This window comes from Rhopalosiphum maidis, chromosome 4, assembly GCF_003676215.2.
Source record: "Rhopalosiphum maidis isolate BTI-1 chromosome 4, ASM367621v3, whole genome shotgun sequence".
NCBI lineage: Eukaryota > Metazoa > Arthropoda > Insecta > Hemiptera > Aphididae > Rhopalosiphum > Rhopalosiphum maidis.
Genome location: NC_040880.1, coordinates 55417728 through 55474179, shown reverse-complemented (window position 1 = coordinate 55474179; position 56452 = coordinate 55417728). Strand labels below are relative to the sequence as shown.

The following is a 56452-nucleotide window of genomic DNA, read 5'->3' as shown; positions in this document are numbered from 1 at the left end:
GTCGTTAATTCGTTATTAACTTATTATAAAGTTAAAACTAATTAAAATAAAAAAAATATATGAGTAATAAGGTTAGTTTATTATATTATACTATTATTTATGGATTGGTAACAATTTGAATGTTACAGTTTTGATAAAGGTAATTAAAACGTGTAATTTGATTATTTTCGTATTTATTTTAATCATTTATTGTATTTTTAAGAATTCTTGTTTTTCACATATTTCACGTTTTACTTTATTTTTTTGATCAATACTACAGATTTTGATGTACGTATTTTAGTATATCAATACATTTATAGATATTTGGATGATCAAAATAAAATATACCGTTAAATTTTGAATGGAAATATTCACAGCTATTTTTTGTTCTCCGTGTAACTGAACCTGAATACATCGCCCATAAAGAAAAAGGAAAACCACAATTGGGTGCTATATTTATGTATTTAAAATACAATCTGTAAATATTAATAATTTTTTATTTTGTGGTAAAATTGATACTATATTATATTAGATATTTGGAATGCAATTCGTATGTAGCCCAAATTTAATTTATGATATAATATGCAAGTATATTGTATATTATTCTTTAAAAGCTGTTTGAAGGCTAAATCTCAAGTTATTTTGAATGACATATCTTGAATTGCACACGCAATGCTTGATAAAAAATAAGACTGACTTAAACCGTTTTAAAATAGTGCGCAGAGATGTCTCGAAAACATGTATAAATGAAGCGCACAGAGGTGAGTGAAAAATAGTCAACGCCAAAAAACTTTCTCGCTGAAAATAAAAAGACCTCTTACATTCCTGCCATACGCTATAGAGGTACATATTATTTATTATGTAAAAGTTGACTTATTCGAGAGTATAGACCGAGAAGTAATTTAATCGTATGAAGATCTATATTGTCATAAATTCACCGCTAAAAATATTTGAGACTCAATCATGTTCCGTACAATAAAAGGTATTATAGAAACATACCCATAAATTATATTATACATGACGAATATCGTGAAGTCAGTTAAGTTACATGATTTCAGTGCATGCTGTATCTCCATCTTACAAACAGCTAGTATAGTGGACTATGCTGGCCGTGATATCGTAACTTTTCCCAGCGGGCTGAGGGTTATTATTTATTCTAATTAATAATCGGAGAGATTGCTGATTATGAAAGTAGAGAAGAGAAAAATATACTTTAAATTGATGTTGAAGACATTGTTAAAATAAAAGTGATTTATAAGACTAAAAAAACTATGTACAATATTTTAAGTTTAATATTATATTCTGTTTTTTATTAAGTGTGAAATATAATTTACTGTGTTAAGTAATTACTATTTAGTATTTTGAGAGGAAAATATTTTATAAAATCTCAGAATAAGCATGTGTTTATAGCCTAAAAAAATTACTAAATCTTTGCCAAAACTTCAATTTTAGGTCTGGTCAAATAGTTGAATCTTGAATCTTAGTTTATATTAATCTGCCACTGCTTACCAACGCATTAAACATAGAAACCATGCGTTCAACAGAATAAATGTTGTCTTGTTAGCTTTTGAGTAACATTGCATAACATTTGAGTTAATCGGTTTACTACGAAACTTAAATGTTATTATTTTTATATTGTATAAAATCTATATGTATAAACATTACATACATATCAAATGTTTTACTTTTAAGTATTATAATAGGTAAATTCACTAATATTATAATATAAAATTGGGTTTACCTATCTAATACTTGTATAAGACACACACTTTTTGTGTATTGCTTTTGAATTTCTATTTGATTCAGGTTTCCACACATATCCATACGTAAATCAGACGTCTAAGATCGATGTTAGTCTGTGATTTATGTAAATAGGTGTTTGGCTTTAAAATTTACTGCGTATAATAGATAATATTCCACGATTTATTTAAATTAAAGCTAAGGAGACATTTTCCTCTTTCTTGCAAAATCATTGTAGTTTAAAGTTTTAAACCACATTATTATTAAGCTGCCTTCACAACTACATTATCTGTCGTGTCGCCTAACTTTTATCGTGTTATGATTGGCTTCTGCGACCACGGTATTATTAACTAACCACAATCTACCAAAAAGTTTCCAGAGTTGGGTCGACATACGATATACAACTCTGTAACCGACTTTACGTAAATCATAAATTATAAATTTATAATAAGGTATAAACAATGTATTTTATAAAAATACTTTTGAAAAAAAAAAACGGTTTCTTCATAATATTATAGCGTTGTATATTAAAATATTTAAATAATTATTTATTAATATTACGACACTACAACACTACAACGACATGAAAGATGTATCGTAGTTTTGTTTGTATAATCAATATGGGAAAAACCTACCAATGACTGGTGTTAGGAAAAAAATATATCACCAGCTACACTGAGTCGCACACTCACGCTGCAGACATCGCATAGATAGGTGCTATATTTTTCAAACACGAGTCATTACACACACACACACAAACGCAAATCGCAACCTATAAATGGGCGTAGACCATTTGGGCCGAATAGTTATACGTCATAATATCGTTGTGATGAGTGTTTGTTCCATGAAAAATATTGTTTGGGCGGATTAATCGTATGAATAGGTTTATATAGGTAAATTAATATTTGTTTACACTATTTATAATGTATAATATTAAAATAAATAAACAGTTTCAATTTCAAAAAATAAAATAAAATCACATACAATAATATACATAATCAATTATGGGCACTAACTTTAATAAGATATCGGTATTATAATATTGTATATCATAGTCTAGAAATGTACAGGTAAGAAATAAATAAAATAAAATTACAAGCGCGCAAGTCCGTACCTACTCCATAGTATACGTGTCGGTATATCGTTCGCGTATAGGTAAAAACAATCTCATTCGCCCAAACGGAATATTAATTTTTTGGTCTGCAAAACTGTTACACTCGCCCCGACGGCCATATCGCCCATTTGAAAACAGATGGCAGTATTCTCGGCGCGGCGCGTTTAGTGTACCGCTCTCGGGGGGACAAACCCCCATCGCGCCCCATTATTAATAATAATACGTAGTCTCGCCGCGGATCGCCGCCGAGTGGTCGGCCGCGTAACCGACGAGCTCGTCGCGCAGATCGTCGCTGTCCACGTCCTTGAGGCTACTGTTGCTGATCACTATCCAGTTGCTGAGCGCTATCGCCGGCGGTGCTTTCACCAGACGCCGTCCACGGGCGCCGGCCGGAGCGGAGGTGTCGTCGCAATTCCCTCCGCTGCTCCCGGCACTGTTGCTGCAGCTGCTGTCGTGCCGTCGCTCAGCGTTTCCGGTGGCCGACAACCCCGTTAGCGACCGCCGCCAGCCGCAGTCGGCGAGCTGCCCGGCGTCGGCGACCGGACTACCGTCATCGCAAACTTCGTCGTCGTCGTCATCGTCGTCGATTTCGTCGGCGGTGGCGGGAAAGTCGACGGACGAAGTCGTTCGTCCGGACACGCGTCTGTACTTCGGTCGGCGGTCGTCGGTGGTCGGTTCGGACGAGTCGCTGCGCAGCCTTCGCCGTGCCCAGCGTGCCGGACGCTGCTGTTTGCCGCCCTTTCCGGTCCATCCGTCGCCGCCGCAGCCGCTGTCGCCGCCACAACACCGTAACACCGTTTCCTGTCGGTACACAACAAAAAACACTGTTTCTCTGTTAACATCGCAAGTACAAGCGAACGGAATCAATCGATTGTTATTATAGGGTTGATTATGATGTAGCCGGTGACAGTGCACCGAAGAGGACGTCACAACACTCGCACGCGGTTACGCATTCACGATTTACGTCCTCTGCCCGCGTCTCACAAGTGTGTAAGTGTATAACATATAGGCGTGTAGGTATTTAGTAATAATTTAAGATCAGAAAGAATTACTCACGTTTAGTCTCATTAGTCGGAAAATTACAGCCCACAGACCTACAATTAAATTTAACGGTGTAGAACATTCTCTGCGTTCGTATGTCCGCGGTTTTTTGCGAAAATTATTCTATTTTTTTTTTTTATATAGCTAGTTTTGCGTTTTATAAAATAGCGCTGTCTTAAAATGTCCATAACTCATTTAAAAACTGAATGGTCGTTAAGAACCTGCTTACGAACACAAAGGATGTTCTCGCCCGTCGAGTTTCAAATAAGTGAATTTATTCACACAACATTTTTAATCCAATGATGTCAAACGTGAACTGCTGAGCATAAATTTACTATGTTACGCACTCGTTAGATGGAGGCAACAATTAATGCGGTTGAGACGTCCTCTAGAAATAACCCTACCCCTAACCTATCATACACTTGTCGCGTCCGTTTTATAAACGTAAAACATACCAAATCTGAGTTAAACATAACCGATTTTGTGTTACAACTCATTAAAGTGTATTGATTTATTATTTAAAATTTAAATTTAAGAATATTATATGGGCTTAATTTTTTTTACGATACTTTAATTTATAAGCGAGATATGATCGTTTTTAATTTTGTGATATTTTACACACACTAATATCTTGGCCTGGTTTATAAATTTAAAATATCGTAAAATAGCCTAAGTTTGATCACAGATTATTTTCTTACTTTTAAGTTTGATTGTAGAGTAATTCATTCTAAAATATTTTAAGCTAAAAACATATAATTAATTCTATTATACTCAAATTTGAATTTAATGATAATTATTGCGGATTATGCGATTATTATTTTCGAGGATTGCATTGGGAGACCCTAATCTCTTATCCAAAAATGTTAATCATTCAAACGCTTTAATAAAATATTAACAAAGAAAAATATATAATTCGCTTATAAATTAAAACAATAATTGGTCGTTGTAATGTTGATATATACATAATATAGGTACCTATTTAATGTATAGAGAAACCAGGGAAACATATATATTGAGAAATATATCTGTTTAGTTCACTTATTTCAAGTTAAATATTTTCAAATTACGCTATGCTACAACTGTACGTTATAATAATATAATAATAATTGTAATAATAGTATATCGTATGCAATAGTTCGTGATGGATATTATCAGACACAAATAGAATTAGCAAACAACAGTGAATCGGTAAAAATAAATCAGTTAAAATACCCACCCATTGATTAAAAACATTAAAAACAACAACAAACAAACTATATATTTTAGCCCTGCTGTTTATACTAACATATTGTTGATTACCTATGTGGTTTGATACCTACTGATTTTATGGATGTTGACCAGTTGCTCTCAACCGAATGTACCAATTGCCCTCACATATTATTATAATATATACGATACATGATCGTACATACATGATTTTAATATCATAATGACATAATATCAATCCGTAAAATAGAGGAGGTAAATATGTAAATAATAGTCATAGTATATAAAAATTTTAATTTTAATTTTAAACGCGTCTAAGTATAAGTATAAGTTATAATTATTGTATCTATTCATATTATTTTTATAAATTTTACCTTTCATTTTATACTATTTTTATATTATTTGCATTTTTTTATGTTACAAATTACAATACCTACACAATTTGATACACATAATTGCAAATATCAATATTTTTTTTATCGTGCAATACTATTTTATCTTTTTGACAAATTACATTGTATTTTGCTTATAATTATTGCATTTGTATTTTTATTGTATTTCTTTATTATAAATATTATTTTTATTATTTACATATTTACCTACCCTATTTTATGGATTGGTATTATAATCATATATATAATAATATGTGAGGGAAACTGGTACATTTGGTTGAGGGCAACTGGTACACGCCCGATTTTATATATGGCGCGGCCTGAAAATTATGGGGGGGGGTGATGTGTATAAATTATAGCTCATCTAGGTTAAATGGACAGTATAAGAATACATTATTCCAATTTCCAATAGAAATTGTTCTATTATTTTATAACACTTACCATGAAATAAGTTAAGTTATATTAAGTTGGGTGATTTTAAAAATTCATAAACCTATGGTATTTGTATGATTAGCATTGTATTATTTAGTCGTACCTACAACATAATTCAGTAATATTTTGTAATGATAAGTGTAACATATGTATAATGTATATACTATATAAATCGAAGATTGATGGATTTAAGTAAGAATATATTATAGTATATATTTATAAATTATGCTAAGCGAATAGAGTTGTGGACCGGAAATGTTCTCGCACATGAGAGAAAAGGATAATGTTGTCTATTTGTATATATTTATGTAAATTTAATACTATCATCAGTTGACCGAAAAGGAATGAGATGTATGATAAACCCCATCATCAGCTGTATAAACACGCCATTTAATGTATACATTTTATTTCATTAAAAGACGACAGCAGGTAAATAATTTAATATTTTAATGTACTTATATACTTTTATTGTCCGTTTGATATATTGTATAATTGATATAAACCGTTGAGTGCTCCGACAAAATAATCGAGTATAAACTATATAATGAAAATGCACAGTAATTAATGTTGCAGTGTTTTATCATACACTTATACGTACCTATTAATTAAACAAAATGTTTAAAATGTAAATAGTTTTAATCCTAAAATTGATATGCACGTGCTTATAATATATCTCTTGCTCTACCTCATTCTTTAAAAACAAATCCTAAAAATAACGATTTTTTTTTGCAAAGTTTCAAAATATTTGAAAACTAAATGTGTCTTTGTATCTAATGTTTTATTTTGAGGTCAACACTCCACCAAAAAAATCAAATTTGTTTGGTAACATATTAAAAATGAAAATTAACAAATTAACGTTCTATTATTTTTCTTATGATTACAAATTGATTGCTTTCTATTTAAAAATAAATAACATTTATTGAGTAAATTAAAATTATATACATAAATTCGATATAGACCAATCATAATATTTAAATGTAAAAACAAAATTATAATTAAAGACAATTTAAATTCCGATTCCAGTTGTGTGTAAGTTCAACGCACAAAATACCTGACAACATCTCTAATTTAAATAATAATATTGTTATGATAATAGATTATTAATTATTATCAATATTAAATATTATTCTTATTATTATTACGTTTATATAACTTTTGTAGGTTATATTCAAACCGTTATTATATATTAATGTGTTTTCGTGCTCATTATAAAACCGACTGGTGCTTGATATTATTATGTTGTTATATTTTATATATATTAAATAGTAATAAATGTTTTAATCATTCTAATTAATACTTGTGTATCTAATTAAATACACTACATGAGTATAACAAATATACTTTTTTCGACCTAACGAACCTATTCAAAAAATTACTGTCAGTGCTCTACCAAAAATTGTGAAGACTTCTTTTTAACAGTGTGCATTCTGTTAAGTTTGTCAGATATTTTATGAAAGTACAGACACAAGCACAGTATTCCGTATTCCATTTTAAAGTTTTACATTTTTTGTATCCTTAAATATTATTATTAAGCATATTCCCAATGGATTCAATTTCGTGGAATGCACTCAGCTGAGTCTTTTAAAACTTTAAAAATAACAGCAGGGACGTCTCTCTGCTGTATAGTAGGTTTCGATTGTACCTTGTTATTGTGTAGGCCACTAATGAACGAATTAAATTTGAATTCAATATTTCAATGATAAATCATAGTGTACAAAAAAAAAATTTGAGCAAACGCCAGACACTATGTGTTGTTAAACATTTATACGGTTTTATATCATTAAAGATATTTTATTAATCGTTTATATTACTATCTGTAATAATGTAATATAGTAATAGCTTTAACTAATTGTTGCCCATCATGTCGCATATTATAATTGAACCAATCCACTCTGAATTTAAAAGTAAGCAAACGTAAGTTTGTATGACTCGATGACGAAGGTAAGTGTTGCAGTGTAAAGTTTACCATTGATGATCAATTTATAAGGTATACGTCATAAATTACTAATTAGTATCAGACGATTGAAGATGGAGCATATATTATAATCATACCATTATTTTCATAATACCTAACTAAACATTATTTTCAGAATAGCGTCATATGTATATATTTCGTAAGTACTTCATTATTTATACCGACACTATATGTTAAAACCTGTTATTGCTTTCTAGTGTCTAGTCGTGTGTAAAAACTTATAAACCACATTAAGTAAGTATAAAGTTTGATAAATTGTTTGTTTATAATAATTAGTAAACCCGTAGTACTAAAAAGTGGGTAGTTAGTTCTATACGGGTCTTAAGATCCCTGGATTTTAAGGTGTTATAACAATTCGTTTCTGCTTTAAAATGAATGCGTTGTGTTTTGTCGGAAAACATTGCTCGTCAGAAATAATTAATGATAATTTAAAGAGAAACCGTTGTGGCGTTGTACATTGTTTCAATGAAAATGCTTGTATTCACTCAAGTTGATTTAATACTTGTAGGTTTAAGATAAATTTCATAATTGCAATCATAATATTTTGAATAATAGTGACTTCTAAAGTAGGTAAATTATTTGGGAAAAAATGTATAAAAATGTTAATTAGTTAAAAATAAATTTGTGATCACGATACGCGCGCGGCTATGGTATAAATTGCAAAACATAACACGAATGTTTCTCATAATATTTTATGTTATTTGATTTATAATTAAAAAAGATTACATAATAAATAGGTCATCTAACTATATTATTACCTGTAATGGGTATGTTTTAAGTATATATTATTATTTATTGTGATGTGTTACAGGATAATCTATTCTTGATATAATTGTAGGTATACAATTTTATGATTTTAACATAGTAATTTAAATATACAACCGATGAAAAGGGGTTTTAACAACATACAAAATGCTGCAATAACACTATAGGCTAGATTAAAAAAGTTAAAAGTTGAGTTCATTATTGTATATTTAAAACCCGTGTACATATTATAGTAGTATAGTATTTTTAACTCTAACGATGATTTTACGGTTAAAGTTATGGCAAAAGATATAGAAGACTGCCATTACATTTTTTTGTTTTGTTTATCTGATAGTTGAAATATTTTTAATTTTATGTTTCGTTTCATCCAGTGAATCATACTACTAATGTATTATTAGTTATTACATTATGTCTGTAAAAATATATATAAAATTATGATTTTCATATTATTTTATAACTTTATTTATCTATTATTATTCATATAATACTATAAGAAATATTCATTTATTACTTTTTTTACCACATTAATATTTTTCTGTAGTAAATATGAGTAGGTATAAATTAACGAATACTATATTAGTATGTAACATGACTTACAATTAATTTAAATCTATTCGATATTCATGGTCAGGTTTCAGATGAGACATTTAATTTTATTGATCATCTCAATTTTCCAGATTTATTTATTTAGTTATAGTCAGTTACACATTAACGACTAAAGCCTGAAACATAGTTATGCATATAAAAGATATAAAAAATAAATATTAATATTAATCAGATCCTTAAAAACTACATATTTTAAGTTTTTTTAGTGCTAATTTTATTTACTGATAATGGATTTCAGATTAGTTAAGTGGTAATTGTACATTGTACAAATATAAAATTATGAAAACGAATTTAAGAATTTAACTATAAATAATAAGTATTATATTTATAATTATATATAACACTATCTACGAATAACAATAATATACAATAGGTAGAAAATAGATTTAATACACTAAACACGATTTATACATTTTATATTTTAAAAGCTTATTTTTAAGTTACTTTAAAATATATATTCTTACAGAAATATATTTACAAATAGATAAAATTTGAATGAATTCGCAATAAAATATATAATATTTTACTAAAAATATTCAATTTCTAAACAAATGTTGTTAAAATAGATTAATTGTATGTATTTTTGTATAATATTAAAAGAATAAAAAAAAGTTTAATGGATTAAAAAATATTTTTATATTTTCAATTGAATACTGTTTATAAAGTAATTATTCAAACTCAAGCCTGTCAATATTTCACGCAAAAAAATATACATTATATATATTATAAACAATATATCAACACTAAAATAATCAACTGATGAAATACGATATCGAGAGATATTGTATCTTGTATCCCTATTATAATAGCCATTATAAAAAGGTATTCGTAAAAATGTTCGAATTCAAATCGTAATCCACAGAATTTATATTTATTATTGCATATAATATTAATCAAAAAAATGTTAGTTGCATTTTCAATGATTGAAATTCTTTAACGAGATTTCACTAATTCGTGAATTTAAATATTTCAAGATACCTATCGATTGATTTAAATTAAAACAAAAATTCCGTATTTACGATTTATTTTTAAAATAAATTCACATTCCCGGGTTTATTTTTATTACCAAAAAAGCTTTTATGTTTAATTGTTACAATGTGAAAATACATTTTTAAATTATCCTACTCGTTTAACAAAAATATATTAAACCAGTTATAAATTCCACCTATGGGGCAAAATCGTATTTTTAAGTATTTTCAACAACTTTAATTTTTTTTTTAAGTACATGTTAAAAATGTTTAAATATTATTGAAGCTAACAATATTTGTAATATAATTATGCAATCTAATTTCAAATCCTTAAAATTTTATAAGTTATACACTTAGACCCAAAAAGTATACTAACGACAGTAGCATAGCGTATACCTATACCTAAGTATCTTTAATATCTATCAGCTGACTAAATATAATATTTACTTAATATAAAAGGCCATATTATATATATAGGTAATATTAGGTTATGTATGTTATTAGTGACAAAATTTATTTATAAAATCATTAACTAGTAAACAAGAAAACAATTTATTAACTGATATTTTGATATCTGAATTTTCTTTTATGAAATAAAATTCATAAAATTTAACAATAAATACAATTTTTTTTTCTGTTAAAATGTTCTACATTTTTTGTAAGTTAATAAAAATTAGATATTTTTAAAAGTAGGTAAATTGAAAATATGATTTCATTTAAAGGCACTCATTAATTGTTTCATTAGTTTAGTAGATAATAATGGTGGATGATGCACAATTCATTGCACATATTGCATTATGTATAAAAATAACCTTATATTTTTATATTTCTCACTCAAGTTACTATTTATTTTAATTACACTAAAATTGTAATACTTTTAACACTGGTGTTTACAAATCGCACGCCAATGCCAAGATGGTGGGGGATATTCCGAGTGCGTCCTCGGTCCACAGTTATATGTACCTATTGAAGATAAAATAATCGAATAAACCTTTCAAGATACCACCTAACCAATTGCACTTACAACGCGCATTTTACAATATTTAAGGAAAACTTATTAGTTAGTTATAATTATATAGTAAATATATGCACTAAACGATTTTTCGGCGAGTGTTAGGTATATAATATAAATAAATATTTTTTTTTCTTGAGATTCAACAAGTTACTTTACTTGCGTAATAATAATAACGTTCATAAAGTTCCCGAAACTGTTATAAAATATATTATAACTGATAATCAATTGATCGATAAATAAGTTTTTGTATTTTAAAGATTTTAGTGTTCAGATTGCTTATGTTGATGTTGATGGAATTAGATCGAACAACAATATTTTCATATTTGAATGTAGATAAATTTGAATACAAGCGCAATTGGCCCATGCCCGTTCAAATTTACAACTATAATACTTTAAAAGTGCTTAATTTTTACATCTATGATTGTAAAGCACTGTAAATGGTGGGGAAATTGTATTTCATTTTAACTTGGGTACATCTAAATGAACTGGGACGCACTTAGGTGATTCTTTGTTTTGGACGCACTCAGAACATTATAAAAAAGGTAATTTCGAGACGCACTCGGAAAACCCCCAAGATGGTAGCGTTGGTAACTACCTACATACCTTAAAAGCTCCTCGGAATTTCAGTGACATGATGTGGTACAGTATCGGGTTGATGGTGGTGGATACATAGTAGAGAACTCCAGAGATGTAAGTGGAAATACCGTATAGCTGATGTAAAAACGGTATGTCCTTCGCGTCCAAGTTACCGGACGATGCGTGGCTGAACCCGAATATTGCGATCAGCCTTTGCGCGTGGAACGGGGCCCAGCAGATGAAAAAGGCCACTACGACAGCCACTGAAAATTATTAAACGATTAATTCTTGTTAACACAATATATATAGTACTTGACAGTAACTTTTTTCACTGCCTTTTAGTCTAACTTAGTTCAAATTACACAATTTTATTAACATGACTTTTTTTTATATATCTATAAATAAAATATGCATTTTTTATTAATTCCATTTACCCTACAAATTTAACATGATAAAATAATACAGTATGACGTAGCAAAGTTTTTAGGTACCTATACAATGTTTAATTTTATTATAGTAATACTTATACAATAGTGATTCGAAATAATACATTTTGTATAACAGGCTTTTATATTTTAAAATATTTTAAAAATATAACTAAATGATTAACTCGTCCATACTGTATTGTATAATGTGATTTTATAACCGAATACAATAGACAAGGGAATTCAACGTTATGAAAAAAAATGCATATTAGAAGTATGCAATTCTACCCAACTTTTAAATATTTCTATTCATCTAATAAATGGTTATCTATTTTTTTTTTTAAATGTCATTGTGGTAATATATCAATTAAATAATAAAATAATTATGTATTAGTTAGGTATATAATTAAATTAGTTATAAATGAATAAAAAAGTATTCAAGTTATTAATTTCATTATATTATTAAGGTATTAACCGGTAGGTAATAAATCCCAAATTACTTTATTTCGATTCTCTACTTCAATAAATCAAGAGTATTACTATAAAAATAGTTATCACTTATCAGTAATTAATATTAAAAAAGCAATTAAATAAATAAATTAAAAATAAGATCGTTTAAAGTTTTATTAGAGTTCATAAAATTATATTAACTCTTTTCTAAACACCAAAATCACTTTATTTTGACAATATCCGCTATTTTATAGTAACAATTATCTTTGAAATTGACCTGTAAGATTATGTACTTTATACAGTGTACACTACATAAAATGTTAACACATTAAACATACATGTCTTTTGGTTTTTTTTTATTATAATTTTTTAGTTATCAGATAATTAAATTTCCATCCATCTTGGTATTGAAAATTATAAATTGCAAACTAGTTAAAAATATTAATAACGTATTTATGAATATTATCGTTTAATATAATAAAAATATCACGATAGTTTTTTTAATTGTTGAATGAAAATCATATTTAATAATTTTAAGCTTACTCTAGAATTTATTTATTGAGTTATTGGCTAAAGTAAATTACTATTTATTAATAAAATTTATTTAAACTTATTATTAATGAAATATATGTAATAACTAATATACGAGTTTAAATATATATATATTAAATATTATATTACAGATGTTGGATCTTAGCTAACTATCTAAACCATCTTAACACACTACTATTATATATTAGGTATTGTGCTTTGTATTAATTTGTTATATAACTGAAATTTGCTAATGGTACTAATTTAGAGGGAATATTTATTTCGATTTTAATATTGTAAAAACCGATATATTCACATAACATATTCATTTTGAATTCCTAACCTTTATTTTAATTATTTTGAATATTCTTCAGATTTGTCATGATTTTTATGCTAATGATTTAGTATAAAATATGTAAGTACTGACTACTGAGTATAATCACAGAATATAAACCCTAATATATTTACATAGCTATATAAGTTTTCAGTCCAATTTTGATAATTTAAAAAATATATATTTTATATTTTTTGAATTGTTTCGATATAATAATTATCAAATTTTCACAAAAAAAAAAAAATATTATTTTTATTATTTTTTCTATCTCTGGTTTATGGATTGTTTAAACTTTCATAATTCCGAAGAAGTTATTTATACTTTTTATGTTGATGGATATTTTTTTTTAATTTATCTTAAAAAAAAATATCATGGTCTATAAAATAAAATTACAATAAATTAATTTAAAAAAAAAATAACACTACTTGCTAGTATTAACATATATTTATAATCGAAATATACGTTACTGTAATAGTGTAGTTTAATAAATTGTTTGTAAATTTGTATTAACGCATTTATTTACGTGTGTTAATGTAAGAAACACGCATCAAATAATACATTTATACAACTTCGATTAAATTAATCGTCTTGGTCATAACTTTCACAGTAGTTAAAAACTGTTTATAAGGGCCGAAATCTAGGTGCCATTAGAAGTGTTATTAGTTTTAATGTTTATCGGTATTTATCTTTGCAGTAAAATAATTATAATAAAGACGTAATCGTTTTTCATACTCGTAATATATTGCAGAATGATATAAAAGGGTTGATGAAAAAACTTAAAAAATAGCAAAACTGAATACAATTTAATAAAATATCATATATTATATTGACATATTAAATCATAAATCTTTTAAATTTTAAAATTATATTGTTGCAGTTTATACTTAAAATTGTATTTATGTAATTAACTATAATTATTTAAGCGATTTTAGTGGTGTTAATGTTTTAATAAATCAAAGTTTGAAATGTACATCTCAGTAGCCCATACTCATCCATGGCGATAATTTATCACAGGTAAATCAATTGTTTGTAATCGTTATTTTTATGTTTTATAGTATTCATTCCATCTTATAAATCATACGTATATTTTGCAACTGGAAACTGTCTTTACACTTGAAGAATACTAGTATAATATTTTGGTGCGTTATGTTGAAACTAATTTTTGCCATTAATTGTGCTTTGTTAAATTAGTATTTTTTATTTTAATATAATAAATCTATTATTTATTATTATTGGTAGGTAAGTAATTTCGCGGCAAATGAATTTCGTTCCGATAATATTAAATAATAAAGAACCCTACAGAATTCAATTTATAGGAAATAGTGTGTCACATCAAGTTTTAGTCAGTTAAAAAGAAAACTAGGATAGCTTTAATGTATAAGATATAGGAGTGGACAAAGGGGTTCTTGAGCAGTGATTGTTTGATACAGTCACTGCGTTGCAGGACAAATAACAAAACAATAATATATAGTATAGTATTATATTTAATCGTGTGTGTTTATTAGTAAATATATACGTCGGAGGTAATTGGTGATGTATACGGCAATTGTTTTTAAAATCGATTATTATTGCTATTTGCTTATTAACGCCCATCCATCAATTTTACGTATTAAAAACGTCAATATACAAAATAGATAACATAATTTACAATACTATAAATTATGCTGAAAAACATCGAAAAATTAACTAAATAACAAATAAAGCTTAACAACATAACTTGTTTGGCCATAAAACAATGTTAGAATTTAAAATTCTTATAGAATTTAAAATTCTTATAGAATTAGAATTACGTATAATTATTATGTGCATATCAGCTGCAGATTGTGGCCATAGGATTGTATTAGTAATATTCGAAAGCGTACTGTTTTTTATTTTACTATTAAGTTGAATATTATAATTATTGACCGACTATTCTACAGGTCACAAATTTGTCTTTAAAAATTGAACCTTTTTTGATAGTTGTTAATATGTATAGGCAAGCTGATGTATTTAATCAAAAAATATTTGTTATACAGACAGTTTAATAAAACAAAAAGAGAAATACAGGTAACTGGTATTTAAACTTAATGTATATTATTATGATGATGGTAGATAAAAGGGTATTGCCAAATATTTATATATTGGCATGATAACGTGTTATAGAAATACTCTTATGTACTTACCGAGCATTTTAAGGACTTTTGGCGACGAGTTGGCCCTGTACTCGGGTGACGATATTTTTTTCTCACCGTGTGTCGATCGTACCGTGATGGTGCGTTTTAGTTTGTCGGAACGTCGGAGGCGGAGTCCGATAAGTATATAAAGTACAGTTATCAGTGTCATCGGCAGCAAGAAAAACAGCAGCGTTGACAGCGTGAACGATACGGTAGACAGTTCGATGTCCGTGTTCATTAGCAGTATACTTCGAATATTGCACTGCATCGTTTCTGACGAACCGTCCCACGACGACACGGTAAATTGCAATGCCTGAGGATTTGACGTTTTGACGGATTTTAGTAGGAATAATCACTTGTTATTTTTTTATGTTTTTTTACGGTTAATAAGTGTAAATACGAGTATTATGTATTTATAAAATATATTTATTACTGTACACATATTATATTGATATGTGTAGAATGACAATTGTTATTTTTGAGAGCCTTACAACTTTAAAATACCTAATAATAATACCTACCTATTAAATTACTCGTATATATGTTCTCATAAATATCAAGCACAACCATACGTGTAGGCGAGAGTGAAACTTTCGGGTCTTAGGTTATCCCGCAGTTTTAAATTTAGCCTATTGTTAGAAAAACTAATTAATTTTTTTTTTTGTTTCTTATTTGGCCATTATAGAATATTTTTCTATAGAAACGAACAGTATATTAATAAAAAAGGTATATAAAAAAAAGGTCTTAATTTATAAGTTTTAAACAAAGGTCAACGCCTCCTCGTAAGTTGATAACTTAATTAATCTTAACTACAAAATCAAATGAATACTCTTTAGATAACAACATAAGATAAATGGTTCGTAAAATCATTTATTTGACATTAAATAAATGCAGTATTTTCAGGATTCATATTGTCAGACGTGTAATACAATCAGAAATGATGACTGCATAAAATCTTTTGAATACATTTTGATAGAAAAACACGACAACCTGTATTATCAGAAAAACAATCAAAACATAAAGTCAAAAAATTTGTTTTCTCTAATTTGTATAAAATATTGAATGTATTTTAATGTTGACTAATATTTCAACCAGTTCTGGGTCTTATGAAAAATCGTTCTATATATATATATATATATATGCGTAGCATCAACACATATAATACAAAGTGACAGAATAATTTTGATTTTGATTGAAAGATAGTTTAAATCCAATTCAGTTTTTTTTTTAATCCAGAAAATATATTAAAAATATTTAATGAGACTGTTAAAAACTCGCAGAGCCCCTTACTGTTGCAAAGTCCTATGAACACAAAAATATTTTTATTTGTATAAATACAATATGTATAAATATGCTGTATTTAAAGAATAAAATATTCCTTTATTTATCACAAATAAGAATTCGTATTTAAAAATAAATTATTGAAATTGCAGGAATAACGAATAAATGTATTTATTCAAGTTAGTACTTAGAAGTGTATGTATAATTTAAATTGAACACAATGATAACAAAATTAAATTATAATATATAGCATTATAGCCTCAAGTTATCAAAATATTATTGTGTACACTGAACAGCGAGTGTAGCTTAAATTATATTTTGTGTAAATGTACAATGTTAGTCATGAGTCTCATTCATAACTTATGAATGACAAATAACTATGTAAGAAAGTGGGGTTGATTAATTTTATTGAATCGTTTTAAAATAAATGTTTTTGACAGTTATACGTCATAATTTTTAGTCAATGTAGTTATTTGTTTAAAACAACAATAGTATGTATTTTAAAATTACTTACCAATATTTTTTAATTTTGGATTGAGTCATTTTTATACTTAACGTAATTAAAATATTGATAATTAAATTTGACAGAATAAAAAATAAGTTTGTATGAAGTATAAAATACATAATTACATTTTAAAACTCGTTTCAAGCACTATACAAATCAGTGGTTATAAATTTTAATTATTAGTTACTACGTATACCTATATGGCTACCTGAGAGGTACTCAAAATATACAACATTATATTTTAGATTTTATTTCTGCGCACAATGCTGTAGTTTAATTCTCGTTATTAATATGGCAAGAAAGATTTTCATTTTACGATCTATTTTTTTTTTTACAACATAGACATATTTGATGTTATATTAAATAAAATAAAGTCTTACAAATTTACGAACAAAACATCTGTAAGATTATAAAATAATAATAATATATCGCGTCCATTAAATCAGCTCGTAGATTTAATCGTAATGTTAAATGTTTTGTTTTAGACAAATTATGGAACTATTGACCTACATTTATCTAACTCTTATGTAATTTACGTAGAACAAAATAACTGAATAAACGGATTAACAATAACTCGTTGTGGGCTTAAATGATTCATCTATTAGATATAAAGGATGATTAATTGTCTAAAGGGATTTCTTCAAACTTTGTAGGCTTATAATAAGGGTATTACCTGTGAATTAGAGATCAAACACAACAACAATAATGCATGTTATTTCGAAAGATATACCTAATTATGTTAAATACTAAAGTAAAAACTGTCATCCTTAACTAGAGAAGGATATTTTTAAAATAACAAAAATAATTAAAAATGTCGACTAATCCGCTAAAGAATGTATTTTGACCAGATAATGATTTTTGTATTTTAATCAAAAAATGAAAAGTATTTGATCTAAGAAGGAAAATAAAGTGAAACAGCAAAATTAACTTTAGAAAAATTATACACTTATTTATTAAGTATATTATTTAAATTATATAATGTAAAATTAAAAAAAAAAAATATACGTTACTACATTTCATAATAATATCCACCTACTAAAAATTAAAATGGTACAAAATATCAATAATGAATTTAATTTAACTCAGATTTTCTAATTTTTAATAATGTTTACCACAACGATAATTAATAAAAATCATGCACATTATATTCCGTTGTTAACATCTACTTATCAACCACCCTTCACATACGGTATAACCGCTGTTATAATTTTATTGCACATTCGGCAACAATGGCATATTGCTTACTTTAAAAGCATTATTGGAAATACGATTTTGTTATTTATTTAAAAAGTACGTTTTGAGTGTGCTTATAAAAAAAAATAACTTTGGTATTACATAACTAAAAAAAAAAAATTAACTAATTATTAGTATTTATTGCTTAGTAAAAGGAATTCATCATTAATTTTACATTAAATTTACTGATTAGTAAGCAGTGATTACATTATCTACGATGTATACATTTCGAACTAAATTTAGCTATTTAATATGATATTTATGAAAATATCAAACGAGTATTAATGAATAAACGAGTAATGTAATCGTTTTGTAAAATGCTTTTAAATATACGTGTTGTGCAACACACCATATTTTATTTTTTTATAAAGAAACAATATCATATAGACCATATTATATAGGACGTCTGTACATTGCACTCAAAGTGAACATGTGTTGTAATAAAGTTAGTGTATCGAATTTCGATTGGCATTTTTTGTTTTTTTTAAGTTATTTTAAGTTATTGGAATTTACGCTCATGTCCCATAAAATCTAAGGGATTTTTAATTTTTCCGTTATTGATTTTAAACATCACTTTACTAAATTTATTGGCGTAAGAGTCAAACGTTTATTTGAGATGCAAATTTAAATTTACATTAAAATTGTATTAATACTATGGATGAACCTTAAACCCTTTAATCTACAAAGGACATTATTGAATCTATCCACTTTTTAGACCATCACGATCATGTTTTAACTCCTATTAATATTGGTTCATTATAGTTTAGTAGGATATAGCTTTAATAAATTGACGTTCGAGTACAAAATAGAAAAGTTCCACCATAATAATATTTTTATGCTCTTAAATTAAAAAACTTTTATTTCTTATTACATTTTTCATTTTAGCTAAATCAAAAATAAGTTTTAAAGAATAGTGACAGCCACGTGGTATCTTCTCAATGCTCTAGTTAATGCTAAATTATTGTTACTATAAAAATGATATTACATCAAAAAATGTCTGAACGTAATTATCGATACAGAAATATATATTTACCTCCAGATATATCAAGTAAAATCTTTTAGTCAGAAATGTATATCTGAAATATATTAAGCGCAATTTACAATTTTTTTCTTTCGTTGTACTATTACTACTTATAATTTACATTTATTTATTATATTTAATGTTAATAATAATAACTGATATTAATATATCTTGTCGTTTTTTGTGCTTCCGTTCTTATCAATTGGTATTAAGTGTTAATTTTTGATATAATATTAAGTAATATCTAAGACTAACCTGAGGTATAGCAAACAACACAGCGACCAGCCATATAATGATGATAAGTTTTACGGCTCTGGAAAGTTTTGACATGCTTTGCGCCATGAATGGGTGGCAAATAGCTACATATCGCTCTGCCGTGAACGCTGTTATTGTAAGTACGGTAGCATTGGCAGACATTTCGGAAAACAGTCCTCTGAGTTGACAAAATATTTCACCAAATACGTACGGATACCTGTAAATTATTACCATTATATTTATTGTATACGAATATTGGTCACTATTCAACCGTGTAGTTGACATTTAAATATTATATTGATTTATTAAATCATTATACTTTGAGCAGAACATTTTTGTTTCGGTTCACCAGACGATAGTTAAAATTTTTTTTGAAAAGGTCGATTATCCTTCTATTCGTATTGGGACGTGTAACAGTTGCCTTCAACCAAATTTATCAATCACATATTATTATATATATATGATTATTGATTATAATACCAATAAAATAAAATAGGGGAGGTAATTATGTAAATAGTTATAATATTTAAAATAAAAGAATAAATACAATAATAATTATAAGCGGCATACAATGTAATTTGTCAAAAAGGTAAAATAGAAATAATATGATAAAATAAAAAAATTGATATTTGCAATTACATGTATAAAGATACCAAGATAATATATCTTTATGTAACTATTGTAATTTATAATATAATAAAATTAAAATAATAAAAAATAGTAAACAATGATAGGTAAAATTTAGAAATATAATAGGTAATAGGTATGAATAGGTATAATAAAAGTATAAATACAATAATTACAATTATAATAACACTTAGACTTGTCTAAAATTATGCGTTCTGGTAAAATACTTTATTTGTACCAGGTGAGCTATTATTATTAAAACAATTTTTATTATTTTTATATACTATGATTATTATTTACATTTTTACCTACTCTATTTTACGGATCGGTATTATTATCATGTATATAATAATATGTGAGGGCAACTGGTACATTAGATTGAGGGCAACTGGTACATTTTTAAAATACCAAAAACAGCCGTTGAAGGCAACTGGACAACACCCTCGTAATGTTTGTCTGAAGAAATGAATAACAATAATAAGTTATAACTGGTAAGTCAATCGTTTTTATAGTATATTATGGTAAAGATTAAACTGTATACCTACTTATTATAGTTAAACGATTTCACGCTATTGCTACGGACAAAACGTGTCCTTATTCTTCAGATCTCGATTATATTTGGTCAACGTCCACAATAATTTATCGAGGGGAGGGAAATTGGGCAATACATTTTTATTTTATAAAAACTTTGATTTATCCCTCACAAAAAATATATAATTTCAAATAAACAAGGTAAAAATAAAATAATTTAGGTAATCTTATTCTAAACAAAAATCTCGAATTGAACCCGTGGGGAAAATCTGTAATTACTATAGTTAAACAATGATAGAATTGAAGAGGGAACTGCAAGTATTTGCCTTTCCACCGTAAATAAAATCGTCTTAAGTCATTGCATAGTACGTTTATAGATACAATAAATAATATTAATATAGTACACACACACATATATATTTATTTATATACACACACATATTTGTATATCTATATAATATATATTGTATCCTTTAATCAATACCACGGCCGGGATTTCCGGGTCCATGTGTATAGTGTAACAGTACCTACTTAATTTTAGTTGTTCAATATGTAATCTATCCTAATCGCTTTATCTGAAATACAATTATTAATAAGGAATATGATATTTTTATTGGAATTTAAGCTTGAAATTTAACTATAGATATATATCGCATATAATAAAGCATACGCAATTAAGTATATTAGTTTAGAAAATATGGTATACACCACTGCAGACATATAATATATTAACGATTAACTAAATGACATTGTAGTAAACAATTTGTTATCAAAGAGATGAATATATAAAATATAGTAGGGGTATATAGGGAATAGGTATACCGCGTATAGCAAGCATAGTGTTGTTTTCATATACATTATGTAAGCCTACACCTAATTGATGACAAATTTGAGGATTCGACACATTACATAGTTTATTATAAATAGACAGATATATCCATCTACATATATAAATGTGAAAATATAAATCTTTGTCACGCATATTCTCTGAAACTAATCATGCGATTATCTTGATTTTTTTTTTTTTGACCAAAGAGTACATAGCGATGCAAGATTTAAGCCTATTATTTTTCATCTATGTTACTAATTATTAATCATTTCAGTGAATAGTCGATGTAGTATAACAGAACTAAGCTTTTTCAATGTTTTTGGTTCACACTATTAAAACTTTATGAGTTATTAGTTTTTGGTTCAAATATTTTATACGGTGTCCTTATCTTCGCTTGCCAGTCCGCATTTAATAATATATACAAACTATGATATACTCTAATATTTACGTTTCAAAACTTGCAGAACGAAGTGTTACCTATTGAGTTTATCGTCGCCCGTTTAAAACTCCAGCAAGTACCTATATCGATGTACAATTTGGTTGTTGTACAGATTAGGTTAAGCGATTAGTATCCCCCACCTAATCGTGAGACTATAGGTGTCCGATTCCCCGTTGACAAGTCGATTTAACGCGGACTTTCAATTTGATAATGATGGGCTCGTAGAATTTAGTCTGGTTGAAGGGTGGTGTAATGTTAACGTGATTTATACATATTAGTTAGGTCTTAGAGTTGTGGTCAAATGCACGATAAATCGCATACGTCTGCGTGACAAAATAGTAAGACGAAGAAAAAATGTTAATTCGTTCGAAGGTAAGTATTATGGTTATCATGTAGATGCGTTGGATCCTGTGGTATCGGTTCAACAACATGACGCAGAGAGCGAGGACTTTGCCGACTCCCATCCCCAGTCTTGCCTTTCACTGTGTAAGGAATGGTGAATGTCGACCGAATTAAGCTATTTCCGTCCCGTATAGTGGTGATCGGTAGAATGAATGATGATACATGTTTGAATATGTCACTGTACAATATTGTATAATAATAATTGCGCAATGACATTTAAAATAACGCAGGTACTTAATTTAATGTCTCGTTCATATTATATAGACGAAAATCTAATATCATCATTAAACTCGTTAGATTTACTACGTAATTTTATCTCAAAAGTAAATATTTTATGTATTTCTAAACTTAATGTCGTTTTTACTTACCTGGACCAAATGGACCACATTTCCTGCGGTAACCCGGATACCAGTAGTATGAGATCGGACATGGCCAAACTAAACAAATAGTAATTGGTGGCTGTGTGCATGTATTTGTGTTTGGCGATCACCATGCAAGTGATTGAGTTTCCTATGACGCCTGTCACGAATATTACTGAATACATGATGGTCATCGGTACGACTATGTACAGAGGATCCCGTTTAGGCATTATGTAGTCGTTGTCCCATGTATTTTCCGCTGTCAAATTCAACTGGCTACCTTTGCCACCACCGTCGTCATATAGATCATTTTGCAGTGACATTGCCGCTGTGTGTTATACTGAAAAAATAAATAAAACGAACCACTAACGTCAGTACACGTTATTGATCAAATGGTAAAAGATATATTATACATTATTTTGGTTATCACTGCGACACTGCAGGATTTTGTAATCATCGTGTCGTACAATTCTGGGAATTATATACTTTTTAAAAAACATTGGGAGTAAAATAAGTATTTATAGTTGAATAACGTTTTAATAGGTATTAATAATATTATTAATTTGTAGGTATGCTTTTCCATCATGTTTCCGTTGAAAAAATGCATATTTTCCAAAATTTAAAGATGATTTTTAATTTATCAATTTTTAAAGTTGTCAACATAAAACGTATGATTTATTAGTTTTTCAGAAAGTTTCACGTTTACCTTTTATCCGATAATATATAGTTTTTATAAGTATTTAGTATTACAATTTTCACATCACGTGTTATCCACTAAACCTATCTATAGCCGATCACAAAATCAGTGACCGGCTTTGGGCGTAAAACACGTTGAAGTTTTGTTGTATAGGTACTGGAAACAAAACAAGCTTAAAAGTAAAAATTGTGAAATAGTTACGGTTAAGTTTTAATATGTGTCTAGTAAAAAGCTAATAAGAAATTAAAATGCACATTATTGGCTAGTGCATGATGAAACTATTGAAACTTAGTCATGATATAAAGCAAAAAAAAATTGTATTTTTATAGTTATTTGCTATTAAATCAAATATTGCAAAATTGTGATGCAACTTAAAAAGTTACAACACTTTTAATGTTAAATAATGCAATGACACGCTGCTAAGTATTTAATAAACACAGATATGGAAAATATTTTTCAGAGGCGGTTTTAAATTGTATCTCTTCTAAAATATAAAAAATACATTGTTCAGTAGGTATTACTTAAGTTTTAATTTTTAATGAAACATCATAAATGTTTACAATACAGTGCGAAGACATAGCTATTCTAAAGGTATACTGCTTCATAAGTCATAATTATTAATAGTAGGTATTATATTATTTATATTTAAGAACATATTGTTTTAATATGAAATGTATATTTCTGTACGATTATTATAGTAGGTACATTTATATAATGTATTTTTAGTTTTTACTTCGTTAGATGTAATTTTTTTTAATATAATTTATATATACAAAAAAGTTCTGAGATTAGGTAATAAGTACGACTGTGAAATAAATAGATGATAACAGCTTACAAAAAAAATATTTTTTAAGAAGAAGTTATGTAAAAATAAATTGTTCTAGATTTTTTTTTAAATATTATATAGATATAACATTATAATATTGAGCTAAATCTATCATTTCCCTTCCAATATGGAATAACAATTCAATCAAATACAATTATAACTACTACGTCTAAAATGTTATACTAAAATCAAATTTATTATTTTTACTATTCTAAATTCAGAATGAAATGTATAATTGACATATAAAAACGTTTAACTTCAGATCACTGGTTATTAGTAATAATTAAATTATAAAAAATTTTATAGACAACTTATTTCTTTTGTTAATACTTAAATTTGTTTTCTTAATTTAATTTACGTTTGTTATTGAAAATATTTGATAATTTGTTGAATAAAATTGCTTCGTATATTTTCTATTTAAGGGCATTGACTCGATAACTTACGTCTAAGGTCACTAATAATAACTATGTAAACTTGTCACTTGATCAATGGTAATTGACTATTGTCCGTTGAGAAACCTTAAAAAATAATATTAGACAATATACTGTAAACACAATTACATTTAATGAATATACTGAAAGGGTATATTTTTTAAATGACGTCATATAAACTATACAGTGGATTAATATAAAAATGTATAAAGTTGTAATTTTTGATTTAAATATTGACTATTGTAGAAATTTGCAATATTTCTTTTATCGAGTAATACAAAGTAAATTCATATTTTTCATTCTTCTTTAAAACACAACTGATAAACAACCAAATTAAAAAATGCACTTTTATGAAAAATATAACGTTATAGTATTAATATAAAAATATGGGCAAGTATATGCACTAGATACCTATACCGCTCTTCGTTCTATATTAAAACCTTTTCAATTTTCGTGTACTTAAATAATATTATTAGGCGTACTATTGGATTAGATTTTGTGAATAGCAATAAAACGGGGAAGTCGCTCTGCTGTATAGTAGGTGTCGCGTCATTCAATAGGTTCAAATTAGGTTCAATTGTGATGGATGTGTACAATTTGAATTCAATAATAAATCATTGTATATGATTAAAAACAATTTTGAGTGGAGACGGTCAGCCTACATTACAAGTATCTATATTTTATTAAAGTATATTTATATTGCTATTATAATATTTTATTTTACTATTAGTTATACGATAAAGCTAAATATTTATTTTTTCCTAAAACATTGCATTTATGATAATAGTTTATATTTAAATAATATTATTCATAATTAATTATTGTTGTTAGATTTTGAGTCAATACTAACTTGCCATAATGTAAATTAATTGTGTAAATAGTTTCGTAGAATAAATAGGAAATAGTTTAAAATCACCCTAAATATTTTTATGCATAGATCAATATAATAATATATGTAAAAGTCCCCATGATTATAACAACATAACTAAAACGTTATACTTAGTTTACATATGTCGAATTTCATTACAATTTGAATTTTAAATGTATGTTAAAAGAAAATTATGGTTATATATTATAGGTATTATATTACATACTTAAATAATTATGTTTCTATAAGAACTACTTCTATAAGCCTTATTTATATCTAACAATTGAAAATTACATACATTTTTAACTACAAAATAATTTACAAATTTTAAAAGATTAGACGAATTTAAATTTCAAGTTTACATAGTAGTTTACTACTGAGATTTTTAAATTTTATAGTTAAAATAATAAACTAATGTCAAGTTGTACAAAAATTAAATTAATTATATGGTTCACTAAATTTGAATGGGCTACTAAATTATGTTTAAATATAATTTTGATTCATTAAATGATTAGTGATTGTTTTTGTGACGTAGCATAAGAATACTTGCTTATAGTTATAATAATTTTAATTAAGTGGATGTTTAGACTTTAAATTTTCGTTTGACTTTTAAACGGAGTTTGCAAGAAATTAAAAATGAACGTGAATGATATTATTATGAGTTACTTTTTTTTTGAGAATACGTTTTTGATAGTTGACGTATAATAATGTCAGATATAAAATTTTAATAAGCAAATATACTTTAATTTTACTTAATTTTACTTAAAACTTAACATTATATACTTATTATATGATTTTATCTACTTACAGCAACTAAAATTTATTTCAGTTACGATGAATTATTTCCTTTTTGTCTCTACCGTAGTGTATTTAACCATCTTCCCTATTTTATACATTGAACTTTGAAATAGATTTCCCCATTCCTACACAAACGATTTCTATCATATCAAATATCCTCGCATCAGTTGTAATTCGTTTAGTCTGTTGTCTGGCCATTTTCCATTACATTTTAACTGTTTAAACAATTTAGATAACATACAATATTTTATAACAAACTATGATAAAATATTATGAAAGATCCATCAAATATTATTATAAATGAGTAAAATTATAGTGTTCTGTCAATAACCTTTTTTCCATATTAATATTTTTAGGTTAGGTTCTGGAAAATACTTATAATATTGCATAATAGACCCACAATTATTTCCATTCATATTATTTTAGTGTCTGAATAACGAAAAATGTATTGATTATTCAATGTTATGTGTATGTTTTATAATTTTGTGTATTTATACGTAATAAATGTATACAAAGTATAAGTAATCAAAAATATGTTTATATTTTCAACTTTGAGAGTGGTTTCAGATTTTTAATATTTTGTTGTAATTAAAAAAAAAAAAAAATGAATAATGGTAGATATTTGAAATTTTAACGACATTTTTATTTGATTAATTTGTATACACGATAAAACTTTTAAAATATTTGAAATTTTCAAATGCAATTTTTTCAACAAAAATTAACCAAACCTACTGTTTTATAAATAGTAAAATAAATAATTTTAATAGCATCATCATAAAATTTAACATGAAACATACTTGGTGTTATTATTATTGGCTCATAGACCGTCTGCTAAAAATCATTTTTCGTATACAATGATATATCCTTAGATCATATACTATGGATAGAGCCATGGCGTACTATGTACATACAAAAAGTTGTTGCCGGTATCAGCGACAAGTCTCTTGATTAGGTGCTTAATCTGCGCATGTGCAAGGTTACTCGTCGCATGTTTATTATCTGGATCATTAATGATATTAACTTAGATCATAAGTTATGATCTAAGGATATTAATATAATCTAAGATAATATCAAATATTATAATTTATATTATTATATTGCGGATTAACTAACTTATTACGGCCTACCACTTATAAGTTATAATAGTAGATACCTTATTAAATTATTCAACCTTAAACAAATTAAATAAATAACTTCCCTTTTTAGTTTTGACATTTGGCTAACTACAAATGCATGTGTGTTTTATTTAAAATCTGTAAAATTAAATCCTGGATTAACTTTGCATGTGTAAGTTAATTAATTAATTATTCATTTATAGTGGCATAATCATTACAATGAAGATTTCTAAATCTATTTCTAAACCTAAGATTTAGACAGGGAACGGGAAAGAAAAGTATACATATTACGTTTATGTATTTGTCATTTATAAGTAGGCGTATACTAGACGACAAACTCAGTGTGTAGGTAAGACATCTAATATAAATAATATAATATCTCATCCTTTACCACTGCAATGATATCTGTATATAATATTATAAGTAAACCAATAGTCTTATATAAACTTTTAGTGACTCAGAGTACACTGTAATGTATCACTACAGAGTTAATATGATTATTATTTGTAGATCTCGTACCGATACAAATAACCCTTACATTTATGTAGCTAATCAGTTAATTACTAAATTTTAAAATAAAAGATAAAATTAAAAAAAGGTAGGTAAGTGAGTACCACTCTGCTGTACATTGAGTGTCGAGTGGGTGAATATTTTAGACTGCATCCAAATTGTATGCCACTTCATAGGTGCGTCTATCCAAATTGGATGACATATATCCACAGTTTAAATCATTCTATTCCAAACTGAATAGCATGTGTTACTTTTTAAGTCTTAGTATATTTCAATTAGTCGATGTTTTGAAGCAAGTACAATGTGAATAATGTGATATGTATGTAAAAATGCGTAGTTTAAATTTAAATAATTAACAATGAGAAATCGTTTTCAATATTTATATATTTTATTTTAATATAACAAAAGCCCGTTCCTTCAGTGAAAAAAATTAGTTGAATTATTTTATTTAGTAAAATTATGCAGGGCATGCAATTCGGATTTACCGCTATTTTAGGTGTGTTAAATTTGAATTCAATCATTCAATGATATATATCATTGTATACGAAAAACGGTTCTAAGCGAAAACGGTTTATCAACCTATATCGGCTATATCACCAAGTGATATGTATATTTTATATATATACATACAAGTTTAAGTCCCACCAGGTTAGGTTTTATTAAAAATAATTAACATATCATTATTTATTGTTTAAATAAGTGACTTTGTTCAAATTGGAATTTAAAATGTCTACAAAAAAATAATCAGCTTCCTACATATTTTAGATTATATGGTTTCAGTATGAACAACTTATAAAGAATATTGTGTTAAATTTTTCAAAATTTAAATCCAAAAATAAAAGATTTATGCATTTTTCTGTAAATAAAACAACAATATTAATTTCTATGTATATTTCAAGTTTCTATAGATATTCGTTTTTGTTTTACAAAAAAAAATCAATTTTATCAAAAATTGAATTTGCGTAAAATTGTTATTATAAATATTATTAAATTATTATTATACATTTTTATTTTAATTAAGTTTTTCCTTTATTTTTTGCTTATTATTATGATAAAATCAATACATTTATCGCTTTGCAAAGAATCTAAAATAAATCCTAAATAGTGGTTGAATTGGACTAATTATCGAAAAAGTTTTAATCAGAATTTCTTCGCGAGCAGTCATCTAATGTGTTTTTATATGCTTAAAAAGCAGCTGAAGACTGAAACTACACTAACACTACACTACCACAGTCTTTATAGTCCATGTTATTTATTAACTACCTTTATTTATTTTTTTTTCATATTTAACCGACAGCAGAGGAGGCTCTATTTGCACAATACTACTCCTATTTGTTAACTATCTATCTATGACTGTGATAACAGGTGCGGAAGTCAGTTTCCAATTTTACAAAAATTATAAGGCAACTTAGAGGACACAATGTAATTAAATGTCCTAATAAATCAACTGTACAAATTTCTCATAACAATTTTTCCTTTAAAAAATACGAATCTATAAAATGAATAATCTCCAACTACTGAACTGTAAGTCTGTGACAGAACTAACCACTAACCCGAAAAGGCGTAGGTAGAATACAATTCCAATAACAATATGTTCATTTTATTTAAACCATTGTTATGTTAGTATATTTGTCGAATAAACTTTGTACAGTGCCATCAGAAACATTCTGTATTATTGAATCTGATAGAATAAGATTAATCCTATGCGGATTACTGGCACTTTTTACATTTATAAAGAATTCATGTGTCTATACTCTATTTATATACTGTATATTTAATCAGTAACATAGCGCCAGTTGTAAAAAAATAATTTTAATATTTTAAGTTCACTAAACCAATGTCCAATACATAGTGTTTTATTACTTAAAAAATAGTAAATAAACAATAATGTTATACCTTGTGTGAAACGATTAATCTATACATCTAATGAACATTATTGAATTGAAAAATAAATGTCTCAAGACATTTGGGTTTTTATTTAATTATATTTTAATGTTTTGCATGCTTAATCGAGTCTTAATTTGTATTTATGGCATTGTATTTCTCCTCCTAGAATTTTTTCTTTGCAATTAAGACACCTGGTACAGATTAACATTTATTGTAGGTATAATTATTGCGATGATTCACAAATAAAACCAATCAATATTCATAGTAAAATAATTTAATTTTAGAAATTTGCGTAATATAGGTATACGTATACCTAATATATTTAAACATATCTACTGTCTATACCACAGATGTCTATATTATATTATAATATTATAGTATAATATAGGCATCTGTGGTCTATACAAACACCGACCTTGATTATGATTTATGTTTAATTGGTTTTAATCTATTGTAAGCTTATATTATATAGGTAAAGATTTATAAATGAGTCGTCTAGGTATAGATTAAACATTTTAAATACCAAATCACTTGATTTAATTTCAGAAATGTATTTATTACAGAAATGATTTGTTTGATAACTATTTATTTGAATATTTATTTAATTCGTATTTGCATAGTATGTATAAGTAGTTAGTGAAATCATTAAATTGTTGATAGTTGTTATTAAAACGATTTAATTAATCGTAAATCGTAATAAATTGTTCACCCTTAAAATCACTGTTAAATTTTCTAGTAGTATAATGGTATTCATTTTAAAAGTGACAAGCCTTATTTATAGAGTATTTTGTTCGTTTTTTCTTGCATACATTATTTTATGTGCTTATCTGTGAAAAAATAAAATAATTTTACGAATATGAACCGTCACTATTATTGTCACTAATGGGACTTTTATAAACACTCATGTAAGTTATTAAAAGTCTTATAAGTTACCTGACAAGTTGAACATAAACTGTATGATATACCTATTTTAATATTGTTTAATAGAAAAATTTTAAATGTATAACCACAGTCAAGTGTAACTAGTACTTCTATTGGTAATGTCAATAGTTTTAAATGTTTTTGTATTAATTGTCATTATATTTTAATATATATATTGACAAATAAATGAATCATATTATGATAATATTACATAGATTATAGACTTGAATTATTTACTATGTATTATAATATTTTATTCTGCACTTAAGTATTTATGTCTTAGTGAAGTCTAATTGCACATTAATGTTTATACTTTATAGTATATAATATATATTGGTATATTACCAGTAATATGTTAACTTACGCAATTTAAATTTTTTTGTAATAATTATAAGATAAATTAAACTAAAAATTGTTTTTATTTTTAAAATTAAACTGAAATGGAAAATATGGTTAATTTTTGTTAATTATTAATTTGTTGTATATTAAGGAATAATAAATTATGAGAGAATTTGTTTTTTTTTTTAATTATAATAAATTATTTTAATTTACCTTGTATATGTATGCTTGAGTTGTTAATTCATGGTTATTTATTGTTAACCAAACTTTTATAATTATTTTAAATAGTTTATGGTAACCAGAAATTTATCTTCTTAATTATTTTACTTCTTAAACGTTATTTAATATAGTTATAAATATATTTGTTTAACTCATTGTAATCATTTTGACGTAATTCTCAATAATGTAAATTATTTATGTACTTCTTGACTTTTCTTCTGTTTTCGTGTCGATGGTTCTTGAAAATTGATCCTAAAAACCAAATAAAGTAGTTATAGTAAATTTTTAATTTAAATCTGGTTTTTAAAACAAAATATTAATACAAATAATAACAGCTTTTTTTTTAGTTTTTTTAAAAGCATTAATTTAAAGTAGATAACCTTTAAACTTGTTACAATCAAAACTTACTAAAAACCTATGAATCAACTTTTTAATGTCTCCTTGTTGTTTTCACACAATAATAATAACAAAACAACAATTACAAAATAATAATACATAAATATATCTAATAAAATGTGGGCTTAATTTTTATCATTCTAATAGTACTACATCTTATCTATTATTTATATAAATTATTACAATTTTTATAACTATATCAGTCGTAATCAAATATCTTAACATCGGTATTATTTCTAAGTTTTCCTAAATTTATGAATTATTTGTACATAATTATCGTTATCTTTGTTGTTAAATAACATTAAAACAATTTTATATAAATCACATTAATTTTAGATATCAATGTTATTAAATATTTCAAATATTAATAAATAATAAATAAATAAAAATAAATATTGATATAGAAATAATAATTATATATCAATCAATATATAATAAAACTGAATTATTTAAAGAAATTATCTATCTGTTGAGTTCCCATAATATTACTTTAATTTAAAGTCACATCTATTAAAAACAAAAAACATGTTTGTTTTGTTAACAACATTCTAAGAATGGAATTGAAAGTTAATTTAATTCGTGAATAGAATAATTTATCTATTAATTTTTTTTTACTATTGCAACATTATCATAACTTTTGTTCATTTTTACCTTATAAAATAAGTTATTATGAAGTTTTTATTAAGTGTCTAAAAAAATTTAGATTAATTTTTAATTTCTACTCTGGTTATATTTTGCATTACAATTAAAATGTATTATTCTTATGTATACATACCACAATATAAGTTTAACTAACTACCTACTTATAAGTTATATGAATGCATTAGGTGTATTATCACATAATTATTTATTTATATGTACATACTTATATAGATACTAAAATGAATATCTTATTAAACGAAAAAATATATTATGTATTTAGTTGTTTATTTAAATTGTAAGCAGTTTACATTTTTTTCTCAATATATTTAAGAATCATAAATAGTTTATAGTTTGCTTTTCTATTTTGGTAGGCGTTAAATGTTTTTGAAACGGAGAAATTGAGGTTTCTCGTAAACAATATCGACGAGTATATTATATAATTATGGTAATATAATATAGTATTAAATATGGTATTGCATACCACTACACCAGTTATGATGTTGTTATTGTTTAAATTAAATATATTATATGTTTGTATAAATAATATTTTATGTATATTAGTTTGTTCACAATAATCAGTATAATAGTTTTTCGAATGTTCTTTTATAATATTTAAGTGTTTATGTACACGATAAATTAAACAATTTATAAAGTATTAAAAGATGTTTCATAGGTATTTGGTTGATTTTTTGGAAATAAGTAATAACCAATACAATTAGGACGTGTGTAACTTTAAAAAATGTAAAAGTGTAGTTACAAGTGAAATTATGTGATCATTTTTTCATAATTAAACTTCACTTAATGTGGGTTGGTTTTGGCCTTAAACCAAATCAAGTAAGTTGTTGATCACTACAAATTATGTAATTGCAAATAATTTTAATTTTTTGAGTTTTTAATACGAAAGTGATTGGTTTTCAATGGGACTTACAATATGATTGTAGTTTATATGAGTATTTGTTATCATAAAATTATTTTTAATGTAATGTATAATTCAAATAGTTATTAATATTTTTATTATAATATACTTTTAATAAATTTATTTTATTGTGTCTATGTGATATTTTACCTAATTAACTTACATTTTAAAACATCAATAATCGTCGGTTAAAAAACTCGTATTTTTACAAATACGTGCGTAACCTAATATATTTTGCATATTATTGTATATTTGAAGCAATTTACAAAATATATTTAAAACAATTCGATACTAATGATAAATATTTTGAACATCTGTTAAATATTATAGTAGTAAATAATGTTTGTATAAATCATAGTAACTATAAAGTATTAATGTATCAATATTCTTTACATAAAAAACTACAATAATTCAATTATAAGAAACGTAAAAATATAAAGTATAATTAAATTATACAAATAATTTATCCTAATTCGTACTTTAATATTTAAATCCCCGTAAATAAATTTTGATTTATTTATTTTTGATTTAGATTTTAATAAAATACGATTAGTTTTGAGTTGAATTTTTAGGTCATAGACATATTACCACAATTTTTCGATTGGTTTTCTTTACGTTTAGGGAGAATATTGAAAAATCAATAAATGACATCTTTTACGTAGTAATATTAGTTCAGATTTCCAATAGATATAAAATAAGGTCACATAAAACTTACAAAGCGCTTTGGCTTAATATTAGAAAATATAATCGTAGATTATACAAATTAAAAAAAATATAATTGTGAAAAACTTATTTTAATTTTAATATATTTAATATAGAGATGCTTCTAAAACATAATCTTAATTTTTGTTTTTTAGTGATATTTTATTCATTTTTTCTCCCGTATTTTTAAATTTCAACTGTTGACAATGAATAATAATTATAAACATACAATGTAATGGAAAAACTAAACCTAAATAAACACATTTCATTATATTTAAGGAACACATCATCAATGTATTTTGCAGTCACAGAGTCTGGACTCAACGGCTTAGTCGTTTGACGTTATATGACTCGTCGTTGCATAATAATGAGTTAAGTAAAAAAAAAAATATTCAACAAAATAACTTTTTTTGTCACGTAAAATATAACATGAATACACCGATAAATATATAAATATAAAAATGCCAACCAGGAGTATCTATATACTTTTTTAGTTCCCAAATATCTTTATATAATACCTAATAAGGTATATTTATGATTTTTTTTAGGACGCTTGATACATATTTGATGTTTAAATTCTGAATTTATTCAAGTTTTGAATTTTAGCATTTTTAAGTAAGATTTAAAGTTTAGAGATCATTTTTAAGTATTTGAAGACTTGCCGATCACTCAACTATTATATCAAAGTTTTATTTAGGATTTTACAAGTCTTTATTAAGTAGTATAAACTCGACATTACGCGCAACAACAATACATTTAAATCGGTAAATCACGATTAGAGTCATACGTATAAAAATAGTATTATAATATCTAATAATGTATATATTTTATTTGTGAATAATGTACAGCGTAGGTCACAACTGATGTGCGTATATCACGACACACATTGTCCTCGGGAAACACGTCTGACGCAGACCGGAAGTGACGAGGCTCGCAAAGATGTACGTATAAAATTCTATAGACTTGTTTCGTCGAGAATATCGCCGCACGTCTCGTACTGTGGCACAACCGTTAAACGCACTCGAAAACGGCTATGAAAACCATTTGGTTAGGAATCGAGCGTTGGACTCGGAGAAAAACAGTCGGCGGCCACCAAGGTTAGGTCTCCTCTAGTACCAGTCGACGAAAAATATTGCGGTTACTTGTTCGCATGTAACGTAAACTACGTAGATCGGTTCATCCGAGGAACAAATTCATTGACCGCTGTCCGCGTCGTAAAATGTAGGTACCTATAACTTTTACCGCAGTCCAGAGTATTTATATGTATACCATACGCATGTAACCACTTTCGTTTTCGCGTTGTCAGCCAGTTAGTCTGAAGGATGACCTTGAATTAGATCCTAAATTTCATAAACGGCATGAGTTGAGTCCCGAGGTATTTTATCAAATCGGGTCCAGTATTACTCAGCAGGCACCACGTAGAAGTTGACTAAAAAGTCTCTAAAAATGTTTTTTATTTTGTAAAGGCGACGGTCTGATGTAAAAATTATTAAAATATAAAAAATATTATTCAATTAGCAATTTTTTTTTTTTTTTGTTATCTTTATTTTGATGTTCAAAATTATAAAAATATTATAAAACTATCTTAATTTTAGCTTAAAAAGGGCGATAACTGTTCTGCTACATCGTTTTCAAGATATAACACGAAGATGAAATATTACCGTGGACACAATTCGAGTATTATCGTATAACACTGTACTTTCAACACGATCTGTACACACTATTATTTGTCATGCCTCCGCCACTGTATCTTATTACGATAGTTCAAAATAAACTGTTCTTGTAATTCTCGGTGTCTAAATTCGCCAACCCATTTTATTCTAACTAGTATTAGATAAACCATATCGACATGTCGTAATGTATATTGGTTATTTTGATGTCTTGGACTTTTCGAAAAAAAACATTCTGAACTCATCGCAAAAATGTATTTTCCAACGCTACAGCCGGCTTCAAAAATAAAACTTCGTCGCAGTCATAAAAAAAAACATCTTTACATTAACTGTATTTTTTACCACTTAATAAATGATTGTTATCATCATTTTAGCATCAGTGTAAATAGTGTAATATATCTATAACAATATATAAAATGACAGCGTTTGTTTGTATGTTTAGAATAAATTCCGAAACTGCTTATTCAATCGTCGTGCAGTTTTTTTTAAATTAAAGAGGACATCACAGAGAATGACATAGGCATAAATTTAGTCCGATAAAATTAATAAATAATTAGTTATTATTAATTAAAATAAACGTATAAATTGTATACCTATATATATTATTACGGCGGCCCGCGAGTTTCCAGCTACCTGTAACCTGACCTTTTTTCTTTTGTGTGTGTTTTATCGGGGAGTAGATATAAATAATTGTTCCGATAAGTAAAATACTTTCCAGTTTCCGTAACATGTTGTTTAGTTATCAAAAACCACTCGAAGAGACGAGTTCATTGGTATGTAATGTCAGTGGCGGCCCAAAGCTTTGGCGAACAGGGCCAGAATAGGGGCGCCGGAAGCACATTTGTGCTCAAAAAATTGTAAGAACTTATGATGTTTTAGTAAAAAAAAATTGAAATAAAAACGGTGTATAATAATTACATTTTTATTTATAATAATAAATTGTTATATATTTAAGCTATATTATGGCGCAAGGGCGCCATTTCTTGGGCCGGCACTGTATAATGTTTCGCTTATACTAAAATGTAAATATGGAATTAGTTATTTAATTAATCTATACTAATATATTATAAAATGTTAGCGTTCGTTTGTATGTCCAGGATAAATTCCGAAACTACTTATTCAATCGTCGTGTAGTTTTTTTTTAAATTAAAGAGGACATCACAGAGAATGACATAGGCATACATTTAGTCCGATAAAGTTAATAAATAATTAGTTATTATTAATTAAAATCTTGAGCGGAGCCGAGACGGGTATGCTATATTATATAATAGTGTTAATAAATATGTTATTACAGAATGAAATAATTTAGATTATATTTATTTCAATTAAGAACGTACTGTAAGTAACTATCTTCCTAAACATTAGATTTTAGAATTTAATTAAAATTATGAAAAATTTAGTACCTAATATAAATTGTTAATAAGCTCCAAACGGGTATTTTTAAAGTTAAATAGATAAATAGTCTATTATTTAAAATGTAATCAAACAGAAATTCAAATCAAATTGAATAATAAAAAAAATTGAATTTTTCAATGATAACAGATGATAGGTAAATATAACTGTTAACAATGATTCAAAATCTAATTAGAATGAATCAACAGAGAATAATTTTAAAAATGCAATGTTTTATTAATTGTTTAAAGTATATTATATAATTGGTTTAATATAAAGATGCACAATTATATATAACGTAATAATTCAAATGTTATAAAAATAAATAACCAAAACTATATATTTGCATTTTTATATGTGATAAAAATCACTTTGACCATACTAATATAACTAAAAAAAATAAAAATAACTTCAAAGTAAGTTTTTTGGTGTGAGATTAAATAAGACGTAGGTAATATTTCAATAGTTATTTTTAAACCGGTTCAATGACCTTGGCATATACATTACATCAATATGACTATTAACAGTTTTATTCGGTCAATTAACGAGTTTTGATGTTAAGCCAATAATTTGATATTGATCCATCTGTTGGAATCAAAGTTTTTTCTTTTTACTACCCAATATTCACAAAATAAATATCGTCTCTTGAGGTCAAAACTAGCAAAAATAAATCGCGAATACTCTCACCTTGAAAAACATGTTATAATCTACTTAGCACTTTGGCACTGATTGGTCGAGCTTTCATCGCTTACATAATTTAACACTATTTAAAATTAAAATTTTTAATAATTTATATTAGTAATTAAGTCATTAAATTAAAGGACAAATAAAATATCGGGTATCAATTGATAAATCATAAATTATTTTTGAACCTTCAGGTACATTATTTTAATTTACAAACAATCCAATAACTCCAATAATTCAAATATGACGTTAAAATAAATCAAAGAAAAACACATTGGGTGCTGCTAAAGATCATTAAATTATTTAAAATATTGAACTTTTGTACAAAATACTTTTATTTTATTTTGAATGTAACAGTTTGCGTGTATTAAATGTAATTTTTATAAAGAAATAAGTATCAATATTTGTTAACGCATCATTTAAATCTAGATTAATCACATTTAAAGCTTTATTTTTTGTAAATTCTTGGATGTTTATTATTATTTTACTTCAACTACATAGTTATTTATTGTTCTGTGATATAGCCATATATACACGATATACCCATAGTATACCTAATAACTATTATAATGGATTTTGGTTATTACTTATTATCATTTATAAACCATGAATATAAGAGTTTTCTTCTGAATGAGTTATAATGTACATTTGTTAAACAGCTATCTTTGAAAATGATTTTGATTTCTTTGTATATTTTATCGACAAAGAAAACAGAGTATACTTCTTATATTCAATATATTCTACGTATATATAAGCAACTTTTATGCATATAGATGAAAAAATAAATTGTATTGTACATTTATATTACATTATATATATCTTTAAAAAATTAGGTGTTCAGAGTGGACGAGCTACAATAAGCTTATATTTTTTTTAAAAATTAAATAATCCAACTACTCGTAAAATGCCTACTTATGAGTAATTAAAATCTCTTTTTTTATTATTATGTTAAGATTCTTATAGAAGTCATTAAACAAAAATTTAAAAACGAAATTCCCAAAATGTGAAATATTTAAATAAACGTAGTATACTAGTATAGTATTGTTTTAGAATCATCGAAAAATGTTAATGTCAAAGGTTACAGAGTACTCTACTTATCATTTTTTTTATACATGGTGCTAGTACTCTTATTCTTTAATGCAGCTTTTGTCACTTAAGTGTATGATAAGTAAATCCAGTAAGTCTACAGTATTTATCATCATATTGGAAAATAAACTCAAATTAACTGAAAACTGCAGATTAATACTTTTACTGTATCCCTGATTCACTTATAAATTGTTAAGACCAACTTATTTAATATAAATTTTAGACATATAGAACTTATTTCCTAAGAGTAACAGTAAATGAACGTCTCTCGAGTATTGGTATTATTTTTTGCGTCAATAAACCATAAATGGATGTTTGCTGCACTAATATAAATTTTTCTAGAAACTAAAACTTATCTACGTGCTTGGTTGATTGTATACTGAACATCTACGATTAATATTTTTTCGATTTACATAAATATTTTAAATTTTGATAAAATTGAAAATTTCAAACTATTATAAAAAAAATTGTTATTATATTATTTATACTTTTGATAATTTTTAATTGCTCTTAGAACAATTAATAAGGGATCTAGTATTTCATTTTTATACCAAGTAAAACGTTTGACTTAGAAAAGAAAAATATTATATTAATCAATTCAAATTAAAAAAATACTAAAACTTAAAATGCCTATCAATTGCTTAAAAATAACACACATATATTTATAAATTAAATACTAAATTATTGTGCCTATACGCAAAACTGGCTCTAAGTGGAGAAGGTGAATGGGTCGCTCTATATTTTTAAAAATAGTTCCACTAATTTTGTCAATAAAACGTTAATTACAGGTAAATTATTACCGACGTTCTGAAGAATGGTGTGGATGTATTTAGGATATAAATTACGTAAAATTATTATATGCTATGTTATTCAAAACAGTTTACCAGTGTCTTACAGCTGATTTATTTATTGTTCCTACAAATTCAAATAATAAAAAAAATAGTCAATAAATAAGTATAATAATAGTAACCTAAAATATTAATAGTATATTAATAGTTTGACAAACAAAATTACATTTATTACTCATAATAAGTCATGGCTAGGAATTAAAATGAAAATTTGATTTTTTTCTGAATGTCCGAAAACATTGCTTTCCAAGCACAAAGTTCATCTCATTCATCAAGGAATTAAAAATCTAACTTTTATTTTGCATTTTTTTAAAAATTTTTAGTGCATTTTTTATGTTTTTAAACCATATATCATATATGTATAGGATTTGATGAAATTATATTTAAATTAAGCAGCACCTGATTATTCACTGCTATTATGAAACACAAGGTAAAAGTATAACGAATATAACTAACTAAATTGTATATTCATTTTTTGAAATAATTTTCAGAGTAAAAAGAAAATAGATAACTAGAAGATGATGAAAAAGATATGAATATCTAATACCTAAGAATAAAAATGTATATAATTAGATACATTTTTTTAATGTTAAAAATAATTTTGAGAGCCTTTTTTAGTGCAAAAAAATTCTGTTATGAGTGCATTAAATCGTATTTTTCTTGTGCTTTTAGAGAATTTAAATCCGTTCACTATTCATGACATTTATTATTTCAGTACAGTAGATTACTTTAATTTAAATATTGTATTATAAATATAAACTTAATGTAATTCAAGTTCAGAAATTCCTATTATAAAATACGAATTTGATTACCTTTTTGTATATATGCATATATCTATAGGTACATTAAGTTCTAATTATAACTATGTACTATTTGTGATTGATTCTTCAAGGTAAATAGAAATATTTCTAAGAAATATTGTGATACAAAAAAAGTTAAAAAAAAAAATAATAGCGTGTAGCAATCAAAATTATTATTTTTTGACATTGTGTTTAGATGCTACGTGCTTTATTATCCTATATAATTTAATGTATTGTGATGTAGAATTACACATTCCAATGTATAATAGGGAAAGGAAGGTATAATATAATATATATGTATAACTAAAGGGGTGGATATGGTATGTCCAGCTTTCGCTGTTATACGTTTGAGGGTTATTAATAATCTGTTCATTATATATTTATATAAGCCATCGATAACAATATAGACATGACTTATACTTTTCAACTTTTGTGTATAAAAAAATACATTTCACGGAGGCATAATGTAACTAGTTAGGTGCAGGCTGCTATGTAGTAATTTCAACCAGAAAAACGCAGCTGCATATAATAATTTGTGGCTTAAAGGATTTATAAAGCGTGGGACGTTAGTTCATCAGCCTAATGACAGAAAGGAATGTAATTGTCGCACGTGCGTATAAACAGTGGTAACATAACATACATTGTTTTACTATCGGCAACTCTTACCGAAAGATGGAGGAAACGTTATTAGTATAGTAGGTATTATATTATTCAAATAATTTTTGATTTAATAATTATTTGAACTATATTCACGTTAAATCATATTTTTCGAATCTAGAAAATATTGAATTAAATTATTATTATTTGAGACATGGAATAATTTCAATCAATTTAATAAACAATTATAATATTTTTAATGATATTTCAATAAATATCACTTTAAATTATTATTGAACTTAAACTTTTTTCAACTATAAGCTATGTAATTTTCTTACAGCGGTTGGCAGTACGTGGGGATTTTGAAAACGATTTTTTTCAATTAATGAAAATACACGTACGAATATAACTATTGATATTTACAATGAACATAAGTCATAAATGAAAATAAAACTCAAAACAAAAGCCATTATTACCAGCGATTCATATTATAAATCAACGCGTTGTATAATAATCTAATAAGGAAAACTCTACTTATCATTTAGATATAATTGATTTATTTGACTAGAGTCCCACCCAAATTAAATCATAGTCATTTAGATGGATTATCCTTATTCTCTAAAATAATTAAGACCAATTATTATACACATACATTTTTTTTCTGCTAATATATTTAAAAGTTAATCATAAAATTATAATATGAAAATGGGAATTAACACGGTTAAATGACCCGTTACTTACTCCTCATCCAATATTTATCAAAACCAAAATACCAAATTATTAAGAATTTTTCGAAAAATAATAAAAAAAACGAAATGGGACCAACTGATAAATTCACTTTAAAAAGCTTTACTTAGTTATTATTTATTTAAATTAAATATTACCTCACGAAATGGTTACATCAGAATATACTGTAAAAAACATTCAAGATGTGTCCGTTGTGGTAAAAACCACCTAATCTGTACTAAAAATCGTAATCTGCCTACAACATATATTATGCAATGGTAATTATCCTGACAAACTACCACGGATGTAAAATTTTCAAAAAATTAACTACAATTTTGAAAAACAACCACTATGCATAAAAGAAAACGGGTGTATTTGGAATAAATATTTTGGTTTCTAGTCACATGTTGCAAATTTCTTGCGAGTCTCATAATTATGCCGTGGTTGCTAATTTCTTTAGTTTGATGTATTTTGCTGTGCGTAGGGGTTCCATGACATGTCTTTCTTGAATGGAATTTTGAATGATAAAGTGGACTCATTTATCCTACTGTCTTTGATATGTTTTAAGGTTTCTCAGTATACATGTAGAACAAAAATTATTACTCTATTTTATATTTCTCTTTCTACAACCAACTACATGCGTCACAAACTGATAAACGGATAATGATTTGTACCAATACTAATTCTTCTTTTCTAGAAGGTTACCTTCGAGACTCAATAATTTTAATTTTGTAAAATCTCTTAGTTTGTAAATTAATCATTAATTTAATCAAAAGTATATTATTTTATACTCATCGGATAAATGAATATATTTTTTTTTTATAAGCTGATCTTTTATATAAAAAAAGACAACAACATTTATTTATACTAAGAGAAGTGCTGTTGATGAACGGTTTCCTCATTTACGTCATTCGTATAATTATATTGTATCATTTTTAATTATTATTTATTACCTAATAGATAACTAAAGATTTTAAATAACGTTTTATCGAATAAAAAATAATGTTATTTTTTTTCACTGAATAATATACTACGTAGACCTGAAATAAATAACTTTTCCCTGATCTTCAAAGTACTGATAATTATATCGACTATTATATTTTTCAATCTGTTTGTTTGGCGAAGTTTAAAATTGATCCCATAAAACAAAACAAATTAAAAATATACATAAACAATCATCCTACACAAATAAATAAACTTAAAATAATAGTACAAGTGTATAAATGTATACATTTAAAAAAATTACAAAAATAAATACAATTCAAAACACAAAACAACGATTTAAATTAAACATAAGTAAGTACATCAACAATATTGTCCACGCACAGAATAAAATTCCTAGCAGTTATTATCATACTATAACTTTTTGTTTTATGATCGTGGATTTAAAATTTCATAAGCCAGTAAGAATAAAAATATATACACACATCTAATGAATAATACATTTTATGTTAAAAACAATATTAAATTACGTTTAAATTTTTTTGTGTATTGTAGGTATTTATTATTTGATAAAACAGATGACAACGAAAAATTTAATAATTCACGTTATTGAACATGCTAAAAGGGAAAGACCTTTTTTCTATTTTTAAAAAAAGGACCTTCGATCGATAATATATTTTTTTCTTTTTTAATAAATATTTTTAAGTATCTACCTAGTACCTATATATTACGTTTTCAATTTAAAGCTCTGAAGATCAATCGTGTTCTAGTCAAACCATTATAAAATTATTAATAATTCTCCTCAACTCTATTTTAAAAAAAATCCAACAATATATTAAATTAGTTAAATAATACTTATAAGAAAAAAAAAGTTGAACATTTTTATATGTAAAATAGGTATGTTATAAATGTAACTTTAAAATAATTATTGATATATATATATATATATATATATTGAAACGCAAAAGTAATATTAATATTGTTAATTTTAATTTATAATTAATTAAGATGCAATATTATATTAATATAAATACAACGTTTATACATTAATGACTTCTTATGAATGTAACCATTAATATATTATTACAATTCATTTCTCACGTGAATTCAAAATTATTAAATAAGGCTATTTTTTTTTGTATATTAATCGTTTATATTTAAATTTACATAAGTACTAACTATTTAGTAAACAATGACAAATGTCTTAGAACTAAAAATTAGTTTTTAATAAATCGTAATTTTTTGTTATTAATTTTTATTCCTAATGTTATTGTTTGTGTTCATTTTATAATAATGATACGTAAGCATAATTAATATACAACCTAAGTCTGTAATGAAGAACAGTTGTTTTGACGGCCAAGGTTATTCGCGTAAACTTACTATACGTGAATCACATACTGCCAAGGTTGGGGATTTTTCCTTGTAATAGCTGCCCTTAGAGCATGGCTATACATACGGTAACGATTCACTACCCAAAACATTAATTTTATGATTTATATATTTTTTTATATTTCAAAGAATCAAGGTTAAAAAAAAGTTGACAAAATTTAAAAAAAAAAACGTTTTTTTGTTAGTTAATAAAATGCTTTTGTATCTATAACATTTAATATATGTCAATTTAATAAAAAAGAAAAGTGATTTGAACAAATAATGCTAAAAACTTTCAGCTGATTGATTTTTGCTTTGACAAATTTTCGTGCCATCGAGCACATAACTTATGATTTCCTAGTAGCGCTGAACTGTATTTTTTAGATGGCGTGGGGTGGATTAAAAGTTATAAAGTTTCCCCTCACATATGTTATTAACATATACACACTATGTGAAGTATTTTTTTATTTTCTATCTAGGCTTATGTAATTCAAATATGGGGCTGTGCCAAACCAACTTAAATCTATACCTTAATAATAACTTTCCAGTCCATCACTTTTCGTCTTGTCAGTTCTGAATCTTGGTAGTTGTCCAAATCTACGATTCACGATGATAAATCAAAACAACAAAACCATATTGCTACCAAACACTCAATAGTTTTACTTCAAATTAAATAGGACAGATATATACTTAGTACAATTCTATTTTATCCAATAAAAACCCTTTGCAATAGTGCACATCGAGTGTGATTTTACAAAATGGATTTACATAATATTATATAAATTACTTCATACGCTTGAAAATTAGCACAAGAACACAAATAATAATTAATTGATTAATAATAAAATTATGGCTTGATAACTTGTTATTACCTTCAGTCGTTAGGTTAGCTGAAGGAAAAATAGCTGCCTACTGAATAGGTCATTTTAATTACTGATGGTAATATTTAACCGTTCCTACAGTATAATACATATCGTCGTATTGTTCAACGATACAAAAAATGTCATTTACTCGTAGTTTATAACTTGATGAGTACCTACACAAAGTCAAATTTATTACATTGCGATAAAATAACATACTATAAAATAATTATATATCTATTTTACATGGTGTTAAAATTAAAAATATATATTCAATTTTATTTAATATTTCAGTAAGTCGAATACTATACCAGACATACCACCTACTTATAATTATTATTTTGTATTGTGTATAATTACAATATTATAATATAGTTAATTGTTGGTAATTAGTATCATCAGAAAAATGTATAAGTACTTGTGTGCAACTTAAATTTATATTAATTTTTTTTCTTAGTTAGTTTGAAAGGTAACTTATCGCGTTAGGATTAAACAAGATTTTGTATTTTCATTTAAAATTAAGAGTTTTTTTTTCTGTATAAAATTACTCACAACTTAAATTATAACAAATTTATTAAGTTACGGATATACTAATATCATCCAATTTGTTGATGTATCAAGAGTATCTAACAAAGTAATAACTAATAAGTAATAAGATAATAGGTTAAGCGAAAGTGATTTTTATGTTAGTAATTATTGTAACGATAGGAAAATTAAATAACTCCATAGCTAGATATCTAAAGCATATACATGTAATATAATATTATTATTATTTATTATACAAAAAACTCGATGAAAAAAAAAAAATTAAAAAAAAATGCTGCGAAAACTTTTAAAACAATTGCAATTGAACTTACTTACATAAAAAATAAAATAAGAAATCAACTTTAAATTCTAAGATTTTATCATAATTATAATAACAGATAAAAATATTATGGTTATATAAATATTATATTTATCAAACGTTTAAAATATTTATTTTTGTAGATTTTATGGAGCTAAACTATTATATTTACGATATACTTACAAAAACATTAATAAAAAGTTGCAGGTATTAATAATTCTTGAAATTTTTTGTATTACTAAAGAATGACCTTGTGATGACAAACACTTGTGTTTTTCAAAGGAAAAATTCATTTTTTCTACTGTAAATTATTTAAATGGAAGAACATTTTAAAAACTTTGATGTACTTATTTAATTCAACATTTTAATGAGTAGTTTCTTAGTTATCAAATCTGTATACTAAAGATTAATGTCTTTAAAAATCTTTTACAATAATATAAAAAGGGTGTAATACTGGATCTAACGTTTATCATCAGTTAATAATAAATTCTAGAAATAAAATATTAAAATTGAATTATTTTAAAAATATTAATTGCTGAAATGTTCAGGTTATCATAATTCAAGTATTTTCAATATCATTACCGTGAAACTATTATTCTCAGTATACAAAGTTAAATAAATCAAATACCATTTATTTGAATTTTGATTTAGATCTATTAAAAAAAAATATCCACTTGATGATAAGTAAGTGGGGCTCTCATTTGAGAAACAAAAGTTTGTATCCTTAATATCAAATAAGGATGACCATTTTATGAATCACTCTATTTATAAATATATGATTGAAAAAATTAGTCTTCATACCTATATGGTTAATATATAAAACAAATTTTACCTAATTACTTTGGTATTAGATAATCGTAATCTACCAATTTTTTTTATTACTATACAATACAATTTTTTTATAACCATTATAAGTATCAAGTTTTAATTTCCACAAGTAAAAGTATTAAAATATTTAAATAATAATGTATAACTTTAATAGATATATTTTACTATAAATATTTAAAATTTAATGTATAACTAAAACGTAATAAATAAATAAAAAGAAAACATATATCTTATTCAAAAAAATGTTATTATTACGCATATTACAGCGTATACTATATTGTATACAGTTTATATTCTTAAATATTAAATAGAATAATATTATTCTATATAATAGATACATTGAAATGTATTAAACAATAATTTATTTATTTAACTATCCAATTAAATATAGTAAATGTAAGTATAAACAACAATATTACCTATATAATTATGTTCAAACAATAAACTTAGGTATTTTTGATTGAATTATTGTGTTATCATTGAAAATTTAAATACGCATTTTATACCTACAATATCATAAATATCTTGTTGTTTTTAAATTATGAATAATAATATAACCGCTTATAAACTTATAACTTATTATTCTCCAATCAAGCTCATAATACAGGTAGTGCACTAGTGTCTACCAATAGAATCTGTAATTCGAAATGAATACATAAAAATCGTACAAAAATCATTTTTTTTTCTATGAAAACGTATTGCGGCCAAAATTTGGTTAAACTTGCGTGAAATGTAACACGTTCGAGAAAAGATAACATTGTCAATGACTAATGTATAACTAAAATATTATATAAAAAACTTAGATGAATGTTCAGTTGATTTTATGTTGTATATATATAATATAAATTATAATGTAACATCATGGAACCCGTTCATATATACAGACAAAACAAATATATTCCATGATATATAGCACGTTCAATTCTAAGCTTATTCTCAAAGAAAATAATTTTATTATTGTTATTCAATGAAATACTAGAAATTAAAAATAGTTGTTTGTCTGACTTCATGGCCCATAGAGCCGGTTTATCGCAAGATGCCACATCATCGTCTGACAGACATGTGAAAGTTCGCGCTTCGTACAGTAAAATATTATAGTAGTATAATATATAGAGTTATATTTATTATTTGCTTAAAAAATAATTTTTTATATTAAATATACATATAAAAGTGAGCAATTTTAACATAATAATAGGTACTCGTGTTTAAGATAATAAGCCGAAATGTGGTTGACTTGCAGATCCTATCAGTTTGGTGACCACCAGTCGCCATAATTTTGGTGGAAGGGTTGTTTTGAATTATCGAATTTTTTTTAAGAAATTTATTTGTATAAAAATATTCATTAAAATTTTTCTACTCAAGAATGTAAATAAACTTGGTAAAACGTCTAAATAAACTAGGTGATATGTACAAACGTCATGAAGTAATACCACGAAGCTAATAACCAAAACAAACTTAATCTATAAATTCAAGATTTTTAGACTTTTTTCTATTCGTTTGACAGAATAGATACCTATAAACTGAGTATAGTACATACATGCCACACGTTTTGGTGATCTTGTATATAAACAGTTATTTTGTAAAAATAACAATTAAGTTAAAACACTTTTTATGTATTTTCTTTTATAGCTATCTCGTGCGTGTGAAATCCTTCGGGATGAGGACAATAAAAATAATAACGAATTGTTAAACGCTGAAATTAGGCTACTGTGTACCTTAATATGTATACATATAATTACATATTATTCGAATAAAGAGTGATGAACGACGTAGAAACATAATATTATTCCTGATATTCTCGGGTCAACTCTTTCATGTGGTTATTTCATTTAGTAGGTAACGTGCAAGTTGTTAACAAACCAAACAAAAGGATGGGTTTGAATCTAAGTTAGTACACGCGGTACCTAGGTTTGTTATTTTAAATTTAATTCATATTTTCATCATATTATGAATAATTCAGTATTTCGGTGTAAGTAACCTATAAAAAACGGAATTTTCTTATGAGGAACGGACATTTTTTTTTGTGTTTCAGAATACCTTTTTGCGTACACAATCATTACACAAGTATACCAAACTAATTTTGTTTCCGCATTTGTGCATCACGGAATGAATGAAATATATTCTTTCATGTTTTCATTTAATTTATTTCAAGTTCGCACATATTGAATGCTATGATTATATTTTCTACTATAAGTATATATTTAATACTGTAAATAAACTTTGCCATTCATGGTTATACTACAATTTGTTTACATACAGTCGTTATAGGATAGGTTAAGTCTGCTGCTTGTTTTATTTAATTTCAAATCAAAATGGAGCACTAAGGTTAAGTAGGTCCACATATTACTAGTTTGAACTTTTAATATTCCATAAAGATATGTACTTTAATTTAACTAAGAATTATGAAATCTAATGAAAACATTTAAATTCAAATTGAATTTCCTTTTTTTTTTTTGTAAATTACAATGTTTAGTTATTTAAGTGATTCCAGAGATGATTTTTTTTCTTATAGAGTATTTATTTTAATAACTGTATATAAAATCGGTTTATTATGTTAAACCTAGACGACCGTGAGTTGTCGTCGCAAACCTCGAAATCATTGTATAAGATTTAAAAATTTGCATCATTACCATTGAAGTTATGATATTGTTGCACATGTAGCTTGGAATAATATATAGCTCGCGTTAAAATTAATTATTTACAGATAGTTACTTAAAAAATACTATAATTTATTAGTGAAAGATTATCAAAAGTTGGCAGATTTATGATATTGATGTAGTATATATTTTTTTAAACTTAAATACGTAATTATATATTACATTAAATAATAATATAAAAAATAGGTTCTTTCACCACCTCGTAGAGTGGTTTAATCGATGATAAAAGTTAAATTAATTAGTTGAATATATTTTAATAACAATAAATCCTTGAGGAGGTATAAGTATTTTAATTTATAATATTTTTATTTATTACCTATAGTATAAAGACGTATAGTATAACAGACGGTTTAGTCACTTGGTAGTTGGTTCATCTGTTATCTATGGGAACATATTATTTAGTAATTTTAAAACAAAAATAAATTAGTAAAAACATTTTATAAATACAATCCACGGGTTGAACGTATAAATAATACCATTACGATTAATAGACGAAATAAGTCATAATAATTATATTGTAACTATGCATAAAAATTAATTTTAGTATTTTTATTTGATAACAGCCTACAGCGATTTGAAATTAGTGACACGCAGGGACATATTATATACTTACTAGATTTATTATATTAAAATATTAAATTATACTCGTTGCATAATATAATTTACCTTATATTTGTATTAAGTGAACTTATAACATAATGTAATGGTATTACTTTACATAACTGTACATAGTTACTTTAATTCATTCATTTAAAATAAAAAAATTAAAAATAGTACGAGGGAAGTGAATGTAATTATAATCCAATTATTATTATGTCCAATTATTTTAGAATGTACAAATGCATATATTTTATATTGATGATATGGATTATAGTTGAAATATTTCATTAGCTTATTTCAAATTCAATAATAAACTATTTACTTTATTTTTAATTTTTAAAACCTTAAGTTAAGCTCATTTTTAATATCAATACTTAATTACAAGTAATTTAAACGCTTAAATATATTAATTAGTGATCAAAATTGAATTTTATAATTTTTAGTGGCTATTGCTTATTGCTTATGTATAAAGACTACAATGAGTCATACTGATATTTTAATAGTTAATATGTTGTGGAATTATTATAAATTTAATGTTTTCATTTCATTCATTTCATTCATTTTCATAACATTTTGCCAAAACGTTCACTAAAGAAAACAAAATACACCAAATGTTACCTCATACGTTACGCGAGTTAAAAATAAAAAAAATAGATAGGTATACAACATATTGTAATAGCTTCTATATTACGGTATATTGCAATGATTTAAAAAATCGAAGAATTAATTTAATCATTCAAAAACATTGATCTATAGCTTATGAATATTCACTTCAAAATTTCGTGAAAATGGATTGATGAAATTACGTGTAACATATTTATTTGTGACTCACATGAAACGTATCTGTCCATTTGTTGTAAAATATATTATATATTTTTATTTTTTAAAGCTGTCTTTTAGAAGTGATCAAAAATGTTCATATTACTTATTAATTAGTATCTCATCTAGTTAACTTTAAAAAGGAAATATTTTAATACCTAAATAAATAATTTTGTTTCAAATATATTGATTAGAATTTATTTCATTATTCGTATCTTATTAAATTTTTTATATTAGTCTTTTAATAAACCACGCATTACCTATTTTATCTATGTTTGAAATAACTTTATAGTAATAGTAATTAAACATTCTGCATAATAAATACAATGAAATCAGAAAAATTAAAATCAACCAATTATAAATTTAAAAAGGATAAAATTAGGTATAATACTTGAAGTTTTTTTTTTTTTATTTTTTTTTCAATAACAGCTATAAAAATTAATTCAACATTCATATCCACAATAATAACATTAGAAACTCATTGAGAAAAAAGTAAACATTTTAACAATCCATTTTACTATTAACTACGTACTAAGTTTTTATTTTAATATAAGAAATCTGGAAATGTAAACATATTTTCTCACTAGTGAGAACTAGATGATAACAACACATAATATACGAAGCAAACTAAAATATAATATTGCTTAAGGTTGTGATAATAATTCGTATATATTTTATTTCATATTTTATAAAAGGCAGCAAAAGTATTTAAAAACTAACAATTAATTGATCTAGTCTCTTAGAATAGGTATGTAATTTAATGGTATCTGTGGAACTTATTTAAAAGTGAAAAAGTTATACAGATAAGAATTTATTCCTTTATCATACTTTCACTCACTTCCACAGTCTGTGGTCCATAGGATTTTGGTATTCTTCATTTCTTATTCTAAATTTTAATGCAACAAATATTTAATTTATAAAACCGAAAACTTACTCTGCTGTTTAGTATGTTTTGAGTATGGTAATTACATTGTTATTATCAACAAACTGTACAATATCTTTGAAAATCTCTTTGTTTTTAAAAAATTGTAAATACTCTACTAAAACAAAAAATTTTAAGACCTTACTAAAATTAATATTTTTTTTTATTTAAACGAAGTATCTAAAATCGTTAATTAATACTAAAAAGTTATTTTTCTGTTAAATAAGTATTCAATTTTGTCCAAATTTGAACTTCGGATACACAATTGTATTTATGTATTTTTGGATATTTTAATAATGCTAAGTCATGCTATAAGATTTTATTACATTTTTAAGTTTTTTTATCTTTAATTAAATCTAAAAATACCTAGTATAATAAAAGAGAAAATACTTTATAGTTATATAATATCTAGAAATGATATATATATATATATATATATATATATATATATAAATGAATATTCCATTGTTTGTTGTCTATAGACTGAAAAACTACTGGACTGTTCAACCATTTTCAATAAAAGTTATATCAATAGATTTCTTGAGACTCAGAGATTGTTTAACTTATTTTTTTCAACTCTTATAGATTAAGAAAATATCTCACGCTTGAATTTAGTTTTGGCTCACGAAAATCAAATATTTTTTAATTATGACAGTTGCTACTGGTTACCGATTAAATTACTATTATTATAATTAATAAAAATATGCCTTCATTTTGTGCAATTATATATTATAACTCGTTCTACACAAAAACAAAAATCTTAAACATCTAAAAAAATTACTCTGTGTACTGATTAACACACAACTTTTTTTTAAATTTAAGAAATGGGGTAAAATATTTATTATGTAATTAAATTGATTGATTTAGCATATAAAATATACAGCTAAAAAATAATAATAATAAATACATTTAAATCGATTTAAAAAATGTACACGATACTCGAATTTATAACGTATATGTAAAACAAATTATTTAACGAAACAATTATTAAGTTTGTTATATTATTGCATATTTTGTGTCAATTAATTAAAATATATTTAAATTAAAATAAGGATTGATAATATAATAATATTATAACAAGAGAAAGAATTCTAGGTATTTTAGTCAATGTTATAAGCACTCTAGTAAATTAATATTTAAAAGGAATTTTCTTTTTGTGTAGAGTGTATTTGTATTTAAAATAAATTAAAACGTACAAAATATATATAGTATTTATTTATTATTGAAAATTGATGTTAAATCATTTGGAAAAAGCTTGAATCCATTCTCAAATCAAACTTAACGGTTTAAAAGACTAAATACATGTAATACTATATAATAAATAAATAAATAAGCACTCTAAAAATGATGAAAATATAAACAATGTGCTTTGTTGTATAATTTAAAAATAAAATAGATTATCAATTTCAAAGAAATACATTTTACAGATATCAAACACATATCATCAGATTAAGAATTCAATAAAATAATTGACAAAGGTAAATAATTTGAAAATATAAAAATATAATTTTTAAAATCAAAATGTATAGTTTACTTATGATTGAACGCAAATAAAGATGAAAATAAACAAATAAATAATTGTAAACATAAAATTGAGAGTATAGCTGATATATAATTCAATCATGAAAATTCTACGGGCATTCATTTTTTCATTAAAATGAATCCTTATCTCCACATTATTTTAGTCAATACAGTTTTTCAATTGCCTATCAAAATAAAAATTTGGCTTGATTTGTATTTAAACTTTAGGTTGTACCAAGGAAACAAAAATTTCTTTCTGATGTAATTAATGTAACTTAGGTTAAAAAAAAATAATAGTTATTATTATTGCATAGTTTTCAAAGTTTTATTTTAAACCTGATTTGATGATTATTACATATTTCCAGGGTTGAAATGTGTTTCATAAAAGACATTTTGTTTAAAATAGTTTATAAATAAACGTTTGAAAAAAAACATAACATTTTCTTCTTTGAAATATATATTTTATTTGTAAATCATGGTATATACAATTATGAAGTTTAAGATATTATAAGAGTGATGTTACTTTATAATATACCAATGTATTACATTTAAAACAAATCATATTGTTATACAATTAAAAAACGTTTTTTATAAATTGCTTAAACCATTTAAAAAAAAAAAAAACGTTTTAAATAAATAAATCGTTTGGTTTGTATTATTAAAAAAAAGGGTTTTTTCCAACCCTGTGTATTTCTAATTCAATACTATACTTTACTTTTAATGGTAGGTATTTGCGAGAAACTTCCGATTGACATTAATTGTTTCCCAGAACTCAGAAGTATAAAATGTATAATTTTATGTTAGTATATACTTATAAATTGATTTTAAATTTAAAACATTTTTTAATTGCATTTATTAGATCAGACATTTAAATTAAATTAATACATACCTAGTATTATTGCTCACTGAATGAAGATTTATTTTATTTATGAATAAACGCTACTGAAAAACACGTAATGCACTAACAAACAGTACTTATTATGTTATTATGACGTTAAGTTAGTGGCCCAAAAAGGTAAACAAATCGTTTATAATTAAAAAAAAATTATTAATTTTCATCAGACACAGCATAATAATAGTAGGTACTTACGGTTAAAATATGTTCATTGAAACAGTGTAAAGACGAGTGAACACGCCGGCTAGACTTACGACAACCGAACGACGGTCCGTACGACTCTCGCGTGCGAATCATACTGTATACGAAAGACACGAACGGCGGCGCTCAAGCTCAACTGAAGCACCAACGGACGGTGACCATAGTAGCCGCTGCGGACGCCGAAGACCACGTGTGCGAATTGGACAAGTAGGAGGAGACGGTTAATCTCATCGTTATTATGATATATGTGGTTGGAGTGGTTGTCGCGGTCCGCGGAGTGTGTTCGATAATAAAATCTGTTTTGAATAAATTTTGCATCGACCTTGACCGGTGGACCACTGTAGACAAGGTTATAGGGGAAGCAAAATATAAATATTTTCGGTGAAAAACGTTTAAAACAATATTATATTATCATTGTGCTGAGTGATATGTTTGTGTTCGAAAATTTGCTAGAGAAATCAAATGACCTGTAAGATTTAGTTTTTTTTTCTGTCGAGACTAAAACAAATAATATTTTGATTTATTATCGAAGTAGATATATGCAACTTCATTATTTTTATATAATATAATATGTTAATTTTTCTTTTAAATATATCATCAATATTTACCTTTGTTTTTTAGTAATTTAATCTTCATTAGTTACAATAATTATTCATAAATATATAAATTATAAATCATACAAGTATATATTATAATATATTTTTGAAATTGTGAAATCATAATTTAATACGAAATAAAGTCAAATCATGTACATCATATTATATGACATAGTAATTACAAACATATATAAGAACACATTAATCCAAATCAAACGAGTAGAAACAACATTTATATAATAACTAGTCTTACAGTAATATGAATAATAAATTCAATTTTATGATTATTTTTCTGCAGTGCCGCAACTACAGAATAACGGGGCCCGTGTGCGTTAATTAAATTGGGTCCCTTCCTAGATTAATTTTTGTTGTAAGTCTTACAATCTATGGGCGGCGGTCGTGTGGGCAAAGGTAATAATTTTAACCAAAAATATAATAGTCTGTTTGGGCGACTATCATTTGTTCCGTTTGGGCGAGTAAAATTATTTTCACCTATATGCAAAGTAAAAACCTGGTGACAGATACGGATGACATTATTGCTAATCATTATTAATCACTATTATCAAAAATTTAAGTAATTAATTGTTGAATGTATATTATTATTAGCATTTTCATACAAAGCCAATAGATTACTTTAAAATGTACTAATTATATTATATGTAATTTTATTTATAACTTTTTGTCTATAAATTACTATCTACATAATATATGTACTAATATTAGTAATATCTATACCAATATTTTTTTTTTAACAGGACTTATTATTAATTATTTATATTTTGTATGATTTTGTTCAGTTAATTGTTGAGTGTATATTATATATTAAGCATTTTCATACCGCCCACAACGGTATTTTTTAATTTTTAGTTGAATAATCTTCGCCCAAACAATATTTTTAGTTGAATAAACCCTCGCCCAAACGGTATATATCTATTCTTCCAAATAGACCATAATTTGGGTCGATTCGCCCAAACGGTCTAACCTAACCTAACGGTCTATACCCCAGTCTAAAAGTATAAACATTTTTAGGTTTTAAAATACGTTATACATCAATTTGTTTGTAGATGTATAATATAAAACTCTATAGGTATTACCTATTACTGTTGTATATTATACAACACTACATATTTATGAAGTACCTATCT

At 25.4% G+C, this 56452-nt stretch overlaps 1 protein-coding gene across 10 annotated transcripts; it reads right to left on the bottom strand.

The window, feature by feature from the left end:
- Window positions 1-2285: 2285 nt before the first annotated feature.
- Window positions 2286-54836, bottom strand: LOC113555677 (pyrokinin-1 receptor-like). 10 transcript variants are annotated; one of them, XM_026960161.1, is made up of 8 exons: window positions 54706-54779; window positions 54505-54557; window positions 31790-32047; window positions 23194-23524; window positions 19998-20214; window positions 15712-16015; window positions 11837-12072; window positions 2286-3634 (listed from the first exon to the last, which is right to left on the bottom strand). In XM_026960161.1, exons 4-8 carry the CDS (start codon window positions 23505-23507, stop codon window positions 3044-3046), a joined length of 1662 nt encoding a protein of 553 aa, XP_026815962.1. In that variant the 5' UTR covers window positions 23508-23524; window positions 31790-32047; window positions 54505-54557; window positions 54706-54779; the 3' UTR covers window positions 2286-3043. The 10 variants fall into 10 exon arrangements, with proteins under 10 accessions (XP_026815962.1, XP_026815963.1, XP_026815961.1 ...); XM_026960162.2 differs by having other exon boundaries at window positions 54505-54554; window positions 54706-54721; XM_026960160.1 differs by lacking the exon at window positions 54505-54557 and having other exon boundaries at window positions 54706-54836.
- Between the last annotated feature and the right edge of the window lie 1616 nt (window positions 54837-56452).

Coding starts and splice junctions, on each gene's coding strand:
- LOC113555677 (XM_026960160.1), bottom strand. CDS start 23,507: ATGTCACTGCAAAATGATCTATATGACGACGGTGGTGGCAAAGGTAGC. Junction 20,215..23,193: donor ATGTGGTCCATTTGGTCCAG/GTAAGTAAAAAC, acceptor AATAATTTACAG/GTATCCGTACGTATTTGGTG. Junction 12,073..15,711: donor AAAAGTCCTTAAAATGCTCG/GTAAGTACATAA, acceptor AATAATTTTCAG/TGGCTGTCGTAGTGGCCTTT.